The sequence below is a fragment of the Cucumis melo genome, chromosome 2 (genome assembly GCF_025177605.1).
Source record: "Cucumis melo cultivar AY chromosome 2, USDA_Cmelo_AY_1.0, whole genome shotgun sequence".
NCBI lineage: Eukaryota > Viridiplantae > Streptophyta > Magnoliopsida > Cucurbitales > Cucurbitaceae > Cucumis > Cucumis melo.
In genome coordinates, this window is record NC_066858.1 from 7,179,461 (window position 1) to 7,250,681 (window position 71,221).

Sequence of the window (71,221 nt, forward strand, 5' to 3'; positions counted from 1 at the left end):
GAATTAAGAATGGAGAATAGAATTCTTACGAAATAAAAATACAATAATCAAAATATTACAATTCTATCTAATTTGAAAGATATGAGAAAGATATTATGTACAAATATATATTGAGAAATTATATTATATGTAAAATATGAAAAGGAAATGAAAATAAAATTATTTTCTAAGAACATAAATAATGTATCAAGTTTATAATATTTGACTGCGTTTGAGACCTCACCCATTTTTATATATAATTTTTTGCAATTCGCATGAAAAATATTAAAATATTCTAAAAAAAATATCTAATGTCTATTAAAGATCATCTACATGTATTCTGTTAAAATGTTCCATCATAACTTGCTATATAGCAATTTATTTTTCTTTTTTAAAAAATATTTTAGATGTGTGGTGAAAAAAAAAAACATAAAAATAGACGATGCTTGAAATACACTTTTTAAGTATTATCCTTATAGTAACATGCAACACATGTAGGACTATTAAACCCCCTCCCCAAAAGATCACTAACTATAACGAAAGAGAAAGAAAAGTCTATTCGCGAATGACCACTTTAGAGTTTAAAAAGAAAATCAACCAAATGAATAGAAGTAATGAAAAAAAAATAAAATTTTATTAAAATTACTAAAATTATATTTTATACTTCATTAGTGATGTTTTAATGTAAGTTACAAAATTCAAATATCAACATATCGTATATTATTGATATAGGTTTAGATACGATTAAAAGTTGGTTTCACTTTTTTAATTTGAGAGCAACGAAGAGAACTAAATTAAATTAATCGGTTTTATAAATAAATAACCCATACCATTGACTTTCATGTGTTATTTTGACTATTCTTTGTTTTGTTCTAAATATTCTGGATTGAGCAATTTTGCTATTTTCATACCAGAATTGGGTCTATATAATTTCTTTATTTTATAGATTAAAATTAGACATCTTTTGTTAACACTTTTCTCGATACCAAACCTACGATGTCTATAATAATTATTAGTCCTTTTTCTAAATAACAAATATAAATGCACCATAATATATAATTAATATTGAATATAATTAATATTAATTGTTAGGATTTATTTTCTAATATAAATACACACATTCGATTTGGTTTAGTTTAGCAATTAAAAAAAAAAAAGAATTTGTCTTCCAATCCAGTCTATCAATGTAATCGTCAATTTAGGTAATCTTCGATTGAAGGGGAGGTGATGAAGATGACAGGTGACTGAAGCGGCGTGACCAACCGCAGGCCAACGCAGTTAGCGAAGATTGTTTACGATCAGGAATTCTTACTGCGACCAACAGAATCAACGAGATAGAATGCTTGAGCAATTGATGGCGGGGAAGCCGAAAGTAAGTCCCTGGATGCATCCTATCCCGGAGAATCAGCAGTAGTTGCATGGTCAGATCAATCCAGGTCATTCAGACAAAGTCGGGTGACGTCGTCTTCCTTAAAGAAGAGATTACCAAAAGAGGCTTGAAGACATTGTCAGACATATCTTTTCAGCTTTTCTTTAATTTGCATATCAAACAGTACATATCCGTTTTCATTGGTTTGGTTTATTGTTGCAATAAAAAATATTTGAAATCGACGATTAAAACATTGATGAAAAAAATCAATTATTTTAATTTAAAGAAAATATTAATAAAATACTTACATAGGAATAGTTGATTTCAACCAATAATTAACAAATCATAAAATGATAAATCGAAGGAAATAGAAGATTTGTAATTATAATAAACCATATAGTTCGACAATAATGATGGATCAAATTACAAATTTAGAAGTATAGTTGTTACAAACACCATAGTTTATGTCATTTTACCTCAATTATTTTTATTTTTTTCGACTCAACATACTACACGGAAAGCTTTAAAAGGGCCAAGAATTTACCATCATTCAAACTCCTTATCCTGAGTGCTTTATTATTATTTTTTATTTTTCCTTTTGAGTTGTTTATCTTCAAAATCTATATATATTATTTTAATTTATTTGTTTTATTTTGAAGAACCCTAAACTTCAAATTATTTTGACATAATGAGAAGGAATTAAGGCACACATTGCGTAAGGGTTCAACATTTTTTTTCCTCCAAAACGAAAAAAGAAAGAAAGAAAACATGTGAGGCCATATTGGTCATTTCATTTGCCCACATTCAGTGATTAAAGCCATAAATAAAGAAAACTCCTTTTCAATCAATCCTCAATTTTCGAAGTTTTTTTTTTTTTTTTTTTTTTTTTTTTTTTTTTTTTTAAAATTTTAAAAAAGCATAAGAGAAACATCCTTTTAGACCTAAATTTTCCAACAAAGGAATTAGTTATATTTCTCCCCCCCCTCTGTAGTCTATATAAACCCCTCAAAACCCATCCAATTTCCCCACCACAACACACCCACATTCTCAACTCTTTCGTCTCACTTTATTATGGCTCTTCACAAAACCTTATTCATTCTTTTCCTCTTCCTCACTTTGGCCTCGGCTTCCACCTTTAACGTAGTCGATTTCGGTGCAAAACCCAACATCGGAACCGACTCATCGCAGGCGTTCGAGGAAGCTTGGGCTAGTGCATGTCGTGCAACGACAGCCGTGTCCATTTATGTTCCAAAAGGGAGATTCTATGTGAAAAGTATAGCATTTGAAGGGCCTTGCAATAATAATGATATCACTATACGAATTGATGGGACGCTTTTGGCTCCATCAAACTATGCTGTGATTGCAAATTCAGGAAATTGGATCACTTTTAAACGTGTTGATGGTGTTAACGTGTTTGGTGGCGTTCTTGATGCCCAAGGATTTGGATTATGGGCTTGCAAGAATTCCAAAAGCTCTTGCCCCTCCGGAGCCACGGTAAATTAAATTTGTCCAAATATTATTTAGTCTCCAATTTTAACTATGTACTTTTAATTTATACACATATGACATATTACAATTTTTTATATAAAAATTTAGTTTATTTAAAAAAATGAAAAAGACTTTGAGCAGCGATTAGTGGACTAAAATTGAACCATATATATTTTAGCCCATGTTTTTTTTACGTAAGTTACCATTTTTATTTATTTCCTTCCACGGAGATTTTCTTTCTAATTATAAAACATTGTCAAATATTATTTTTTCCTCCTCTGGTGCAGTCGTTGGAATTTTCCAATTCAAAGAATATAATGGTTAGTGGCTTAACGTCACTAAATAGTCAAATGTTCCACATAGTAATCAATGGTTGTCAAAATGTGAAAGCACAAGGACTGAAGATATCAGCTGCTGGTAATAGCCCAAACACCGACGGCATTCACGTAGCATTATCCTCAACGGTTACTATCCTCAACTCTATAATTGGCACGGGCGACGATTGCATTTCAATAGGTCCTGGCACGTCGAACTTGTGGATTGAGAATGTTGCTTGTGGACCTGGACATGGAATCAGGTACTCAATTGAAAAAAATTAATAAAAGTTTAACCTTGACAATTAAAGCTAAGATATAACTTTTATTTGGTTATCAGCATTGGGAGTTTAGGAAGAGAAGTGCAAGAAGATGGTGTTGAGAATGTAACAGTTAAATCTGCTACATTCACAAACACACAAAATGGGGTCAGAATTAAAACATGGGGAAAGCCGAGCAATGGATTTGCAAGAAGCGTTATCTTTCAAGACATTGTAATGGTCAATGTGGAAAATCCTATCATTATTGATCAAAATTATTGCCCCGACAACAAAGGTTGTCCTGGACAGGTCAGTATGGATTTCCGTTTTAAAAAAGTTTTTTTTTTTCAATGCATGTTTATGCAAGCAATTTAGTTATCTAATCACAACTTTTTTTTTTCTATAGAATATTTCTTATCTTATTTATTCTTTTTGTATAATTAGGATTCTGGAGTTAAAATCAGCGATGTGACATATCGAAACATACACGGAACATCAGCGACGCAAGTTGCGATGAAATTCGATTGTAGCTCGAAATTTCCATGCAATGACATAACTTTGGAGGATGTGGAGTTGAGTTATAAGAATGAAGCAGCTGAAGCTTCATGTAGTCATGCTGAAGGAAGTGCTGCTGGTTTAGTTCAGCCATCAAGTTGTTTGTAGACAGGTCTTAGAACTATGTAATATATAATTTTATAATTATATTATAAGGTCCTCTAGGGTTAGCTAGGGATATGTTACCTGTCTTAGCATAGATAAGAATTGAAGTTCCAAGGTTGAGGTTATGGTACTAGCAAGTAGCAACCCACTATGGGGCGTGTTCGTTTCCAGAGTCAACATCGAGTTTTCTAGATTTTTGTTTAATTAGTTTAGCACCTTTGATCAACATTAATTAATCTACTAGTGTCGACCATTTTATTGCTATTTTAAAGGTGAATGATTTTTATTACACTTACCTATCTATTACTCGTTATTTTAGTGGATTGAAATAAAACTTGTTGTATGGTGTCCAATTTTAATCTCTATCAAACCCCAACGATCTATACATAGCACACAGATCCATGACAATAAGTATATTGGAATTCACGTTGAAATTGTTAAAATCATTTTTGCTATTTAAATATTTATATATAATTTTAGACTTTTAAAATCAATATAATTATAATACTATCGAAATTAATTTGAATGATTAAAAAAATATTTTATAATGATTTTGAAATCGTAGAGAAAACAATTTCAACCATTCTAAAACCACTTATAAACATGTCCAAATTAAACAGGGACAACAAATTTGTCAAAAAAAAAGTGTTTTCTAAAAACCATTTTTTAATATTACAATTAATATAGAGATAGAGTATAAAACTATTTTCTAATGGAAAAAATGTTATGTCAAATGATTGAATCTCACTTTTAATTTGTTCTATCATTTAATATTGGATATATTGATCACATATAATCGAGTGTATATAGATTAAGGAGGTTAATTAATTCATTAAGCATCGTAATAATCAAGCTTTGACTCTTTTAAACGAAAACATATTCTCAATCTCAATTGTATTTCTTTTTTAGATTACAAAATTTTAGAAGTATTTTAGTTATTGAATAATTGAAAAACATTTTTAGTTTGCAAGTCAAACTTTGTATACAAAATAAATTCAATAGATTTAGTTAGAAGCAAGGTAAACCAATGGAACTTGTGTGTGTTCCTTTTTATTCAAACTAAAATGGATTAGAAAACAAGAGAAAGATTGTGCATACAATATGCATATAACATGGGCAAGATTTCAGTATATTTTAATGTAGCCCATTTTTAGGGGATGCCATTGGAAATTCCTCTTAGTTATACCAATCGTGTATGCCAATATTTTCCGATAATGTCAGCTTCGATTTTATCGGTATTGTTGCCAACCATAAATTAAACAAAACTTTTAGAAAAAAAGCAAATCAAACTAATAGAAAAAATCCAAACTAATACTCAATAAGAAAAAGAAAATAGTGAATTGAATTTAGGGTTTTTTTATAAAAAAATTTAACAAACCGATAACATATTTACGAGGGGTCTATTCAATAACATAACAAAGTGGAAAATTATTTACACTCTATAGAACAATTTCAGAAACGAAAAATCCATAGACCCACCATGTGAAATACCAAAAATACCCTAATAAATGTGCGATTAATTGTCCGCGCGCCCGATTAATGTTAATAAACGATTATTAGACGCCATCATGTAGAATAATATACAATTGATACACGATCTTGTAAATTACCAAATATATATAAACGATAAAAAATAAACGCTAAACGATAACAAACGATAACGTTATTTTGATATTCATATATATTGCACCTACCCTTGTGTACAAGTTTCATTAATGTCTAATTTGATGGTCTCGTTAAAAATATAGGTTCACTGGCTAATTGAGTGCAGACACCGAAACAACAAGGGTAAATGATGAGGAATTTAAGACATACTGATATAGCTGTGCCGTTTATATAGAAATCAATCGGCATCTCCACCGACCAGCTGCAAATGTAGCAACAGTTAGTTAACCTCTATAAGAAGATAAATACGGCAGAATGTTGGTCAAAAAGTATATTCAATCAAAACAAGAAAAAGTGTAATGATCTATTCAGAATCTGTTCAAAGAAAAATTCAGCACTTGCATAAACAATGAATGATTAATGCAGAATACTATGTATGGTTAAATAACAAATTTAGTCGGTAAACTTTAAATCTGTAAGAAATCTAATAGACACAAAATTGAAAATCTAACGTTCAGGACTAACTTGAGCCTTTTATTTTAATATTTAGAAATCTTAGCACGTATGGTCCAACCAATAAACTATTTCCATGGACATAAAATTCAAATTTATATTTAAGAATTTTGTTTAGTGCTAAGAATGAAATCTTGTTTTCTACTTCTTAAAAATAATAGTAATAATAATAATGAAAAGCGTAAGATTCTCTCTTAGGAAAATATCAATTTTGAGCTTGTGTTCAAATATCCAAGGTAATTCTAAAACAATGAACTTAACTTATGGCCGATAGTAAAAAAAAGGACCAAAAACATAAGAAGGTAAAACGAATCAAAGAAAAAAACATAGAGTCCTTGCTCATCATCTTGCTCAATTACGTAAGGGACTTGTAGTTCTGCAAGAACTTGAAAATGCTCCAAATGCTCCTTGTTTAAAAAAGAAACCCTTGGATTAGAAATAACAATCCCAATTGTTTTACTTTATCCATACAAACAGCCTTAAGATTGCTTATTCATTAACCAACTACTACTTACAAATACTTGTGGTTCTTAAAACTTAAAATTCTCCTTCGCATTTCATCAAATAGCTTATGTTCATCTTTCACTTTAGCCACAATTTTTACCACCAACCTAATAAAAAAGAAACAATAAGAACCCAGAAGAGAAAATCCATCAAATTTCCCATTAAATATTTGTACGGTAGAACAAACACAAATATCGGAAAAAGGAAACAAAAAACGCACTTGTGATTGCGATTGAAAGGCACTTCCAGATGTGTTTTGTCGATTTCTTCCTACAGCTACCCATTAAAAATTTTCAATTCCTTAAAGAAACAAAAACTCCATCTAACAATTATACAGGAACAAAATAACTCACAAAAAGAGAGCTTCTCCCAACTGAAAAGGATGAGAAAAGGAATGGATTCTCATTTAGTTGTTTTTGTACCTCTGCATTATGTGGATTCACATGGATATTTTCTAGATTTTGCATCAAACGGATGAGGGAGGAGAAGCATCGAACAACTTGAGACGACGAACGAAGATGAATAGGGAAGAGGAAGAGACAGCAGTGGCTAGAGGTTGATTTCGACGGCGAACGTGTATCACAGCGGATGCGAGGGTTTTTGCGAGCGTTTGGTGAGCTCCTTCAAATGACACCAAGAGCATTTTCAAGAGAGAGAGAAAGTCGAGATCTACGGCGGCTGGAGCGTTTGCGAGAGAGAGGGAAAGTTGTGCTTTCACGAATTGGAGAGCGTTTGCCAGAGAGAGACTGCGTCAGCCAAAGCATTTGAAGGGTTTTTGCGAGTGTGTTTGCGAGAGGAAGGGAAAGTGTTGCCGACGAAAGGGAATAATTATTTTTTTAAGAAAAATATTTTAATGACACAAAAATTACGTTGTTAATTAACGACGTAAAATTTGTGTCAAAAAAAATTAAATAACGACGCAAAAAATGTGTTATTAAAAATTCTGCATTTTATATTTTTAATGATACATTTTACTCCACCCCATCCTTTTTTTATTTTTAATGACACAATGTCTTGATTAGTAGTGTCATTAAAATCCATTTTTCTAGTAGTAGATATAAATGATCGTGTAAATTATCTTTAACGATATTACATATGTGTGTCTGATCATGTATGAAAATATAAACGATAAAAAACGATCATCATACACGATACTGTATATTACCATATATAAACGATAAGGTAAAAAACAATAAAAGATGACAAAAAAGTTTAGATATAGACGATCATGTAAAGTAGCTTCAACTATCGTATATACAAGTATAAACGATCATTTAGAAAAACTCTAATAACTCGTAATTATAAAAATATCATAAAAATGAAAGGGGCTATAAAAAGGTGAAGGAACTTGCTCAGACTTTTTCATTCATCATCTTCCTCGTCAATCGTTTATATCCTAGTAACTACTTCAACAGAACTGTCGCGATCGATGATTTGATTTGTATATAAAGAGGTTTGAATCTATATTCATTTCGATATATCTCCATCATCTATATATATCTGTCACTATCTATCTCGTATACAAAAAGGTCTAAATCTATATATATTTCGATCTATCTATATCTATCACGATCTATCCCGCATACGAAGACGTCTGTTTCTATACTAATTGTATATATTTTATTGTTTGTATTTCATTGAATAATTTATATTAATTTTCTTTTTTACAAAAAGATGGTGAGCAAGAAGCAACAAGCATGTAGAAAATCAATAAAGTGTAAAGTAAAGACAAAAGAAAGAAAAAGAAATAAAGGTAACAGACTAGAAAAAGAAATAAAGGTAACAAACTAGAATGTGAATATCTGTCTGTATAACATTGTATATTTGGGTATATTTTTCTGTATAGCGCTCTGTATTTGTAAATTTGTTAAAACTTAACCTTGTTTGAAACATACTGTTTATTATGTCTTTCAACAGGTGAAACACTATCCAAATGACATTATTATGGAAGATGAACAAAAAAACCTTAAAATTACTGTATACTACAATTTAGAAAACATTGAATCAGATCAAGTCCAAAATAGACCAAAGAATTCTTTCTCTAGTTTTGACAAACAGTCCTTTTGGTCAGTTCTTTAACATTAAAATAGCCAAAATATCCACACAATTCATGAATTTTCTATTAAGAAAATAATGCCATACAAAAAACACTAATATCCTTGCTTTCAACTTCAATGGACATATAGTAGAATTTGGGCTGAAAGAATTTTGTTTTGTGACTGGACTAAAAGGTCAGAAATTTTTTGAGTTAAATCTAGAAGAAAGAAAAGAAAATGGTTTGAAAAATGCCCTTTTCCGTCATGATGACTTTATAACAAGAAGAGATATAGAAAGAACTTTCAAAGCGTTATGCAACGTGGAAGACTCATTGTGACTGGACTAAAAGGTCAGAAATTTTTTATGCCATTTTTCTTTTCTGAGTTTCTTTTAGAAAAGGGTTTTATGCCTAATAGCTTGAAGAAAAAAACCAATCATATATATATTTTCGCATTTTTGTATCATTTTTGTGAATAAATTAGTTTTTTGCTCAGTTTTTTTTGTTTTGTAATTTGCTTTATCTACTTGAGGAGAAATTGTTAAAAGAAAGAGAAGGATATGGGCAAGCAAGGGCCTTTTTATCACTTTGGAGTTACAATTGCTAGTTTTTCAAACTATAATCGACAACATATTGAGTCTAAGTTTCAATTCCATCATCTTCCCATTTCTTTTGAGGTTTTTACTGAACCCAAATATAAAGTTTGAACTGTGTTATGTTTGTATTAATTCCCCAATGACATCAAAGAAAACTATCTTTTAGTGAAGCCCACACTGTATTCCCTTATAATGCTGGCATGTTTTGGTTTTGAATTAGTGTCTCAATGAGAATTAGTTTTGTACTTGAATTTCTTGTCGATTGTCTCCATTATATTTGGCGTCTCCCATGGAAGTATCTCTGTCAGTGCTACAATTTTTACATTGGAACAAGCATTTTCAAATAAAGTATATGTGTGTATATTAATACATAATTATATAACAAATAACTACTTTCGAAGATGGTTGAAATATCTACAATAGAACCTAATATAGAAAGATATGAGGATGAAATATAGGAGAAGAGAAAAATCAATTGAAGAACATGAAGATGAAACCGTTTCTGCACATGGTAACTTTAATTTGAGGATTTAATTAAACTGCATTAGATGACCGAGAGTTCTGTGAGTGCTCAATTTTATTTTGCTTTCTGCTTATATTGGTTTGAAGTTTTGTTTTGCATTGTTTTCTATAATTTTTTTTAATAAATGTGGACGTTTTTATTCCATTCCAAAAGCTGCCTTATTATTTTCACTTGTTTCTGCAATCCAGCGAGAGTTTTATTTTGAAGGAGGTGCAATGGTTTTGGCTGATGGAGGTGTTGTTTGCATTTATGAGTTTGACAAAATGAGATCAAAGGATAGGTAACCTAAAAGGATTTAGTCAGCTGTTGATTAGTGAAATTACTCATATCGGTTTATTTAGCCTTCTTTAAATTTCAACTTCGAGAGTTTTTTTTACAAGATTACACTCTACACATGGATTTGAATTCTGTATGTTTCTTTTGTAATGTTTGTACTTGGAGAAAGAAGATGAACAAATAAAAAAAAATTAAAGTAAAATAAAACATCAAAAGATGAATAAATAATTTTTTTTTTTTTTTTTTTTTTTTTTTAACTTTAACCTTCTTTGTTGATATTTGCAGACTACCATGGACCTCCGAAGGTTAACTGTAGGGAAAAATCCCATGAGCCCATCTAAGTGGAAGGAAGAGCACGTAAGACTTATCTTTTTCACACGAGGCTACTATCTCCTCATTTCTTTGTTCTTTCATTTTTAAGTTTTTTTTTTGTTCTTCCTATTAGCTTTCATCAAGTAGGAGAATTTAAGAATGAGAAGTTAGAAGTTAACCTCTTTTAGACTCTATCAAAATCTCTTACATTTTAACTTAATAAGATTGGCTTTTTTTATGATTCTTTTGTGTTGCTTCTTTCTTTCTACTCTTGTTTGTGGTATTATTTTCTTATAATGCCTCCATGATCTTTTTTTCCTTTTTAAGGAACTTGCACTAAATATCTGACTATTTTGGATGTTTGAAGTATCTTGTAGTGTGTTTTTTAAACCCGAGCTGTTCAATGCATTGGTAAAGTAATGAACTTGTATTATGTTATTGATCATAAGTTCACATTTCTTTTCTTGCTTTAGTCTAGTATGGGTTTGATTTCTTTTTGAAACTATTGATGCACTTAGATAGGAAGTGAATTTTTGTTTTCAGAATCCTTGCTCTATTGCATTATTCTATAGTATCTAGGTTTATGTTTGCGTAGGTCAACATAGAATTCGTGGAAATTTTAGCATTCAGGTGTGAACTTACACTTAATCAATAACATTTAAATGGTTGGTAGAATTTGGATATCATATAAAGCCATAAATTCTTCAACTAGCCTCTTAAGATTGCATGTTTAATGTCTTCAAAGACAGAAGACATTCAATTCTTTTCTTCTTTCTCCTAAGGTTTGTTGCCATTTTTTAAATGATGTTGTTCTTTGATCATTCTCTTGAGTTTTTAAGAATGTTATCCATTATTGCAGACTGGGTTGATTAAATGTCATTTTGTTTGTGATCCGAGTTGCACCTCTTCTGGCTAGATCTAATTTGCTCATTACCAGGGATATAGAGTGGGCAACTAAACTCCTGGCATCATCTTAAGAACGCAAAGAATGCTTGTGTAATTTGATAGATCCTTTTGTTGAATTGTGTTTCCAGCCTTTTAACTTTCCGTTTTTTTTAGCAAAAATCATGTTGATGATCAAACACACTTTTCTCATTTAATGGTATCTTGGCAACCCCTCCCCCTTCTTCTTTGTTGTTGGGTTATAATTGGTTTATTTATACATTCTATCTATATATTGGACACCAACTTCACATTGTGAAGAAAGCCTTGAATTTCACCTTTATTATATATGAATGAGCTTACACCCCACTCCTCTCTATATGATAAATTTTCAGTAAAAGGATTTGAATGTTTAGGGATGATAGAAAATGAGATGAAATCTTCTCTAAATAATCTTCTACTTCTTGTTTCAGTTTTTTGGTATTGTAACTTGGTTGTATTTGTTGTTTAACTTGGTTAATTAGTGATATAGATCTATTGTTTGTTTGGTTCTAAGTTTCTTCTCCTGAATTCAACTTGCTTTGTTTTCTATTCGTAATTTGGAATCCAATTACTTGCTTATGGTTTGGAATTTTGCTTTGTTATGCCTCTGTGTGAAAACATTACTTGAATTACTACCTGAGACTGATGCTTGAGTTGTTACAGTAAAGGAGTGTGTTATCATGAACTAGGTGGAATATCGAGTTGAAATGTATGTCATCTACCTTCTTTTACCGATATAGAGATGGATAGGTAGTGGATTAGTAGGATTTAGACTTTCTTGTTTGAGATACACGATCATTGTTTATGATTTTCTTTACTAGTGCTTATACTTATTCTTATTCTTATTATTTAGATTTTTAGACTCTATGTTGAAAATTACACTATATCTACATATGGAAATTAATTGGTTTTGTTTTATTTTCTTTTGTGTCCATAGCCTCTTAGAATGATTTTAAAGACATGCTTGAATAGTTTTGAGAAATTATTTTCCTCCATTGAATTTTGAGTTATTGAGTCAAATAACGTCTTTTCTATTTATTTAATGGTTCAAGTCAACACAAAATGTTGAATTACATTACAAAGTTATGTGAGAAAGTAAATAATTTTTAAAAATAAATGACATATCCAAATGATCATTCATTAGCAAACGTATGTGCATACGTGAACCACATATAACAATTACATCTTTGTTTCATTTATCGTGGTATTGTTGGTTTATCCCAAACTTCCATTTTGTAGTTTTACAGTTTGTTGTGGTGGACGTTGTTTATTCTTGACTTCCAATGATTTATATTTTGTGGTGTGGTGATATTTTTTTATCTATCACTAAAAGACTAAACCATGTGACGAATTTGAGAAATTTGAGATGTAGATTTTTTTTTCAACATTCTAGTATGACTTAATTGATAGAATGTTTTCACTTAATTTATGAAATCATGATTTCAAATAATGGAAGAATAAGGGATAAAGTAAGACATTATTTCAAATATTTATTAAGATCTAAAATATGGTCACGGTTTTCTAAAAGGATACAGTGGAGTGCTAAGGCCTCCATAGGAATGACTCCCTAATTTAATTATAGTTTTTGTTTTTCATTAGATCTTTTTCTTTATTTTTGTATCCAATCACAATGTACAAGTCATTATCTTATTTTCTTTTTTTAAAATCATTCAACTTCTAGGATGTCCTTCAGATGTGCAAAATGCTATATGCTTTTTCATATTATATAATTACTAACACAATTTTCGTCTATATTGGTTAAAATCATAAGCTTCCAAGATCTGATTCAAAATGATATATTTTGAACCCTTACAAGCTTGTGGGCCAGTGGGAACAAAATAAAAATTGGATTCATTGGTAACATGGGGTTGATTTTATTAATCAAACAATAAACAGAAATAAATAGTGCAAAAGTAAAATGCAAGGAATTAAAACGAGTGAGGGTAGGCAGTGTTGGAAGATTCGTTCAAAGAAAATAGACTCAAGGATAAGAATTAACGAGGTTGATTATTATCATTAGCAGAGGATAATTCACAAGTTTAGTAAGTTGTAATTGATATTTTTTGTCGTTCTTGTATAGAGAGCATGTGTACAATTGGTATAGTTGTGTATTTCGTGATTGCTTTGTATGTTGTTTGATGGTCATTTAAATGTGGGCTAACTTACTCGTACATATTTGTATGCTCACCCCATTAGATTTTTTATGTGTTGAAATGAGCAATGCTACATTAGTGATGCTAAAACAGGGACTTGGAGAAAAGATTGATTATTTTTTATTGTTGTGAAGATTTTGAGTTGAATCTACAAGTATTGTTGCTTATACTTCCCGTCTTGAATAATTTATCTACGTTAAAATAGTTCAACTCGCTTTTTGCGTACTATTGTTGTTTTTAATTGATTAATTTTCTATTAGATTCCCCGTTAGATTGATCCTAATAAAGCTATCAAAAATTCAAGTAACTTTGTGAAAGTGATATAGTAACGGTTCAAGCAAACAAGCGTACTTAATCGAGCTTTTAGATTTACTAAATTTGATAAAAAATTCATTAGTTCCTCAAACTAACGAAGGCTCAAAATTAGAATTTATCGAAATAATTAAATGAAGCGTAGTATAATTTAGACATTTAAAAGTATATAAAACATGAGAAGGTAATGATAAGATACATAAGTGACATAGACCTCATATATTATTTTAAAGCTTATTTTGGTCAAAATGAATATAGTGAGGAATTGATTCTAACACCTTACATCTTTCCAATTCTAGATATGAAATTACATTCAATGCCCAATACTGATATTGTTGAACCTAAAGTGAATTACATTTGCTATACTAAGCAATTAGAAGGTTGAACTAGACCCAAGGTAGTTCCTGTTGCATATTCACACGATGCTTGGGCAATTTGATCCTTGAATATCAACTTTACATCTTTCAATCTTATTTCGTTGCATGGCCTTGCAGGGCTACACTCAAAGTTTATACCTACTTCAGTAGCTGACGTTCCATGGATGTCTTCATATCTTACATTACTAATCTTTACTCCAGAAGCCTAATATATTCATATTATATGTATATATATTACTGTTACAACAGTTTGAAATAATAACGATGGAAAAGAAAGAAAGAAAATGAAATCTCCAAAAAAACTTTGAAGCAAATTATAGTAAACAACTAATTTTGAAGTTATGTAGTAAAAGTAATTACTATTACATGAGGTGGAATTGTTTTTAATATCTTGAAATAATCTTGAATGGAAACTTTGAAGCATAAAATAAAGTTGAGTTACAATTCAGTTTTTGAAAACTTTTATAACGTATAATAAAGTCCATAAACATCTAAATTTAAAGACGAGTAGTTAATTACATTTATAATTTTGTACAATTATATATTATATTTCTTAACACGTGATTTTTTTTTAAAAATTAACACCATACATTCATACATATATATAATATATATAAGTAATACTTGGATCCGATATGTTTATGCACTATCATGTATGTTACCTCTAACATAAACAAAATATTTAAATAAGAAAAATAAAAAATTTTCACCAAAAAATTATGATTTAAGAATTTGATAAAGAATTAAAGAATGCATTAAATTTCTTTTGATATATGGTTTGAACATTTATGATCGGAATGAATGAGGAAATGGTTACCTGACCGGGGCAGCCTTGGTTATGTGGGCAGTAATTTTGATCAATGATGAGAGGGTTGTTGACATTGTCAAAAACAATGTGTTGAAAAAGAATGTTCTTTGCAAACCCATTGCTGGGCCTTCCCCAAGATTTAATCCTCACTCCATTCATTGTTCCGTTGAAATGAGCTGTTTTTAATGTCACATTTTCCACTCCAGCCTCTTCCCACCATTTCCCCAAACTCCCAATGCTACAACACAAATTTCACATTCCCACTCACTTTGTCATTGTAAGTGCAAAGATAACATTAACACCCGTAAAATGTTATTTACAATTTAATTAAAATTTGTAAGAATACCTCTTAAAAATCAAGTATAAAGGATTATTATGAGAGACACTCATTTGATTTTTTTTTTTTTTTTTTTTTGTCATTTATCCCTATAGCTTACCTGATTCCATGTCCAGGTCCACATGCAAGTCTTTCCATCCATAAATGGGAAGTCCCAGGGCCAATTGAGATGCAGTCGTCCCCGGTGCGAATGTTTGAATTGAGAATGGTAACATTTGATGATCTCTCCACATGAATGCCATCAGTGTTGGGGCTATTGCTGGCAGCTAAGACTTTCACTCCTTGAATCTTCACGTCTTGACAGTCATACACAACAATGTGATACATTTGGCTGTTAACTGAAGATAATCCATTGATCAATATATTCTGTGAATCTGAAACTTCCAACGTCTGGAAATTAGAAAACAAACAAAACAACATTGATTATTATTAATGATAGATAAAACCCTAAAAAGGAATATTCAAATTTTATTTAAATTTGCATACTGTTGCGCCAAGAGAGCAAGTGTTGATCCCTGAGTTTTTGCAAGCCCACAAGGTAGTTCCTTGGCCATCAAGAATGCCACCATAAATGGAAAGTGCATTTATACGTGAGAAAGAAATCCAGGTTCTTGATTTGGCCAGAACCTTAAAATTCGAAGAAGCCACAAGTGTGCCGTTGATGAGAAAGGTGATAGAATTATAGTTACAAGGTCCAATAAAGTTACCACTTTGAACGTAGAATCTTCCTTTGGGCACATAAACGGTAGACGCAACTGTAGAGGAGCATGCACGAGCCCATGCAGACTGCAACGCATGAGAGGCATCGGTCTTACCATCCGGCTTGGCTCCAAGATTGACGATATCAAACGTCAATCCACCAGCAGCAGCAGTCAAGGCGTGCTTCTTTAACAGAAGAGCAAGGAAAATTATAACAACAACCATCATTTCAAATCTTAAAAATCTACAAAGGGATAGTCTTTTGCCAAAGTATGGGAAAAATAAAAAGGGCTGTGAAGGCATATTTATAAACTCATAATAAGACAAAATACTTGCATGTTGGCCAATTTACAACTATTTTCTCGGTCCCAACTTAGTTTATAAATATGCCTTCATAAAAAATTTGTAGGAAAACATAAAAAATAAATCTTTAGGTGCAGCCCAACTAATATACATAGAAGGATCATAGAAGGATAAAGGTAATGAGTAATATTTTTAATGTTAATAATCAAGTCCATTACAAAATTTTAAAATAAAGCAAATTCTATCAATGAGGTAGTTTACCGGTCAGTAGACTACTGCCAGTGATATAGTATGTCGATGATTGACTATGAAAGTTTGGATATCTCAATTTTGCTATTATTTTGCAAAGGATGTAGCCTAGCCTAGGCTATAAATACCTTTGTGTAGTCCACGAGTTATCTAATTAGTAACTGTTATTTTAAGAACTTTTTACATTTTACAAAAAAAAAAAGTTAGATTATTAATTTATTACCATGTGATAAACGAATGGGATATAGGCACAAATAGGTAGAGCCATGACTACACCGAATTATTGTGCTATATTTGTCAATAATTTTGGTTTGCTTGCGTTTCTTAAATAAATGTGTGCATTTTCCTTTAAACTAACCAGGCAACAAAAATAACATTTAAAAATATATAAAGGAATAGTTTGCTGCATGACAAACTATTATAGGATAATTTGGAGGATGCAAAACATATGAGAATTTATTTAATACTACAGAGTAAGGGAGAATTTTCCATACTACCTAATTTTCATCGTACACTACAAATATGATAGCAGTAACATTTAAGAATAATGTGTGGTTCATAAAAGAAATTGACATGACGTGTTAGGTTATAAATGTGCGTTCGATCACCAAGTGTATATATCTTGAATAATAGTGGTGTAAGTGTTTTTTTTCATGAAATTAGTTAGGAAGTTGAGTTTAAAAGTGGTTAGACATTGACCAAAATATGGCTCACTTAAGATAGAAGAGGTAAATATGAAGTGACGTTGGGAAATGTAATTGATATATGAGGAGGAGGAGGAGTGTTGGACAATGATGGGAAGTATAATTGTCCAAGGAAATGAATTACCAAATAGAAAAACTCCTTTTTAGGAATGAAACATAATTTCACGTCTCTCCCACCTAATTAACCCTCTTTTGGGCTATCACATCTCTTCTTTTGTTGTGTATTATTCATTAGATTTCTAGTTACATTGATGATTACTTTTTTGTCGTTAAGGTTGGTTCATGGAATGATAATTAGGACCTTTAGTTAATCAAAGCTAGACATTGTCATAAGATCTTTTTGTTCATTGTATGGAATATACATTTTTATAAAGTATGGAAATAAACAATCATATACTTCTCCACTAACTCTTTTATTTTAATATAAATTTTTTATGAGTTTCAAAATGTTATAGTTTTAGTTGGGTATGTTTTGCGCTTTCATTTAGTTGTTGGGGCTATATTTGACTTACTTTTTGTAACTTAACTATCCTCTATTTAATTACTTGTTCAATAGATCTCCTATTTTATAGGAAATATTGATCTAGACATCACAACGAGCCCAACACAATGAAAATCACTCAAAGTGAAGCTAAAGCAAGCAAGAACGGACCAAGAAACGTTAGAGTGGCATTTTTTAAATAATCAAAAGAAAAGCGCCACAATACCAAAGGATGGCACTTGAAGGCAATACCCATAAAAACACGAAGTGTCGCGACACCCAAGTCAAGGGCCGTAGATGTAAGCTCTCATTTTATTCTCCTTTTAATTATATTAATTTTTCCTAAGTTGTGAAAAACAAGTAGAATCCAATTGTAAATTCTTTATGGGTTGAATCATTTTGATGAGAAAATTTTAGAATCAATTTTATTTTGGTAATGATTTGGAAACTTTATTAGGTATTCAAAAAGAATGAAGATAAGGGTAAAAAGTGAGTTTAATTTGAAGGAAGGGGCATTATGGTCATTTTCTATTTATTATTACTTTTTTAAAAAGAAAGAAATCGGGAAATTCTTTCGAGCACGTAACCCCTCTTCTCGAATCTTTTCCCTTCATCGGCTCCTTCCTCTCGTTGTCATCTCTCCCTATCTCTCTGTCATTCTCTTCCGCTCACCATCCCTCTCCATCACCATTGCTAAGTTGCACATCCGCTCATTGACGTCCCGTGAACACCATCATTGCCACCGTGCCATTGTTGTCCTGCTTACCTTGTACCATATCTTAAAATGTCACGCCATCACCCAACCAACCGAAGATCAAGTTAGCCACGGTGTCCATGTTTCTTTCAAATCCACCACTTAGAGTAAGATTCTCAAGGTTCGAGGTTGTCTTTTTAGGTCATTTGGAATACCCATTAAGTTTATGCTTGATTTTAACATTACATATTATATTTTAATGCTAGATTTGAATTTTAGAATAGCTAACCGATGGTCGGTGGGTCTATGTGCACATATGAGCATGGTTGAATCAAGGTTGTTACTGTAGAAGGTACTAAATATGCATGAGCTCAGTTTGGTTCTGTTTTTCCATGTGGATATGGGTCACGTGTGGACTATTTTGGGTCATTTATTTAATATTCTACCATGGTTGGATTGAGTACAGGTTTGTAGGCATTACTTTTGATTTATAGTATTATGTGATGATAACGTTTTAATTATTATTTCATTATCGATGCATATTTACACATTTTTTAGAGCATGTTTTACGAGCTTTTACTTCTAAAAATTTTCCACTCACTGGGTTGGATTGGGTGGAGGTTGTTACTGTGTAAGGTTCTTGAAGCTCACTAAGAGCTCAATGACTATTGCTGAATATAAGAAGAAGTATAGAGAACTATCTAAGTACGCCACTAGTGTGATTGAGGATGAGGATGAAAGGTGCAAGCGATTTGAAGAAGGATTACGAGAGGATATTCGTACTCCTATAATAGCTTGTGCATAGTGGATTGATTTCTCCAAATTAGTAGAGACGACTGCTTGTCGTGCCAACCCAACGGTACCAAAAACTTAGACTTGTTGCCAGCTAATTTAGCTTTGGAGCTTAAGAGAATCATGTTGTTGCTTACGTTGGTATTTAAATCTACTTGAAGAGTCATTAATCATGGTCATTGCATAGATACTCTCTATGTATCTCTTCATCATGTAACTTCTAAGTCCTCGTTGAGTGCAAATTTTTCTGTTGCTTGTCCAAGTGTGAGCGAAACAATAGGTTTATATGAGTGATCCAGAGTTGAACACAGAGAATTGATATCAAAACTTAGATCTAGGATTCACTAGGGGTTTAGGCAATATAAAATGAATAACCTATACAGTGTGAAAGAATGTAAATTTAACTCTGTCTACTTATCTACACTAGAGAATCTGTAAAGAAAAATTAAGATGGATGCGAGATGAAATTGTGAACTAACTTGTATAAAAGAAGGGGGTGAAGGAAAGTCTGTGCATTACCAGGCGATTAAGCAATAAGAGAATCTTGATGCGATATAACTAAGTTGACCAGCTTATGACGAAGGCGAGCACCTCTTGGTGTCTTCAAACGTCACACTTGCTCACCTCTCGGGATCCAAATGACCAAGCTGTCTTAAACTAGTTATACCTAGAACGCTTCACTTACAAGACTTATAGAGCTTCTCATTTAAGGGTGACAACCTCTAGACACCTAATACCCATACTTGTTCTCCTTTGGAGACATAAATGATGGAAGTTATCTCACCAAGGTGGAGTTTGTCTCCAAGCTCCTCCTCGCGTGTTAGCCATATCCTTGCTACTTACCTTCTTTGGTAGATGGCGATATACACTGTCCATGTGAACTTTTTTCGTTTTCAAAATTATTCTATAGAGTGTAAATATTTTACTGGTCTTTTATATTTTTTTTTTAAAAAACCCATTTACTAGTAGAGTAGTAATATGAATAATAATAATTATTATTATAACGAATGAATTTGAATGTAGACTTAAACTTTGCCTAGAATACTTTTGAATGTTTTTCATTTCTTATTTTGAATGGATTTGTATGTAGTCATGCATTTTACACAAATTTAGGTTTCATTTATTTGAGGTAAAAAACACTTGGACTTCACTTGTTTGTTTGATTATAAAATTTTTTAAAAATTAATATAACATATTTAGATCATTTACATAAATATGACATTTGTTTAGTGCAAATTTCAATTTTAGTAGAAAAGGAAAGAATGAAAAATATTCTAAATTATGAAAAAAAAAAAGCAACTTGGTGACCTAACCAGGAAGTTAGGTCGGGTCGGGTTGAGTTGGTCCATGGACGTTTAACTGACAGAGTTCAATTTTTACTGATTCAAGGTCTTTGGATTAGTCCTTGATTTACTTCTAATTCGATTGATGTACGCCCTTATTAAGAACTCCATTGTCTCTTGACTTTGAGCTATTCTCTCCATTTTCTGAAACTTTTTGTTGATTGAACTCTTTTTTAAAACATTCATTCTCTCTTTTTTTAAAAAAAGAAATGAGGAGTGTAAAATGCATTTGCATATGGGTAGAATACAATGGTTATTGCCTAAGGATTAGGTGGAAGAGGAGACGACATGTCGTAATGTGAAAAGGACAAAATTAGTAATTTCTTCTCCGTTTTATCCTCCACCTCTTGCGCCCTTCCACATTTTCCGTTCTATTTTCTTCCATTTTTTCCTCTCCTTATTTGTTCCACTTTCTCAAATGACAGTCCTACCCCCTCCCGTACTCTCTCTTTTCTTTTTATCCAATTCCAAATTTTTCAAACTAAACCAAATTGATTTTACACTCTTTGAGTCTGTCATATATAATATGATAGTCTTTTTCAATTTATCTCATAATAATGTTTCAAAATTCCATGTCAAATACTCCTTTCCATGAAAATACCTCTTCCAAAATTATATAAAAAATATCTGTTTTTTTTTTTTTAAATAACTTTATAGTATTTATGATTTTGAAAGTAATTTTAAATTTTTATAATTAATTAATATATTGTATCTACATATTTGCAGTTTCTTTACTTTTCAATTTTTTATAATATGAATTTTCGTCCTCTTGTATGAAATTATATTATTAGAATAATTTCAAGTTAACTAAGAACCATTCAAATCTTGGTTCTATCAGTCAATTTCATAGTTGATGTTAGATAATGATTTAACTCACTAGAACATAATTTGACATTTGGCTAGGGTTGACCTGGACAATCATGTGCTTTGAGTTGAGCCATGTAAGGGAACATGTTATTTGCTGTTTATTTGATTGAATTGGACATTGTTCAAGTCAATCCTCTCTTGTAGAAGTATTTTCGTTTTAAGATGGTATTCTTCACCTATATCTTATTATTTTTTAGACTCTGTCACTTCTATCATTAATGTTTGATATTATTAGTATATCTTTGATCTAAAATCAACCATAATTTAAAAGAATATTTGGGATGATTTGCAAAAGTAGCTTGTTAATCAAGCTAAGTATAAGTATAATAGTTATAAATAATAATAATAATAATAATAATAATAATAATAATAATAATAATAAAAGTATAATAATAAATAATAAAATAAAATTGGGGAAGATAGCACAAATATTTGAAATATGGAGAAATTGAAAAAAATATTAAAGGAAATAATGGATGAAAAGGGAGAGGTTGAAAGCATGATGATGATGATGATGATGATGATGATGATGATGATGATGATGATGATGATGAAATGCTGTGTGTGTTGAAGGCAACAGAAAGTATGGGGGATTGGAGCAATTGTGCATCATCACACAAATTGGAGCAACAGAAAGTATTGAATTGCAAGAATTAAGAATGGAGAATAGAATTCTTACGAAATAAAAATACAATAATCAAAATATTACAATTCTATCTAATTTGAAAGATATGAGAAAGATATTATGTACAAATATATATTGAGAAATTATATTATATGTAAAATATGAAAAGGAAATGAAAATAAAATTATTTTCTAAGAACATAAATAATGTATCAAGTTTATAATATTTGACTGCGTTTGAGACCTCACCCATTTTTATATATAATTTTTTGCAATTCGCATGAAAAATATTAAAATATTCTAAAAAAAATATCTAATGTCTATTAAAGATCATCTACATGTATTCTGTTAAAATGTTCCATCATAACTTGCTATATAGCAATTTATTTTTCTTTTTTAAAAAATATTTTAGATGTGTGGTGAAAAAAAAAAACATAAAAATAGACGATGCTTGAAATACACTTTTTAAGTATTATCCTTATAGTAACATGCAACACATGTAGGACTATTAAACCCCCTCCCCAAAAGATCACTAACTATAACGAAAGAGAAAGAAAAGTCTATTCGCGAATGACCACTTTAGAGTTTAAAAAGAAAATCAACCAAATGAATAGAAGTAATGAAAAAAAAATAAAATTTTATTAAAATTACTAAAATTATATTTTATACTTCATTAGTGATGTTTTAATGTAAGTTACAAAATTCAAATATCAACATATCGTATATTATTGATATAGGTTTAGATACGATTAAAAGTTGGTTTCACTTTTTTAATTTGAGAGCAACGAAGAGAACTAAATTAAATTAATCGGTTTTATAAATAAATAACCCATACCATTGACTTTCATGTGTTATTTTGACTATTCTTTGTTTTGTTCTAAATATTCTGGATTGAGCAATTTTGCTATTTTCATACCAGAATTGGGTCTATATAATTTCTTTATTTTATAGATTAAAATTAGACATCTTTTGTTAACACTTTTCTCGATACCAAACCTACGATGTCTATAATAATTATTAGTCCTTTTTCTAAATAACAAATATAAATGCACCATAATATATAATTAATATTGAATATAATTAATATTAATTGTTAGGATTTATTTTCTAATATAAATACACACATTCGATTTGGTTTAGTTTAGCAATTAAAAAAAAAAAAGAATTTGTCTTCCAATCCAGTCTATCAATGTAATCGTCAATTTAGGTAATCTTCGATTGAAGGGGAGGTGATGAAGATGACAGGTGACTGAAGCGGCGTGACCAACCGCAGGCCAACGCAGTTAGCGAAGATTGTTTACGATCAGGAATTCTTACTGCGACCAACAGAATCAACGAGATAGAATGCTTGAGCAATTGATGGCGGGGAAGCCGAAAGTAAGTCCCTGGATGCATCCTATCCCGGAGAATCAGCAGTAGTTGCATGGTCAGATCAATCCAGGTCATTCAGACAAAGTCGGGTGACGTCGTCTTCCTTAAAGAAGAGATTACCAAAAGAGGCTTGAAGACATTGTCAGACATATCTTTTCAGCTTTTCTTTAATTTGCATATCAAACAGTACATATCCGTTTCCATTGGTTTGGTTTATTGTTGCAATAAAAAATATTTGAAATCGACGATTAAAACATTGATGAAAAAAATCAATTATTTTAATTTAAAGAAAATATTAATAAAATACTTACATAGGAATAGTTGATTTCAACCAATAATTAACAAATCATAAAATGATAAATCGAAGGAAATAGAAGATTTGTAATTATAATAAACCATATAGTTCGACAATAATGATGGATCAAATTACAAATTTAGAAGTATAGTTGTTACAAACACCATAGTTTATGTCATTTTACCTCAATTATTTTTATTTTTTTCGACTCAACATACTACACGGAAAGCTTTAAAAGGGCCAAGAATTTACCATCATTCAAACTCCTTATCCTGAGTGCTTTATTATTATTTTTTATTTTTCCTTTTGAGTTGTTTATCTTCAAAATCTATATATATTATTTTAATTTATTTGTTTTATTTTGAAGAACCCTAAACTTCAAATTATTTTGACATAATGAGAAGGAATTAAGGCACACATTGCGTAAGGGTTCAACATTTTTTTTCCTCCAAAACGAAAAAAGAAAGAAAGAAAACATGTGAGGCCATATTGGTCATTTCATTTGCCCACATTCAGTGATTAAAGCCATAAATAAAGAAAACTCCTTTTCAATCAATCCTCAATTTTCGAAGTTTTTTTTTTTTTTTTTTTTTTTTTTTTTTTTTTTTTTTTAAAATTTTAAAAAAGCATAAGAGAAACATCCTTTTAGACCTAAATTTTCCAACAAAGGAATTAGTTATATTTCTCCCCCCCTCTGTAGTCTATATAAACCCCTCAAAACCCATCCAATTTCCCCACCACAACACACCCACATTCTCAACTCTTTCGTCTCACTTTATTATGGCTCTTCACAAAACCTTATTCATTCTTTTCCTCTTCCTCACTTTGGCCTCGGCTTCCACCTTTAACGTAGTCGATTTCGGTGCAAAACCCAACATCGGAACCGACTCATCGCAGGCGTTCGAGGAAGCTTGGGCTAGTGCATGTCGTGCAACGACAGCCGTGTCCATTTATGTTCCAAAAGGGAGATTCTATGTGAAAAGTATAGCATTTGAAGGGCCTTGCAATAATAATGATATCACTATACGAATTGATGGGACGCTTTTGGCTCCATCAAACTATGCTGTGATTGCAAATTCAGGAAATTGGATCACTTTTAAACGTGTTGATGGTGTTAACGTGTTTGGTGGCGTTCTTGATGCCCAAGGATTTGGATTATGGGCTTGCAAGAATTCCAAAAGCTCTTGCCCCTCCGGAGCCACGGTAAATTAAATTTGTCCAAATATTATTTAGTCTCCAATTTTAACTATGTACTTTTAATTTATACACATATGACATATTACAATTTTTTATATAAAAATTTAGTTTATTTAAAAAAATGAAAAAGACTTTGAGCAGCGATTAGTGGACTAAAATTGAACCATATATATTTTAGCCCATGTTTTTTTTACGTAAGTTACCATTTTTATTTATTTCCTTCCACGGAGATTTTCTTTCTAATTATAAAACATTGTCAAATATTATTTTTTCCTCCTCTGGTGCAGTCGTTGGAATTTTCCAATTCAAAGAATATAATGGTTAGTGGCTTAACGTCACTAAATAGTCAAATGTTCCACATAGTAATCAATGGTTGTCAAAATGTGAAAGCACAAGGACTGAAGATATCAGCTGCTGGTAATAGCCCAAACACCGACGGCATTCACGTAGCATTATCCTCAACGGTTACTATCCTCAACTCTATAATTGGCACGGGCGACGATTGCATTTCAATAGGTCCTGGCACGTCGAACTTGTGGATTGAGAATGTTGCTTGTGGACCTGGACATGGAATCAGGTACTCAATTGAAAAAAATTAATAAAAGTTTAACCTTGACAATTAAAGCTAAGATATAACTTTTATTTGGTTATCAGCATTGGGAGTTTAGGAAGAGAAGTGCAAGAAGATGGTGTTGAGAATGTAACAGTTAAATCTGCTACATTCACAAACACACAAAATGGGGTCAGAATTAAAACATGGGGAAAGCCGAGCAATGGATTTGCAAGAAGCGTTATCTTTCAAGACATTGTAATGGTCAATGTGGAAAATCCTATCATTATTGATCAAAATTATTGCCCCGACAACAAAGGTTGTCCTGGACAGGTCAGTATGGATTTCCGTTTTAAAAAAGTTTTTTTTTTTCAATGCATGTTTATGCAAGCAATTTAGTTATCTAATCACAACTTTTTTTTTTCTATAGAATATTTCTTATCTTATTTATTCTTTTTGTATAATTAGGATTCTGGAGTTAAAATCAGCGATGTGACATATCGAAACATACACGGAACATCAGCGACGCAAGTTGCGATGAAATTCGATTGTAGCTCGAAATTTCCATGCAATGACATAACTTTGGAGGATGTGGAGTTGAGTTATAAGAATGAAGCAGCTGAAGCTTCATGTAGTCATGCTGAAGGAAGTGCTGCTGGTTTAGTTCAGCCATCAAGTTGTTTGTAGACAGGTCTTAGAACTATGTAATATATAATTTTATAATTATATTATAAGGTCCTCTAGGGTTAGCTAGGGATATGTTACCTGTCTTAGCATAGATAAGAATTGAAGTTCCAAGGTTGAGGTTATGGTACTAGCAAGTAGCAACCCACTATGGGGCGTGTTCGTTTCCAGAGTCAACATCGAGTTTTCTAGATTTTTGTTTAATTAGTTTAGCACCTTTGATCAACATTAATTAATCTACTAGTGTCGACCATTTTATTGCTATTTTAAAGGTGAATGATTTTTATTACACTTACCTATCTATTACTCGTTATTTTAGTGGATTGAAATAAAACTTGTTGTATGGTGTCCAATTTTAATCTCTATCAAACCCCAACGATCTATACATAGCACACAGATCCATGACAATAAGTATATTGGAATTCACGTTGAAATTGTTAAAATCATTTTTGCTATTTAAATATTTATATATAATTTTAGACTTTTAAAATCAATATAATTATAATACTATCGAAATTAATTTGAATGATTAAAAAAATATTTTATAATGATTTTGAAATCGTAGAGAAAACAATTTCAACCATTCTAAAACCACTTATAAACATGTCCAAATTAAACAGGGACAACAAATTTGTCAAAAAAAAAGTGTTTTCTAAAAACCATTTTTTAATATTACAATTAATATAGAGATAGAGTATAAAACTATTTTCTAATGGAAAAAATGTTATGTCAAATGATTGAATCTCACTTTTAATTTGTTCTATCATTTAATATTGGATATATTGATCACATATAATCGAGTGTATATAGATTAAGGAGGTTAATTAATTCATTAAGCATCGTAATAATCAAGCTTTGACTCTTTTAAACGAAAACATATTCTCAATCTCAATTGTATTTCTTTTTTAGATTACAAAATTTTAGAAGTATTTTAGTTATTGAATAATTGAAAAACATTTTTAGTTTGCAAGTCAAACTTTGTATACAAAATAAATTCAATAGATTTAGTTAGAAGCAAGGTAAACCAATGGAACTTGTGTGTGTTCCTTTTTATTCAAACTAAAATGGATTAGAAAACAAGAGAAAGATTGTGCATACAATATGCATATAACATGGGCAAGATTTCAGTATATTTTAATGTAGCCCATTTTTAGGGGATGCCATTGGAAATTCCTCTTAGTTATACCAATCGTGTATGCCAATATTTTCCGATAATGTCAGCTTCGATTTTATCGGTATTGTTGCCAACCATAAATTAAACAAAACTTTTAGAAAAAAAGCAAATCAAACTAATAGAAAAAATCCAAACTAATACTCAATAAGAAAAAGAAAATAGTGAATTGAATTTAGGGTTTTTTTATAAAAAAATTTAACAAACCGATAACATATTTACGAGGGGTCTATTCAATAACATAACAAAGTGGAAAATTATTTACACTCTATAGAACAATTTCAGAAACGAAAAATCCATAGACCCACCATGTGAAATACCAAAAATACCCTAATAAATGTGCGATTAATTGTCCGCGCGCCCGATTAATGTTAATAAACGATTATTAGACGCCATCATGTAGAATAATATACAATTGATACACGATCTTGTAAATTACCAAATATATATAAACGATAAAAAATAAACGCTAAACGATAACAAACGATAACGTTATTTTGATATTCATATATATTGCACCTACCCTTGTGTACAAGTTTCATTAATGTCTAATTTGATGGTCTCGTTAAAAATATAGGTTCACTGGCTAATTGAGTGCAGACACCGAAACAACAAGGGTAAATGATGAGGAATTTAAGACATACTGATATAGCTGTGCCGTTTATATAGAAATCAATCGGCATCTCCACCGACCAGCTGCAAATGTAGCAACAGTTAGTTAACCTCTATAAGAAGATAAATACGGCAGAATGTTGGTCAAAAAGTATATTCAATCAAAACAAGAAAAAGTGTAATGATCTATTCAGAATCTGTTCAAAGAAAAATTCAGCACTTGCATAAACAATGAATGATTAATGCAGAATACTATGTATGGTTAAATAACAAATTTAGTCGGTAAACTTTAAATCTGTAAGAAATCTAATAGACACAAAATTGAAAATCTAACGTTCAGGACTAACTTGAGCCTTTTATTTTAATATTTAGAAATCTTAGCACGTATGGTCCAACCAATAAACTATTTCCATGGACATAAAATTCAAATTTATATTTAAGAATTTTGTTTAGTGCTAAGAATGAAATCTTGTTTTCTACTTCTTAAAAATAATAGTAATAATAATAATGAAAAGCGTAAGATTCTCTCTTAGGAAAATATCAATTTTGAGCTTGTGTTCAAATATCCAAGGTAATTCTAAAACAATGAACTTAACTTATGGCCGATAGTAAAAAAAAGGACCAAAAACATAAGAAGGTAAAACGAATCAAAGAAAAAAACATAGAGTCCTTGCTCATCATCTTGCTCAATTACGTAAGGGACTTGTAGTTCTGCAAGAACTTGAAAATGCTCCAAATGCTCCTTGTTTAAAAAAGAAACCCTTGGATTAGAAATAACAATCCCAATTGTTTTACTTTATCCATACAAACAGCCTTAAGATTGCTTATTCATTAACCAACTACTACTTACAAATACTTGTGGTTCTTAAAACTTAAAATTCTCCTTCGCATTTCATCAAATAGCTTATGTTCATCTTTCACTTTAGCCACAATTTTTACCACCAACCTAATAAAAAAGAAACAATAAGAACCCAGAAGAGAAAATCCATCAAATTTCCCATTAAATATTTGTACGGTAGAACAAACACAAATATCGGAAAAAGGAAACAAAAAACGCACTTGTGATTGCGATTGAAAGGCACTTCCAGATGTGTTTTGTCGATTTCTTCCTACAGCTACCCATTAAAAATTTTCAATTCCTTAAAGAAACAAAAACTCCATCTAACAATTATACAGGAACAAAATAACTCACAAAAAGAGAGCTTCTCCCAACTGAAAAGGATGAGAAAAGGAATGGATTCTCATTTAGTTGTTTTTGTACCTCTGCATTATGTGGATTCACATGGATATTTTCTAGATTTTGCATCAAACGGATGAGGGAGGAGAAGCATCGAACAACTTGAGACGACGAACGAAGATGAATAGGGAAGAGGAAGAGACAGCAGTGGCTAGAGGTTGATTTCGACGGCGAACGTGTATCACAGCGGATGCGAGGGTTTTTGCGAGCGTTTGGTGAGCTCCTTCAAATGACACCAAGAGCATTTTCAAGAGAGAGAGAAAGTCGAGATCTACGGCGGCTGGAGCGTTTGCGAGAGAGAGGGAAAGTTGTGCTTTCACGAATTGGAGAGCGTTTGCCAGAGAGAGACTGCGTCAGCCAAAGCATTTGAAGGGTTTTTGCGAGTGTGTTTGCGAGAGGAAGGGAAAGTGTTGCCGACGAAAGGGAATAATTATTTTTTTAAGAAAAATATTTTAATGACACAAAAATTACGTTGTTAATTAACGACGTAAAATTTGTGTCAAAAAAAATTAAATAACGACGCAAAAAATGTGTTATTAAAAATTCTGCATTTTATATTTTTAATGATACATTTTACTCCACCCCATCCTTTTTTTATTTTTAATGACACAATGTCTTGATTAGTAGTGTCATTAAAATCCATTTTTCTAGTAGTAGATATAAATGATCGTGTAAATTATCTTTAACGATATTACATATGTGTGTCTGATCATGTATGAAAATATAAACGATAAAAAACGATCATCATACACGATACTGTATATTACCATATATAAACGATAAGGTAAAAAACAATAAAAGATGACAAAAAAGTTTAGATATAGACGATCATGTAAAGTAGCTTCAACTATCGTATATACAAGTATAAACGATCATTTAGAAAAACTCTAATAACTCGTAATTATAAAAATATCATAAAAATGAAAGGGGCTATAAAAAGGTGAAGGAACTTGCTCAGACTTTTTCATTCATCATCTTCCTCGTCAATCGTTTATATCCTAGTAACTACTTCAACAGAACTGTCGCGATCGATGATTTGATTTGTATATAAAGAGGTTTGAATCTATATTCATTTCGATATATCTCCATCATCTATATATATCTGTCACTATCTATCTCGTATACAAAAAGGTCTAAATCTATATATATTTCGATCTATCTATATCTATCACGATCTATCCCGCATACGAAGACGTCTGTTTCTATACTAATTGTATATATTTTATTGTTTGTATTTCATTGAATAATTTATATTAATTTTCTTTTTTACAAAAAGATGGTGAGCAAGAAGCAACAAGCATGTAGAAAATCAATAAAGTGTAAAGTAAAGACAAAAGAAAGAAAAAGAAATAAAGGTAACAGACTAGAAAAAGAAATAAAGGTAACAAACTAGAATGTGAATATCTGTCTGTATAACATTGTATATTTGGGTATATTTTTCTGTATAGCGCTCTGTATTTGTAAATTTGTTAAAACTTAACCTTGTTTGAAACATACTGTTTATTATGTCTTTCAACAGGTGAAACACTATCCAAATGACATTATTATGGAAGATGAACAAAAAAAACCTTAAAATTACTGTATACTACAATTTAGAAAACATTGAATCAGATCAAGTCCAAAATAGACCAAAGAATTCTTTCTCTAGTTTTGACAAACAGTCCTTTTGGTCAGTTCTTTAACATTAAAATAGCCAAAATATCCACACAATTCATGAATTTTCTATTAAGAAAATAATGCCATACAAAAAACACTAATATCCTTGCTTTCAACTTCAATGGACATATAGTAGAATTTGGGCTGAAAGAATTTTGTTTTGTGACTGGACTAAAAGGTCAGAAATTTTTTGAGTTAAATCTAGAAGAAAGAAAAGAAAATGGTTTGAAAAATGCCCTTTTCCGTCATGATGACTTTATAACAAGAAGAGATATAGAAAGAACTTTCAAAGCGTTATGCAACGTGGAAGACTCATTGTGACTGGACTAAAAGGTCAGAAATTTTTTATGCCATTTTTCTTTTAGTGCTTTTTTATGCCATTTTTCTTTTCTGAGTTTCTTTCAGAAAAGGGTTTTATGCCTAATAGCTTGAAGAAAAAAACCAATAATATATATAAATGAATAAATTAGTTTTTTGCTCAGTTTTTTGTTTTGTAATTTGCTTTATCTACTCGAGGAGAAATTGTTAAAAGAAAGAGAAGGATATGGGCAAGCAAGGGCCTTGTTATTACTTTGGAGTTACAATTGCTAGTTTTTCAAACTATAATCGACAACATATTGAGTCTAAGTTTCAATTCCATCATCTTCCCATTTCTTTTGAGGTTTTTACTGAACCCAAATATAAAGTTTGAACTGTGTTATGTTTGTATTAATTCCCCAATGACATCAAAGAAAACTATCTTTTAGTGAAGCCCACACTGTATTCCCTTATAATGCTGGCATGTTTTGGTTTTGAATTAGTGTCTCAATGAGAATTAGTTTTGTACTTGAATTTCTTGTCGATTGTCTCCATTATATTTGGCGTCTCCCATGGAAGTATCTCTGTCAGTGCTACAATTTTTACATTGGAACAAGCATTTTCAAATAAAGTATATGTGTGTATATTAATACATAATTATATAACAAATAACTACTTTCGAAGATGGTTGAAATATCTACAATAGAACCTAATATAGAAAGATATGAGGATGAAATATAGGAGAAGAGAAAAATCAATTGAAGAACATGAAGATGAAACCGTTTCTGCACATGGTAACTTTAATTTGAGGATTTAATTAAACTGCATTAGATGACCGAGAGTTCTGTGAGTGCTCAATTTTATTTTGCTTTCTGCTTATATTGGTTTGAAGTTTTGTTTTGCATTGTTTTCTATAATTTTTTTTAATAAATGTGGACGTTTTTATTCCATTCCAAAAGCTGCCTTATTATTTTCACTTGTTTCTGCAATCCAGCGAGAGTTTTATTTTGAAGGAGGTGCAATGGTTTTGGCTGATGGAGGTGTTGTTTGCATTTATGAGTTTGACAAAATGAGATCAAAGGATAGGTAACCTAAAAGGATTTAGTCAGCTGTTGATTAGTGAAATTACTCATATCGGTTTATTTAGCCTTCTTTAAATTTCAACTTCGAGAGTTTTTTTTACAAGATTACACTCTACACATGGATTTGAATTCTGTATGTTTCTTTTGTAATGTTTGTACTTGGAGAAAGAAGATGAACAAATAAAAAAAAATTAAAGTAAAATAAAACATCAAAAGATGAATAAATAATTTTTTTTTTTTTTTTTTTTTTTTAACTTTAACCTTCTTTGTTGATATTTGCAGACTACCATGGACCTCCGAAGGTTAACTGTAGGGAAAAATCCCATGAGCCCATCTAAGTGGAAGGAAGAGCACGTAAGACTTATCTTTTTCACACGAGGCTACTATCTCCTCATTTCTTTGTTCTTTCATTTTTAAGTTTTTTTTTTGTTCTTCCTATTAGCTTTCATCAAGTAGGAGAATTTAAGAATGAGAAGTTAGAAGTTAACCTCTTTTAGACTCTATCAAAATCTCTTACATTTTAACTTAATAAGATTGGCTTTTTTTATGATTCTTTTGTGTTGCTTCTTTCTTTCTACTCTTGTTTGTGGTATTATTTTCTTATAATGCCTCCATGATCTTTTTTTCCTTTTTAAGGAACTTGCACTAAATATCTGACTATTTTGGATGTTTGAAGTATCTTGTAGTGTGTTTTTTAAACCCGAGCTGTTCAATGCATTGGTAAAGTAATGAACTTGTATTATGTTATTGATCATAAGTTCACATTTCTTTTCTTGCTTTAGTCTAGTATGGGTTTGATTTCTTTTTGAAACTATTGATGCACTTAGATAGGAAGTGAATTTTTGTTTTCAGAATCCTTGCTCTATTGCATTATTCTATAGTATCTAGGTTTATGTTTGCGTAGGTCAACATAGAATTCGTGGAAATTTTAGCATTCAGGTGTGAACTTACACTTAATCAATAACATTTAAATGGTTGGTAGAATTTGGATATCATATAAAGCCATAAATTCTTCAACTAGCCTCTTAAGATTGCATGTTTAATGTCTTCAAAGACAGAAGACATTCAATTCTTTTCTTCTTTCTCCTAAGGTTTGTTGCCATTTTTTAAATGATGTTGTTCTTTGATCATTCTCTTGAGTTTTTAAGAATGTTATCCATTATTGCAGACTGGGTTGATTAAATGTCATTTTGTTTGTGATCCGAGTTGCACCTCTTCTGGCTAGATCTAATTTGCTCATTACCAGGGATATAGAGTGGGCAACTAAACTCCTAGCATCATCTTAAGAACGCAAAGAATGCTTGTGTAATTTGATAGATCCTTTTGTTGAATTGTGTTTCCAGCCTTTTAACTTTCCGTTTTTTTTAGCAAAAATCATGTTGATGATCAAACACACTTTTCTCATTTAATGGTATCTTGGCAACCCCTCCCCCTTCTTCTTTGTTGTTGGGTTATAATTGGTTTATTTATACATTCTATCTATATATTGGACACCAACTTCACATTGTGAAGAAAGCCTTGAATTTCACCTTTATTATATATGAATGAGCTTACACCCCACTCCTCTCTATATGATAAATTTTCAGTAAAAGGATTTGAATGTTTAGGGATGATAGAAAATGAGATGAAATCTTCTCTAAATAATCTTCTACTTCTTGTTTCAGTTTTTTGGTATTGTAACTTGGTTGTATTTGTTGTTTAACTTGGTTAATTAGTGATATAGATCTATTGTTTGTTTGGTTCTAAGTTTCTTCTCCTGAATTCAACTTGCTTTGTTTTCTATTCGTAATTTGGAATCCAATTACTTGCTTATGGTTTGGAATTTTGCTTTGTTATGCCTCTGTGTGAAAACATTACTTGAATTACTACCTGAGACTGATGCTTGAGTTGTTACAGTAAAGGAGTGTGTTATCATGAACTAGGTGGAATATCGAGTTGAAATGTATGTCATCTACCTTCTTTTACCGATATAGAGATGGATAGGTAGTGGATTAGTAGGATTTAGACTTTCTTGTTTGAGATACACGATCATTGTTTATGATTTTCTTTACTAGTGCTTATACTTATTCTTATTCTTATTATTTAGATTTTTAGACTCTATGTTGAAAATTACACTATATCTACATATGGAAATTAATTGGTTTTGTTTTATTTTCTTTTGTGTCCATAGCCTCTTAGAATGATTTTAAAGACATGCTTGAATAGTTTTGAGAAATTATTTTCCTCCATTGAATTTTGAGTTATTGAGTCAAATAACGTCTTTTCTATTTATTTAATGGTTCAAGTCAACACAAAATGTTGAATTACATTACAAAGTTATGTGAGAAAGTAAATAATTTTTAAAAATAAATGACATATCCAAATGATCATTCATTAGCAAACGTATGTGCATACGTGAACCACATATAACAATTACATCTTTGTTTCATTTATCGTGGTATTGTTGGTTTATCCCAAACTTCCATTTTGTAGTTTTACAGTTTGTTGTGGTGGACGTTGTTTATTCTTGACTTCCAATGATTTATATTTTGTGGTGTGGTGATATTTTTTTATCTATCACTAAAAGACTAAACCATGTGACGAATTTGAGAAATTTGAGATGTAGATTTTTTTTTCAACATTCTAGTATGACTTAATTGATAGAATGTTTTCACTTAATTTATGAAATCATGATTTCAAATAATGGAAGAATAAGGGATAAAGTAAGACATTATTTCAAATATTTATTAAGATCTAAAATATGGTCACGGTTTTCTAAAAGGATACAGTGGAGTGCTAAGGCCTCCATAGGAATGACTCCCTAATTTAATTATAGTTTTTGTTTTTCATTAGATCTTTTTCTTTATTTTTGTATCCAATCACAATGTACAAAGTCATTATCTTATTTTCTTTTTTTAAAATCATTCAACTTCTAGGATGTCCTTCAGATGTGCAAAATGCTATATGCTTTTTCATATTATATAATTACTAACACAATTTTCGTCTATATTGGTTAAAATCATAAGCTTCCAAGATCTGATTCAAAATGATATATTTTGAACCCTTACAAGCTTGTGGGCCAGTGGGAACAAAATAAAAATTGGATTCATTGGTAACATGGGGTTGATTTTATTAATCAAACAATAAACAGAAATAAATAGTGCAAAAGTAAAATGCAAGGAATTAAAACGAGTGAGGGTAGGCAGTGTTGGAAGATTCGTTCAAAGAAAATAGACTCAAGGATAAGAATTAACGAGGTTGATTATTATCATTAGCAGAGGATAATTCACAAGTTTAGTAAGTTGTAATTGATATTTTTTGTCGTTCTTGTATAGAGAGCATGTGTACAATTGGTATAGTTGTGTATTTCGTGATTGCTTTGTATGTTGTTTGATGGTCATTTAAATGTGGGCTAACTTACTCGTACATATTTGTATGCTCACCCCATTAGATTTTTTATGTGTTGAAATGAGCAATGCTACATTAGTGATGCTAAAACAGGGACTTGGAGAAAAGATTGATTATTTTTTATTGTTGTGAAGATTTTGAGTTGAATCTACAAGTATTGTTGCTTATACTTCCCGTCTTGAATAATTTATCTACGTTAAAATAGTTCAACTCGCTTTTTGCGTACTATTGTTGTTTTTAATTGATTAATTTTCTATTAGATTCCCCGTTAGATTGATCCTAATAAAGCTATCAAAAATTCAAGTAACTTTGTGAAAGTGATATAGTAACGGTTCAAGCAAACAAGCGTACTTAATCGAGCTTTTAGATTTACTAAATTTGATAAAAAATTCATTAGTTCCTCAAACTAACGAAGGCTCAAAATTAGAATTTATCGAAATAATTAAATGAAGCGTAGTATAATTTAGACATTTAAAAGTATATAAAACATGAGAAGGTAATGATAAGATACATAAGTGACATAGACCTCATATATTATTTTAAAGCTTATTTTGGTCAAAATGAATATAGTGAGGAATTGATTCTAACACCTTACATCTTTCCAATTCTAGATATGAAATTACATTCAATGCCCAATACTGATATTGTTGAACCTAAAGTGAATTACATTTGCTATACTAAGCAATTAGAAGGTTGAACTAGACCCAAGGTAGTTCCTGTTGCATATTCACACGATGCTTGGGCAATTTGATCCTTGAATATCAACTTTACATCTTTCAATCTTATTTCGTTGCATGGCCTTGCAGGGCTACACTCAAAGTTTATACCTACTTCAGTAGCTGACGTTCCATGGATGTCTTCATATCTTACATTACTAATCTTTACTCCAGAAGCCTAATATATTCATATTATATGTATATATATTACTGTTACAACAGTTTGAAATAATAACGATGGAAAAGAAAGAAAGAAAATGAAATCTCCAAAAAAACTTTGAAGCAAATTATAGTAAACAACTAATTTTGAAGTTATGTAGTAAAAGTAATTACTATTACATGAGGTGGAATTGTTTTTAATATCTTGAAATAATCTTGAATGGAAACTTTGAAGCATAAAATAAAGTTGAGTTACAATTCAGTTTTTGAAAACTTTTATAACGTATAATAAAGTCCATAAACATCTAAATTTAAAGACGAGTAGTTAATTACATTTATAATTTTGTACAATTATATATTATATTTCTTAACACGTGATTTTTTTTTAAAAATTAACACCATACATTCATACATATATATAATATATATAAGTAATACTTGGATCCGATATGTTTATGCACTATCATGTATGTTACCTCTAACATAAACAAAATATTTAAATAAGAAAAATAAAAAATTTTCACCAAAAAATTATGATTTAAGAATTTGATAAAGAATTAAAGAATGCATTAAATTTCTTTTGATATATGGTTTGAACATTTATGATCGGAATGAATGAGGAAATGGTTACCTGACCGGGGCAGCCTTGGTTATGTGGGCAGTAATTTTGATCAATGATGAGAGGGTTGTTGACATTGTCAAAAACAATGTGTTGAAAAAGAATGTTCTTTGCAAACCCATTGCTGGGCCTTCCCCAAGATTTAATCCTCACTCCATTCATTGTTCCGTTGAAATGAGCTGTTTTTAATGTCACATTTTCCACTCCAGCCTCTTCCCACCATTTCCCCAAACTCCCAATGCTACAACACAAATTTCACATTCCCACTCACTTTGTCATTGTAAGTGCAAAGATAACATTAACACCCGTAAAATGTTATTTACAATTTAATTAAAATTTGTAAGAATACCTCTTAAAAATCAAGTATAAAGGATTATTATGAGAGACACTCATTTGATTTTTTTTTTTTTTTTTTTTGTCATTTATCCCTATAGCTTACCTGATTCCATGTCCAGGTCCACATGCAAGTCTTTCCATCCATAAATGGGAAGTCCCAGGGCCAATTGAGATGCAGTCGTCCCCGGTGCGAATGTTTGAATTGAGAATGGTAACATTTGATGATCTCTCCACATGAATGCCATCAGTGTTGGGGCTATTGCTGGCAGCTAAGACTTTCACTCCTTGAATCTTCACGTCTTGACAGTCATACACAACAATGTGATACATTTGGCTGTTAACTGAAGATAATCCATTGATCAATATATTCTGTGAATCTGAAACTTCCAACGTCTGGAAATTAGAAAACAAACAAAACAACATTGATTATTATTAATGATAGATAAAACCCTAAAAAGGAATATTCAAATTTTATTTAAATTTGCATACTGTTGCGCCAAGAGAGCAAGTGTTGATCCCTGAGTTTTTGCAAGCCCACAAGGTAGTTCCTTGGCCATCAAGAATGCCACCATAAATGGAAAGTGCATTTATACGTGAGAAAGAAATCCAGGTTCTTGATTTGGCCAGAACCTTAAAATTCGAAGAAGCCACAAGTGTGCCGTTGATGAGAAAGGTGATAGAATTATAGTTACAAGGTCCAATAAAGTTACCACTTTGAACGTAGAATCTTCCTTTGGGCACATAAACGGTAGACGCAACTGTAGAGGAGCATGCACGAGCCCATGCAGACTGCAACGCATGAGAGGCATCGGTCTTACCATCCGGCTTGGCTCCAAGATTGACGATATCAAACGTCAATCCACCAGCAGCAGCAGTCAAGGCGTGCTTCTTTAACAGAAGAGCAAGGAAAATTATAACAACAACCATCATTTCAAATCTTAAAAATCTACAAAGGGATAGTCTTTTGCCAAAGTATGGGAAAAATAAAAAGGGCTGTGAAGGCATATTTATAAACTCATAATAAGACAAAATACTTGCATGTTGGCCAATTTACAACTATTTTCTCGGTCCCAACTTAGTTTATAAATATGCCTTCATAAAAAATTTGTAGGAAAACATAAAAAATAAATCTTTAGGTGCAGCCCAACTAATATACATAGAAGGATCATAGAAGGATAAAGGTAATGAGTAATATTTTTAATGTTAATAATCAAGTCCATTACAAAATTTTAAAATAAAGCAAATTCTATCAATGAGGTAGTTTACCGGTCAGTAGACTACTGCCAGTGATATAGTATGTCGATGATTGACTATGAAAGTTTGGATATCTCAATTTTGCTATTATTTTGCAAAGGATGTAGCCTAGCCTAGGCTATAAATACCTTTGTGTAGTCCACGAGTTATCTAATTAGTAACTGTTATTTTAAGAACTTTTTACATTTTACAAAAAAAAAAAGTTAGATTATTAATTTATTACCATGTGATAAACGAATGGGATATAGGCACAAATAGGTAGAGCCATGACTACACCGAATTATTGTGCTATATTTGTCAATAATTTTGGTTTGCTTGCGTTTCTTAAATAAATGTGTGCATTTTCCTTTAAACTAACCAGGCAACAAAAATAACATTTAAAAATATATAAAGGAATAGTTTGCTGCATGACAAACTATTATAGGATAATTTGGAGGATGCAAAACATATGAGAATTTATTTAATACTACAGAGTAAGGGAGAATTTTCCATACTACCTAATTTTCATCGTACACTACAAATATGATAGCAGTAACATTTAAGAATAATGTGTGGTTCATAAAAGAAATTGACATGACGTGTTAGGTTATAAATGTGCGTTCGATCACCAAGTGTATATATCTTGAATAATAGTGGTGTAAGTGTTTTTTTTCATGAAATTAGTTAGGAAGTTGAGTTTAAAAGTGGTTAGACATTGACCAAAATATGGCTCACTTAAGATAGAAGAGGTAAATATGAAGTGACGTTGGGAAATGTAATTGATATATGAGGAGGAGGAGGAGTGTTGGACAATGATGGGAAGTATAATTGTCCAAGGAAATGAATTACCAAATAGAAAAACTCCTTTTTAGGAATGAAACATAATTTCACGTCTCTCCCACCTAATTAACCCTCTTTTGGGCTATCACATCTCTTCTTTTGTTGTGTATTATTCATTAGATTTCTAGTTACATTGATGATTACTTTTTTGTCGTTAAGGTTGGTTCATGGAATGATAATTAGGACCTTTAGTTAATCAAAGCTAGACATTGTCATAAGATCTTTTTGTTCATTGTATGGAATATACATTTTTATAAAGTATGGAAATAAACAATCATATACTTCTCCACTAACTCTTTTATTTTAATATAAATTTTTTATGAGTTTCAAAATGTTATAGTTTTAGTTGGGTATGTTTTGCGCTTTCATTTAGTTGTTGGGGCTATATTTGACTTACTTTTTGTAACTTAACTATCCTCTATTTAATTACTTGTTCAATAGATCTCCTATTTTATAGGAAATATTGATCTAGACATCACAACGAGCCCAACACAATGAAAATCACTCAAAGTGAAGCTAAAGCAAGCAAGAACGGACCAAGAAACGTTAGAGTGGCATTTTTTAAATAATCAAAAGAAAAGCGCCACAATACCAAAGGATGGCACTTGAAGGCAATACCCATAAAAACACGAAGTGTCGCGACACCCAAGTCAAGGGCCGTAGATGTAAGCTCTCATTTTATTCTCCTTTTAATTATATTAATTTTTCCTAAGTTGTGAAAAACAAGTAGAATCCAATTGTAAATTCTTTATGGGTTGAATCATTTTGATGAGAAAATTTTAGAATCAATTTTATTTTGGTAATGATTTGGAAACTTTATTAGGTATTCAAAAAGAATGAAGATAAGGGTAAAAAGTGAGTTTAATTTGAAGGAAGGGGCATTATGGTCATTTTCTATTTATTATTACTTTTTTAAAAAGAAAGAAATCGGGAAATTCTTTCGAGCACGTAACCCCTCTTCTCGAATCTTTTCCCTTCATCGGCTCCTTCCTCTCGTTGTCATCTCTCCCTATCTCTCTGTCATTCTCTTCCGCTCACCATCCCTCTCCATCACCATTGCTAAGTTGCACATCCGCTCATTGACGTCCCGTGAACACCATCATTGCCACCGTGCCATTGTTGTCCTGCTTACCTTGTACCATATCTTAAAATGTCACGCCATCACCCAACCAACCGAAGATCAAGTTAGCCACGGTGTCCATGTTTCTTTCAAATCCACCACTTAGAGTAAGATTCTCAAGGTTCGAGGTTGTCTTTTTAGGTCATTTGGAATACCCATTAAGTTTATGCTTGATTTTAACATTACATATTATATTTTAATGCTAGATTTGAATTTTAGAATAGCTAACCGATGGTCGGTGGGTCTATGTGCACATATGAGCATGGTTGAATCAAGGTTGTTACTGTAGAAGGTACTAAATATGCATGAGCTCAGTTTGGTTCTGTTTTTCCATGTGGATATGGGTCACGTGTGGACTATTTTGGGTCATTTATTTAATATTCTACCATGGTTGGATTGAGTACAGGTTTGTAGGCATTACTTTTGATTTATAGTATTATGTGATGATAACGTTTTAATTATTATTTCATTATCGATGCATATTTACACATTTTTTAGAGCATGTTTTACGAGCTTTTACTTCTAAAAATTTTCCACTCACTGGGTTGGATTGGGTGGAGGTTGTTACTGTGTAAGGTTCTTGAAGCTCACTAAGAGCTCAATGACTATTGCTGAATATAAGAAGAAGTATAGAGAACTATCTAAGTACGCCACTAGTGTGATTGAGGATGAGGATGAAAGGTGCAAGCGATTTGAAGAAGGATTACGAGAGGATATTCGTACTCCTATAATAGCTTGTGCATAGTGGATTGATTTCTCCAAATTAGTAGAGACGACTGCTTGTCGTGCCAACCCAACGGTACCAAAAACTTAGACTTGTTGCCAGCTAATTTAGCTTTGGAGCTTAAGAGAATCATGTTGTTGCTTACGTTGGTATTTAAATCTACTTGAAGAGTCATTAATCATGGTCATTGCATAGATACTCTCTATGTATCTCTTCATCATGTAACTTCTAAGTCCTCGTTGAGTGCAAATTTTTCTGTTGCTTGTCCAAGTGTGAGCGAAACAATAGGTTTATATGAGTGATCCAGAGTTGAACACAGAGAATTGATATCAAAACTTAGATCTAGGATTCACTAGGGGTTTAGGCAATATAAAATGAATAACCTATACAGTGTGAAAGAATGTAAATTTAACTCTGTCTACTTATCTACACTAGAGAATCTGTAAAGAAAAATTAAGATGGATGCGAGATGAAATTGTGAACTAACTTGTATAAAAGAAGGGGGTGAAGGAAAGTCTGTGCATTACCAGGCGATTAAGCAATAAGAGAATCTTGATGCGATATAACTAAGTTGACCAGCTTATGACGAAGGCGAGCACCTCTTGGTGTCTTCAAACGTCACACTTGCTCACCTCTCGGGATCCAAATGACCAAGCTGTCTTAAACTAGTTATACCTAGAACGCTTCACTTACAAGACTTATAGAGCTTCTCATTTAAGGGTGACAACCTCTAGACACCTAATACCCATACTTGTTCTCCTTTGGAGACATAAATGATGGAAGTTATCTCACCAAGGTGGAGTTTGTCTCCAAGCTCCTCCTCGCGTGTTAGCCATATCCTTGCTACTTACCTTCTTTGGTAGATGGCGATATACACTGTCCATATGATGAAAATAGCTCAGCTAACGTGATAAGCAATATAAGCTAACCTTCTAATTAAGAAATTATCATATGACTTAAACTACAAATAACACAAGGACAAATGAACAGTAAAGAGATGGAAGATTTAAACTGATATAAATATGCAATGTATTAAAGAATATAAGCCTTCAACCACTGTACAATTTGAACAAATACATTACAAAGAAATACAGAGAATAAAAAGAATATAAATGGCATTACAAGTTAGGAAAAATGGGAAATGAGATCTTCTTCACTCAAACCTTAAGCTTTTACTCTTAGACTGACCGAAAAAAAATGAAGAAAAACTTTACAAAGGTGGAAATGCTACTCCTTTCTGCCACTTTTTAGGATTCAGCCCATTCAAACTATGACACTTTTCTTGATAGTGATGAAGTCCTTTATATAGGCTGATTTAGGTTGGAAATCTAATCTTTTGAACATGTCAGTGCCGAAAGTTGGTTTCTTGTTAAGTCACATAAACTTCAACTGATATGTTAATCTAGGAGCATATAGGGTAAATTCTCGATTCTTTATTTGCTGCGCATGTTTATTTCCTATTAGGTTGCTACTGTGGCAGGTACTAAATATGCGTGAGCTCAGTCTAGCCACATGTTTCTTTATGGATATGGATCACATGTGAGTTATTCTTGATAGTGTATTCAATATTCTACTATGGTTGGATTGAGTGTTGGTTGTTACTGTGGCAGGTACTAAATATGCGTGAGCTTAGTTTGGTCGCATGTTTCCTTGTGAATATGGATCATGTGTGAGTTATTTTTTGATCGTGTATTTAGTATTCTACCATGGTTGGATTGGGTGGAGGTTGTTACTGTGGCATGTACTAAATATGCGTGAGCTTAGTTTGGTCGTGTGTTTCATTGTGGATATGGATCACATGTGAGCTATTATAGGTTGTGTATTTAGTATTCTACCATGCTTGGATTGGGTACAGATTTGTTGACATTACTTTTGATTTATAATATTATGTGATGATAACTTTGATTATTATTTCATTATGGATGCATATTTACACATTTTTAGAGCATGTTTTACGAGCTTTTACTTCTAAAAACTTTCCACCCACTTAATTTGTAGCACACGTTTTCAATGTTTTGTAGCCTCCAAGGTAGCGGTCAAGGGCCAAGCTTTGGTTAAGCTCCCCAGGACCCATTTCTAGATTTTCATTTTTGTATGTATATACTTAACTTTTGTATTGCATCATGGGGTGGGTAGATATAGCGAGAGCGACTCTAAGGAGTTGTGTTTTGATAGATCCCTTATTAGACTGTAATTATTTTTTAAGTAATATCTAGTTTGGATTTAAACTCTGCTTGAAACTCTGGAATAGTTTGGATAAGTGTGGTGAGACATACTTGTTGTGATGTGGAGTCTAGAGATTGTATATATATATATAAGTGAAAATTCCCTCCTTTTTCAGGTTTGGGTAACCCATATTTATTAGGGGAGATGCTATCGAAATTTCTATAGAATTTTATAATTCTCGTTCTATAGAAGTTTAAGTTGAAAAATTTTATTTTCGAAAAGTGTTTTAATGCCACGATTTAGGTTAAAAGGGAAGACTTAGTATGGGGTGTGACAGCAGCACTCTAAAGTTTGACAGTAAAAACGATGCGTGATTCCGTGCGCCTCCTCCAATTAACCACCATTTTGGATTAATTAAGCCCTTCTCTTTTGTAAACTCAACCAAGTAATCATTTTTTAGATTTACATAAAAAATTCTCTCAGCTTGTTTGTAAACTCTCTCCAAAAGTCAATAAAATTCTCTCTATATTTTTCAAAAATGACTATCTTCTTTCGTCCAATCTTTTAGGCTACTTTGAACATCATGAAGAAGGTTATCCTCTTGAGAATTTGGGTGTTTTTAGTAGAATTCTTTGAGAATGCATGTCTAATTAGCTTTTCTTGATTAGTCTTTGGGTTGTTTCTTAATCTTGCCTTTATGAAAGAATCTTTTATTAGTTGGCTTAATCACCCAATAAATTTATAGTTAAACCATAATGTTAGATGCACTAAGCACAAAATTAAAACATGACTATTTGATGATTTTAGCTTAATTTTTTAGCATAATCATCCTATTGGATTGTCTTTAATTGTCAATTTAAAATTTTTCAAAACAATTTTCTTTTAGATAGATGCATTTCACTTTAGGAAGTCTCAACTTGATTCCCTTGTTTTTGCAAGTTTAATTGAGCATGTGAAAACTGCTAAGATGAAAACTTGTTTGTTAAAGTTAAGATAAATTTTGATGCATGTCTTAGGTCTTTAATCTAGGACAATTGGTTCTTGGACCAATTAGTTGAGGATTGGTCAAGTTAGCAATTATCTTTTTGTTCAATGATAAGAATTTTGCTGAAACACCAAATTCCTATCTTTTTTAATATTTGAGAGAACCTATATATTTGTGTTGTTCTAATTCTTGGTTACAAAAAAAATCGAAAAAAAACATTTAATTGTCTTTCTGCCATCTATATCATACAATTACTTGATTCTTAAAATTTGTTCTAAAATTTTTGATTTCTTGATTTGTGAAGCCCACTCATGAAATCCCTTTGGATTTAACCTCTTCTTACTTTATTCTACAAATCTTTTGTGAGGCCCTGATCTAGAAAGAAAAGGACCTTTGCAGAAAGATCGATTTTGGATGTGTTGAGAAGTTCTGAGAAAGGATACGAAAAAAGAGTGAAGCAACACAAAAAGAAACACATAAGCTAAGATTCTATTGCCTAAAGGTAGGAAATATGATTAGAGAAACCGCCGATGAAAGCATTGCTTGGGCGCGAAGGACGAGGCATTTGACCAGATGCAGTAAAAAGAAGTATATACTCCCAAGAGATTGAGGCGAGGAAGTAAACGTCTTGTCAAGCGACATGACAACTGACGATGGAAAAGGAAATGACAGTGACTTTTCGGAAAGAGAAAATGACAGTCGGACAATTAAGAGTTTGACTTTCTAAAGCAATAGGGTATGCGTCTCAAGGGAAAGTCAAATCACCGTTGACGATTGAATTACGTGTCATGTTTGGACTGGTAGCATAACATGGTACATTACTAGGACGACACGTGTAAGGCAAGAAAGTGACCCTTAGAGTCGAAAGGCCTCTATAAATCTATAGTATATATAAAAACTCCTATATGGAGAAATTTTTTTAGTCCATTTTACCCTTTTGATTATAAGTATTCGTAATGTTCATTTGATGACAATTTTGTCATTCAACTTCAAGGATGGATAGTGGGTGAATCTTAACCATTTCTCTCTATTTCTTTAAGCATTTCAATATTTAATTGAAAAATATTTATGACCTTGATTAACTTCATGGTAGTGGAAGAATTTGTATAGGCATGATAATAAATTCAAAGAAGCCTTTTAGAATTCTCTAACCCACACTTTCACCAATTTATTCAATATAAATATATGGTACCCCTTGCTTCCTTATAGCAACAAAAATGAAGAGGAAAGTGCAATGAGACAAGAAATATGAGAAGATAAGATAAATAGTGAATCTAGAAAATCGCAGCTTCAATTAGGAGGAAAGGAAAATGCAAGAAGACAATTTTTATTTCTTCGATGTTGGAGATCTATATAAATATTTTCTTTCATTTCTTTGTAAATATTATCTTCCTTTCTATTTCATTTTGTTTTCGTTATCTTTTAGTTATATAGATGAGTAAATGAAAATTTTTCTTCCATATTATTTTCTTTTTTATTTTTCCTTTTATTTTTCTAGCTAAAATGAGAAAGTAAAATGACATAAGAACTTATGTTTTCTAAATCAACATTCTAAAATTTCTCAGTTTTTTGGAGAATGTGTTTTTAAATTAATAATTAGTATTATTATATTACTTAACTCTCTCTTTTTTTTATAACTTCTACTTCTTTCAATAATCTTCAATAATATTAATTCAAAATTATTCTATAATTTAGAGATATAATATTAATTTTTTTATAAAGTAAATTAAATATTATCACATTTTAATTCATAACTAAACTTGAAATAAAGAGACAAAAAAAGTTTGCATTCACTATTTAATTGAAATTAATTTTGAAACATCTCTATCATTCATTATAATTATCAAATACTGTTAGAATTAATATTTTATTGATAATAATAAAAATATATTTATTAATCAAATACTATTATAACTTATATTATTAATTTTATATTTTAAAAGATACATACATCCACGTGCAACGTACGTGCAAAAAACTAGTAGTTCTAAAAGCCAAAAGAAAGAGGATGCTTTTTCGGACGAAAAAATAGACTTTAGTTTCTGATGAGAGTAAGAGGAGAAGGTTTTGAATGATGAACGAATGGTTCCTTCAACCATCAGATAAAATGAGAAAGCTGGCAGCCGAGAAGAAAGAAGTTGAGGCTAAGTATCTTTTATGAGTGACATGATAAACTGTATATTTTATTGTGAATGCTTCATTGTTTACACTGTTTCATTTTACAAGAATTGTTGATAGTAATAAATGTGATTTACAAGCATTACCTATGATTGATTACTATAATATGAACGATCAAATGTGCTTATGAACCCTATTTCTGTGGATGATAAAAATCATTTCATAAATGTTTTCTATGAAAATGAGTATTTTTCTAAAGGTAATAAAGCGTGGTTTGTAAACCATTGTGAATGGTTGATCAGTTTCTAATGAGATTTATAAACTATGGATATGATGCTCATTCTGGAAAGGTGATGTTTTATTTACTTATATGTTGAGTGATCTTTCCTTTGTGGTTATGTTTATAAGATGTTTCACTAATATGTGATAATATGTGTTAAGGTAAGGCGTCGTAGTGCTCGTTGTGAAAAGTGTGAGAATGAATAAATGTAGTGGGACGCTGGTGGAATCTCAAGTAACTCGCATGATACTGGTAAGAGCAACTCCCATGTCTAAGCGAGGGGAAAATCTCAGGTCTCAGAGGCAAACTTGTTGTGAAATGAATCCAACTTATGGCGTTGTAGGGCTTGCTTTGTAAAGTTTGAGTAAGACGATCATGGGACGCTAGTTGAATGTGGCTCCCAAGTATGAAAATGAATTAATGTGGTAGGTCGCTGGTGGAATCCCAGGTAACTCGCATGATACTGGTGAGAACAAATATCAGGTCTAGACGAGGGAAAAATCTCAGGTCTCAGAATTGAGTATGTTGCGAAATGAATCTAACGTATGGCATTGTAGCACTCGCTGTGTGATGGGTGAACTATTGTGGATCATGTGATGTGTGTTAATTGTTCGATGCGACGTATTTAATCTATTGTGACTCGATATTATTATGATTATTGTTATCTGTGGATTCTGTTTGTTTTCTTCCAAAAAGGTTTTCTTAAAACTCATCGCTCACTAAGTCCATTTGACTTACATTTTAAGTGTTTCTCCTTCCCAGGTTGCTAGGCGTTGAGGTCATGGAAGGTTGATTCTAAGGCGTTGTAGCCTAGTTAAGGAGGGACGACAGAGTTAGTTTGTAGTCTTACGTGGCATGCTAGCCATGACATCTCATAATATGCTTAAGGAGCTTGTTGGTAGGTGAATGACTCCTTAGCGCAGATGGCCTGACTCAATTGGAAGGCAAGTGCAATATCCATGTTGGTGAGGCCTAACCCTATGAGCCAAAGAGCCAAAGAGTCGAGTCTAGGGAAAGCTTCACTAAATGCAGTCCAGCTAAACTTCTCCTTGCGCGCGTTAGCCATATCTTTACTACTGCTCTCTTAGGTAGTTGCCGATATACACTAACCAAGTGATGAAAATAGTTCAACTAACATGATAAGAGTTATAAGCAAAGCTTCTTATGAGGAACTTATCATAAGTCCTAAACTACAAATAACATATTGACAGATGAAAAGTAAAGAGATGGATGGATTGAAGAGGTATAAACATGTAATATATATATATCTAAAAGAATATAAGCCTTCGGCCATTGTACAATATGAACAACATATATTACAAAGCATGCAAAGATAAGAGAAGGAAAATGATTACAAGTTAGGGGAAATGGGAAATGGACTTCCCCCCTTTCAAACTCCAAGCTCTTACTCGCAGCATGATCGGAGAAGAAGAAGAAATCTCTTTATAGACGGTGGAAAGGCTCCTTTCCACTACTTTCTAGGTTTGGCCCATTCAGACCTCCTTTTCTTGATGTAGAAGGAGACTTTGTATAGGTAATTTTAGGTGGGAAACTTCTATTCTTCTGATCATGTCATCGCTAATTGCAGCCTCTGTCAAGTCACATCAGCTCCAACTACAATTCTTGTCCTCTAGTGAACCTTCCTCGCGTGATATCATAGATCCTCGCCTAGCAGTTATTCTCGTCAGATGGACTCTTCTCGCATAGCTCTTTCACGAGATCCTTTGCAATTCACTAGTCTTTTCTTCTGCTTCTATTGCTGTCAAGACACTAAAAACGCGGTAAAATAATCATAGATACTTATGCAAAGTGTGTTTCTAAATACTTAAGCTTTTTCAACATAATCATGACATTTTGATACGCTTCTTCTATATTTTTGGCCTTGTTATTCTATAAAAGAGGCTACAATAATGTGTATTTCTACAAGTTATCAACAACGTTTAGTAGAAAAGAATGAAAAGTAAGACTCCAGTGCTTGTCCTCAGGTTGGATTGAAGATGACAAAAAGGAAAAAGGATATGAATGAAGTTTGATGCCCCCAACCACCGTTACAGAGAGCAACATTAGTCGGTGGATGAAGGAAGAAAGGTTGTGAGAATATCAGAGTTGGTTTATTCTATATAAAGCGAAGTTGTAAATTGTAAATTTGTACTTCTGTAAGTACTAAGTTAATAAAGAGGAGTTTTAAGTTATTATGATGTGTTATTTCTTGAGTGTTTTTTGCTGTAAAAGAAGTGAATGTCTCTTAGGCTCACAAGGAAGAACTTCACAAAGAGACGAATGAAGAGTTGTTCCACTCACTTGGTGTTCAACGCACTATCTCGCGTTGGGTATGTATTGAGTATCTAGGTGACACATCCTTCAAATGGTTGCATGAAGTGGCATTGGGACAGGGCGTGACATCTTTGGTGTTAATTCTTTTCTATAGTAAGTTGGGTATTATCTTCGAAGAGTTTTAAGGTTGTGGAAATATTCTTTTACCCAATTTAATGTTTTGGGTTTTATGTCCTAAAACTCATAGATAGTATATGTGATATGCTGGTCATTATTAATAAAGTGTTATTATAATTCCAATAAATCATTATTAATTGTATTATTAGTTTTGTCTTAATAACCAAAATCCAATAAACTAACATCTTAAGCTCTTTGATAAGTCTTGGACAATATGTAGAGACATACAAGGATCAATGTTTGAGATACAACTTAAAGGGTCTATAGTATAGGAATAATGCTAGGTACCTTATCCTAGTAACACTACAGATACGACTCACTTTGCATTTGATACAAATGTAATGATCCAACACATTCGTGTAGGTGACATGCGAGTGAGGTTATCCTATGAAATGAGTTTGCATAAGACTGGACCACGAAATAATAACCACTAGATCAAACCCTGTTAACTAGTTAGGTTTCAATTTCATTAGGATGATCTAGGTAACTTAGTCTTAATCTTAAGTGTATTATGAACTCTTGTTCGTGCGAGGTTGCCCTTTGATTTGTATGGGTGAGAGTGGTCAGTTTTCTAACTCAATATGCTTATTATTTAGGGGACAAGACTGAGTAGGGAGCTGGGAACAAAATCACACAAGATGGAATTTACCCCTTCTCAACTTTAGGTAAGTAAATGAGTGTTCCCTTAAATGATGTCTTCAGGACTTAAACAAAGAGCCCTACCCTCTTTATTGCACGAGAGGGATTTCTTTTTAGTGGTTGGACCATAAACAAGTTGTTCATTAGAGGAGCACTGGTATTTACGAGCTAGAAGTAAACTAGGGGTAAAACGATAATTTAATCTACCTAGTGTTCGAACACTTGTGAAGGACTAACTTATTGTTATTGGTCTATATCGATGGACACAGAAATATAGCTACTGTGAGAAAAGTTCAATTGTGAGTCTTTACTGGAGTGTATACACAGATAACAAATATTGATTAATATGATTAATGAGTTTAGCCACTTAATCTCATATCATTGTAGATTTTGATTTGTAGGTTCGTTAGATCCTCTTCCTAGCTCATAAAGGGTAATGAGGTTAATATATATTGGTTGTAGTTTAAAATGTTCAAGTTTACTTTGGAAATTAATGTAATGTATGATAATACATTATAATATAAAGTCAATATGTTAATTAAACTTTATTATATAAATTTAATTTTGGATATGATGCAAAATTAATTTATGATAGAATAAAATATTTGAATGAGTTCGAATATTAACTTAATGTGAATGGATTCATATTAAAACTATTTGTTAAAATTTAATGTGTATATGTGATAGATTAAAACTATAGGTTGTGAGAGAAATTTATTTGAATACGATTCAAATTTTGATTAAATTAAATATAAGATGTTTAATTTAGCAATTAATTAATTGAAGAATTAATTAATAGTTTTGTTTAATTTTATTTATTTAATTTTTTTTAATTAAGGGATTTTTTCAAAAATATAACAAATAGACAAAATATTTACACTGCATAGAATAATTTCAAAAAACGAAAAAAGTTCACAAGCCCACAACAGAAAATACCAAAACTGCTCCGTCAACACACGCACTCGTGCGCGTTGTATATTTTGTACACGATCTTGTATCGATCTTGTACCAAGATCGTTTAGATTTGACTACCCAAATCTAAATGATTTTTTTCAAGATTCCTTTAGTACACGATCATTTAGATTTGGTTATTTTTTGCTACACGATCATTTATATTTGATCATTTAGATTTGTGTGGCCAAATCTAAATTATTTTTGTTTTCAAGATCCTTTAGTACACGATCGTTTAGATTTAGCTATTTTCTGGTACATGATCGTTTAGAATTAGGTAGCCAAATCTACCAAATCTAAACGATCTTTTTTCAAGATTCTTTGGAACACAATTGTTTAGATTGGTTATTCTTTGGTACATGATCGTTTATTTTTGATCGTTTAGATTTGGATAACAAAATCTACCAAATTTAAATGATTTTTTTTCAAGATTTTTTGGTACACAATCGTTTAGATTTGGCTACACGATCATTTAAGGTTTAGGGACAATTTTGGTTCCCATAAATTAATTAAGTGGTGGTGCCCAAATTTGGTGTTTTAGCAGATATAGAGTTGACAACGAGAGTAAGTCCTTTTCTCTCTATATCTTTTTTAGAAAGCATGTCTAGCCTTAGCTTTTGTATTTTTTTCAATGCATTGGTATTTTTAATTTTCCATTTAAATTTAAGTTTAATGTTCTGTTAATTATTCCGCTGCTTGGGAGTTTTATCCCTTTAATGGGTATCAGAGCCATCTCAATTTTAATTAAAAAAATTAGAAATTTGCAATGGTTTGTGGGATCTCTGCATTTTAAACGTGGTTTTGCAATTGAATATTTATTTTAATTTTGGCCAAAGATTTACTATTTTTTATATGATCAAATTTGTAAAGGCCCTGCGTTTTTGACATTTTTTATTGTAAATCTTGTATTTTAGAGTTCAATTTTGGATTTAGGTTAATTTTCTGAGAAAAAAAAAATACCAAATTCACCCAAAATGGACCACTAGAAGGCCTTTAATTTGGCACTACACAGAAATCGAAATGAAAAATCAGTAGCAACATGTTGGGAAAGAAGATGGTTGATGCCAGTGTGACGTTAGTAGACAACAGATGACAGGCTCGAACACGAGAGACGGCTCGACTCGGTTACGCATGTTTCTCGCCCGATTGGTTACGATTTAAGGTGGTTGACTCTAGTTTGGTGTGGTTCAGTGTCTAGCGTGTGGTTCGACTCCGATTTGGTGCGGTTCACTTGTTTTTTGAGTTGGTTCAAGCTTCTTTGGACTGGTTCAAGCTGGGCCCGGTTTGAAGCTTTTCGAAGGTTTTGGGACCAATATTTTGAGCTTTGAAAGCTGTTTTAGGATTTGTTTTTTTTAAAGCTTAGTTAAATGCTTTATGAATGTCCGCCATTAGATAAATCTTACCGTAGGTTAAGCATGTTCATGCATTTTTGTATATTATAATTTGTTATAATTTATGATATTAATGCATGATTATAAATTTCATGAGCTATTTAAAGTATGTTGATATTTTAAATATGAGATTTGGATAACATGATGCATGGCATTACTTAGATAAATATAATTTGTTATATTTAATTAATGTCTTGTGTATGTTTGGTTAATTTTCATGATATTTTTTAATATAAGTGTTATATTAATTAAAATAAAAATCAATTTGCATTGGGCATATTACATCGATAGTCCAATATAATTGTTATATTAATGTAATATTTTGCATGTAACATGGTTTATTATTAAATTATAATTTGGTTTCAATTAATTAAACCATAGTATGCATGACTTTAGGCCTAATTAATTAGTTTTATAATAGTTATAAAATTTGATAATTAGGAACCTTCAACCTATAATAAAGAGTTGCATGCAAACATAGGATCTTCGGATAAATTTGATTTAATTTTAAATTGTTTAAAAATAAATAAATCTAATATCACATTAATTCTAATAGGATTAGAATTATGTATTATTTTAGTTTAATGAAATTAAGTAGGACAAATAGGATTTAAGGTTATAAGAGGACTCCACCGGTAAAGTTCTAAGGTTGGGGGTACTTAAGATATCACTGATTAAATTAAATGGTTTCTAAGAAACTTTAGAGTTATAATAAGAATAGACTTAATTAGATTCATTTTAGTTGGTATTTAGCTAAGTAAAACAAACCCTAAATTAATAGAACTTTTTAGTGGGACAAAAATGGCATATATAATATATCAATTTTTAGCTCTTACGTCATTAAGAGTTCACACATGAGATCCATACTCGGCTTTGTATCACCTTGGGTGTGGCCATCCTTCAAAAAGTATTTGTATGAGTTAATAACAAGGTGAATAGGGGGAAATGTTCATAGTAAGTGGGAGAAGGACGTGTATCCTACGACCTCTTCCATTAGGTTGCAACGTGAGATTTCTATGATTCGCATGTGTGTCGTCCTTGAGCAACCATCCATTCAGAGGGCCTAATCATAGAAGTCGTAACAACGTAAACTCTAGAAATGGATAGGGTTTCTTAGGTTATTCTTCAATAGTTGTCTTTCCTAATGATAGTCTGTTGAAGTGTACCTCTAGGATTTGAAAATGGTAGGGTCACACTTATGGAATGAATTAAGTTAGTTAATAAATTCTTCACTGAACAAAGGTAGCCAAGAACTATAGGAATAAGAGTTATTCTGGTATTAGCAATTAGCTGTGATTGTTTCAATTCAAGAGAGGAGTACTTAATCACCCTTCAGTGACTATTGCTCTAAACTTCTGAAATATTGTTGCAAAAATAAATCATTTGTTTGTTTAGGATTCTTTGATTGTTTGTTTTTGCTAAATTGATTGGATTATTTTGTGTAATGGATTAAGACAATGATAACTAATACAATCAATTGTTTATTATTTCAGCATGTCTTTCTCAATAATTGTCCAACTTAAAAACGAAAAAATTAATCGGTGAAAGTTATGCAAAGTAGAAATCGAAATTGAATATGATTCTAGTTATCGCTAATCTACACTTCATCTTAATGGAGGAATGTCCTCATTTTCCTACTCAAAATGCATCACAGATTGTTGGGGATGCATATGATCGCTGGACAAAGGCCAATGATAAGGCTACATCTTTGCTAGTATGTCTACATACTGAATAAGAAACACGAGACCATGGTCACTGCACGTCAGATCATGAACTCTCTCTGAGAGATGTTTGTAAACACGTTTATAATGCCCCAATGAATGAGGATCAAACTGTTAGAGAACATGTTCTCGACATGATAGTCTACTTTAATGTAGAAGAAATGAATGGAGCAATCTTTCATGAAAAGAGTCAACTGTGCATTATCTTGAAATCTTTTCCAAAGAGCTTCTTCAATTCTACAGTAATGTGGTAATGAACAAGTTAGAGTATAACATGAGTACTCTCCTAAACGAGTTGTAGACTTTTTAGTTCGATTATGAAAAATAAGGGACAGAAAGAAGGAGAGGCAAATGTTGCCCATTCTAGGAGGTTTTAGAAGAGTCCATCCTCTAGAACCAAGTTTGCATCTTTATCTTCTAGAACTAAGAAAATTCAAAAGAAGAAAGGAGGAAATGGGAAGGATCATACTGTTGTTGTTAACGATAAAGGGAAGGCTAAGGTAGCTAACGAGGGAAAATATTTCCACTGCAATGTGGATGAACATTGGAAGAGAAACTACCTCAAGTACCTTGTTGAGAAGAAGAAGGAGAAGGAAGGTAAATACGATTTACTTGTTTTAGAAACTTGTTTAGTGAAAAATGACCAAAATGCCTTTTTGTTTGTTCATGAGCCACTAACCACGTTTGCTCTTCTTTACAGGAAACTAGTTCCTTCCAGCAGCTCGTGAAGGGTAAGATAAAGCTCAAATTTGGAATGGGAGATGTTATTTCAGCTTGTGTAGAGGGAGCGACGAAGTTGTTTTTCGAAAACAGATTCATGTTTTTGGAAAACTTGTACATAGTTCCTTAAGTTGAGAGGAACTTAATTTTTGCTTCTTGTCTTATTTAACATCTATACTCAATTGATTTTTCTATGAATGAAGCATTCATTTCTAAGAATGATTTACTTATTTATTCTACTAAGCTTGAAAACAATTTGTATGTATTAAGACCTAACGAAGTGAAAACAATTTTAAATCATGAAATGTTTAAAACTGCTAAAACTCAAAATAAAAGGCAAATAATTTCATCAAATAACAATACTTATCTTTGGAATTTAAGATTAGGTCACAATAATCCTGATCGGATCGGGTGATTGGTAAAGAATGGACCAATAAATAAGTTAGAAGATGATTCATTACCTCTATGTGAATCTTTTTTTGAAGGAAAAATGACTAAAAGGACTTTTGAAAATGTTATAAAGTCAAAGTGTAAAGACCCAATCTCTTATACTAAGTTGTGGACTTTACTTTAAAAGAAAAGAATTAAAATTTATTTAAAGTAAATAGAACATAAAACAAAACTGCAAATTATCGCTAAAATTATAAATAGAATGTACGGAAATAAATTAAAATAGAATTCCTATCTCGGGCCCTACTAGTTTTGAAGGGAAAAATAAGGAAATAGATAGAATAAAATAAAATGAAAAGAATATCGACACTGAAATCTGACACATGACGTAGGCAAAAGCAAACGTATCCCTATGACTCGCCACGGTCACTTCTGGTCATTCGCCAGCTTGCCTTTGCTCTTACCTGTGCCTCTACCTGAAAATAGAAATAGAAAGAGTGAGTATAAAAATATACTCAGTAAGGGACCCACTACTAGTCCGGCTAGGTGCCTGTTAACCTCCTATTAGAGTCCAAAAGAGTGGTACCTTTGAACTGGCACGTTCTCAAACACGTGCAATCTGTGATCCCGTAGGAACAAGCAGTCTTTCGTGAACCCAAAGGAACACCTAAGATGATCGGGCTGCAAGTGATTCTGTCGAATCACTCAAATCATGTCTATGTCAATGTCAATGTCAGACTGATGGTCCCGTCGGACTATGCAGTCATAAGTGTGAGCGATCCCGTTAAATCTCTCAAATCATGTCTATGTCAATGTCAATGTCAGACGGATGGTTCCGTTAGACTATACAGTTATCAAAAAGAGTGATGATCCGGAAGGACACTCATATGAGTACGACTCCAATAGGTAAAGCTAACATACACCCTATCCATAGCATGCACATAACACATCATCAAATCATATCATAACATATCATGCCATAACATGTCATACCATACATATCCTATCATGTCATATCATATCATGTTATATCATCCTTAATCACAATACTGTATCATTAAAACGTAGGTGATAACATCAATGCATTATCAGCTCTAACCACAAAGTCATCCAGCAGTCACATTTACAATATCGGTTTCTATCTGTAACCTCAAGTTCTGCATCTAGCCATCATCAGTACATGACCATTCCTACATGCGGTCTCTTTAAATTAAACTTGAGGGTCTAGTAGTAGAATCTCTTACCTGGATATTAGCTTAGCCGAATTCTAATAGCAACACACGCTTTCCAAGCAGTGAAATCCTAATAGTTTGAAAACACCAAATTTAAATAACTAAACCATCTACTGATTAAGGGTCCAAAATCAACATTTGTTGGGAAACAACCAAAACCCAACTCAAACTTACAAAAAAGTGGTAAGAAGCCGAAAATAAGCTTGGTGGCTCAAATGGCTTGGCTAGGAAGAAGAATTAGCTAAGTGGCTCGGCTTGGCAAGGAAGCAGACGCGGCGCAGCTCGACTCCAACAGACACATGGTGTGGTACAGCTCGGCTCGGGCGGACCTTGCATACGCGGGGCTTGCGGTTTCTCCCGATCTGACGTCCGTTGACGGCGGCGAGCGACGGACACGTGACAGAGGGTAGCGGACCTATGCGACTCGACGGAACAAGCTTGGTTTCAATGGCGAAACGACCTTGGAGATATCGACAAGATGGAGCAACGACGGAGACCCACCGACGCTTGATGAACGCACGAACGACTGAAGACTTGACGAGAAAGGGAAGTGACGTGGACGAGGTTAAGCGTGACTGGCTGTCGGGGCTGCGCAGGTCAATGGAGGCAGCAGCTACGGATCGGTGACAAGGAGGGCGATTCGGGAGTGGGCTGTGTGGCGCGGTGGCTGACGACCGAAAGAGTGACGGCTGTGGCAGCGACCTAGGGTTTTAGGGTTAGGGTTTCCTTCCTCTTTTCTTTTCTTTTGTGAAGAAGATGATGGTTTCTCCACTTCCCAAGAACCTATTTAACCCAATAATAATAATAATAATACATTTATTATTATTTTTCCTTTTTCCTATTCCTTATTAAATTCCAAAACAACCAAATCTTCTCTCTCTTCATTTAAAACCCACCAAATCTCCCTTTTTATTTTCTTTTTATCTTTTCCCAAATAAAATCACATATTCTCTCTCCTCAACCAAACCAATCATCTTTATCTTATCAAACTATCTTTTAATCTATATTATTTCATAATACAATTATTAATTCCTTAAACCAAATAATACTTAAACATAAATAACAAAAACAAACATAAATTCCAACTTAACAACAATTAGATATTTTTCAAATATCCAATAGAATCAAATCTCCATAAAGTAAAATACTTCAACATTTAAATAACACCTAAAATTTCAAAATTACACTTAAGATAATAAAATTAAATTCCTCAAATTTTTGGGGCGTTACACAAAAATCTCCTAGAACTTATACATTATGACCTCTGTGGTCCGATGAATGTAAAAGCTCGAGAAGGTTTTTGAATATTTTATCTCTTTTATAGATGTTTATGCAAGGTGTGGTTATTTATACTTAATAGAGCATAAATTTGAAGCTCTTGAAAAATTCTAAGAGTATAAGGCTGAAGTTGAAAATCTATCAAGTAAAAAGATTAAAATACTTCGATTTGAACAAGGTGGAGAATACATGGATTTAAGATTCCAAGACTATATAATAGAACATGAAATTCAATCCCAACTCTCAACTCCTAGTACACCTCAACAAAGTGGTGTATCAAAAAGGAGAAATAGAACTCTGTTAGACATGTTTTGTTCAATGACGAGCTATGCTCAATTGCCTAGCTCGTTTTTTAGGCATGCAGTAGACACTACAGTTCATATCTTGAACAATGTTCCCTCGAAGAGTGTTTCTGAAACACCTTTTGAGTTATGGAGAGGACGTAAATCTAACTTAAGTCACTTCAGAATCTGGGGTTGTCTAGCACATGTGTTAGTGACCATTCTAAAAACTTTCAAACTCGTTCAAGGTTATGCCAATTTATTGATTAGTCTAAAGAAACGAGAGGTGGTCTATTCTTTGATCCATAAGAAAACAGAGTGTTTGTATCAACAAATGCAACTCTCTTGGAAGAAGACCACATGAGAGATCATAAAGTATGAAGCAAATTAGTATTAAATGAAACTATTGATGAATCAACAAAAGTTGTTGATGAAGTTGATTCCTCATCAAGAGTTGATGAAACAAACACATCAGATCAATCTTGTTCTTCTCAATCGTTGAGAATACCTCTAATGGAAAGCATACATGTGCAGCAGAATAAGGATAAAAAATTACTTTAATTGCATTTAAACTAATTTAAAGATTAACATGCAAAATCTACCCTCATTAAATGAAATTAAGGATTATCGAAATCATACCTTTGTAGCTTCTCCGATCTTCGTAATTTCCTCACAAATTTGAAAAAACATCTCTTTATAAGCAAATTACATGCAAAAATGCATGTAATTTGTTTAAAAAATTTCAACACCTGATGTTCCACTAAAATTTAGTGAAACTTAGTGGGCTAGGTGTCTACATCTCATGTAGCCACTTATCCCACTATCCCACTAAGTGTTAGTGGGATTATCCAACAAAATCTTGGATTTTCCCACTAACTTAGTCCAAGGGCATTTTGGTTATTTTTTCATTAACGTCAAAGTCAAACTTTGGCTTTTTAAGTCAAAATTTGTACAATATTGTTCATCTTAACTAATTTCGACTTTTTGAGCATGAATTGAATTCCTTTTTCTAAAATTCAAATTACATTTGAATATAAAATCGGTCAAAGTTTGACTTTTCAAAATCAAAAGTAACATTTTTTACTTTTTACAACTTTGACCATTTCCATCATTTTCGAGCTTTCCAATATGAATCCATATTCATATTATTAATATTTAAATCAAATTTAAACATGAAGCTCTATCAAACATATATAACCGACGACTATATCAAATATATATTTGTTGGTTTATCTTTCTTTACTTGATTCGAACAATTCGAATTATTCCAACATATTATTTTAAGTTAATTTCATATGAGCTAGCAAGCAAACCTAATGGACTTATAGATCATAGTCTTCAACGATCCGAGATTAACTGGCTAAACCCTTTTAGACCGAGCTAATAAAGATTCGTTAACTAACGGATCATTCCACCAAAGTCTCGTAGTTGCACGCCCTTCACTATAGATATATTTCTATCCATCTGATAAAACCATGATCAGTAAGTTAATCCTTCACAGATTGTTCGTAACCTCGACGGGTCAAAATACTGTTTTACCTCTAAGACTACATCTTATTCCTTAAATCTCATTGATCCACTATTGAACAATTGGTTTAAGGTCCAACCTATAAACCGAATCCCTTTCGGAACAATGAGAGGGTGGGGAACCTTGTTCAAGACTTGGATTTAGTGCTTAAGAGAACAACCTATCTACTAACCCTCAAGCGCGGGTATGAGTGAATTCCGTCTTGCACCCTATGTTCCTAGTCATCCACCCAGTTTTACCCCTAAAATGGAATGCTTGTTTGGTCAGCGCCATTGAGCTGCCCTCACCTATGCAGATCTAAGGATAATACCATTTGAACATAAGTTCATAGTTAGATCAGAATTAAGATTAAGTTACCAAGGTCATCATAATCAAAATAGACAGTTTATATAGTCAACGATGTTATAACTTAAAAGTGACTATTTCTTAGTTCCAGTCTTATGTTTACTCTTTACATAGAATTCCCCCACTTCCATGTCTCTATATGAACGATTTAAGATCACATCGTTTGTACTAATTACCAAGTAGACCGCATCCATAGTGTTCCAAGAATAAGGCATCCTACCTTATTTATACACTATAGACGGTTTGGGCTGTAAACTCGAACTTGATCCACGCTTATGTCTCTACATAAAGTTCAAGTCTACACTAGATAGCTTCGGGACCTTAGTTTATTGAATTTAAGATTATAGTATTCTATTTACACTAAAAGTCCTCAATAACTACTTTATTGAATAGAATGTCATTTAAACTACAAACTACGAGTTTTAGGACATAAATTCCAACAAACTTCCACTTGAACTAAAACTCCTAGTGGAATAAAACAATGCTGAATTTTACCATGAGAGCGAATTACTCATATGAATACAATAAGCATATGAATAAAATTAACTAGGGCATACACCCAAACATTCTTCCATTTGTCCTAGTGTACAAACTCCATAGACCTAAACTTTTTAGGTGACCTTCAAACAATTGAGCCTTGAAGGACTTTGTAATCTAAATAGCCATGATTTACTCAACTAGTATCGAGGTTACTACGTCACTATGATGCATAATTATCCAGATAAGGCAATAAAATTTTACTTTACGTTTCTTCACACTACTGCTCCTCCATTTAGAGTGAATAATGATTCTAATGTAGACTTTCTAGCATCTATGAAAATCAGAATCAGTGTATCTGATAAAGATCATATCCTTAGCTCTATATACAAGCATGTAGTCTTTTGATTTCTTAAACTATTTTAGAATATACTTAACGACAATCCATCCCCTTTTAGAATTATGCATTTTATATCTAGACAACATTTTGTCTATATAAGATGCCTAAGTCATGGATAGTGATTTGTTTTTGCGATTTCAAACAATTTGGATTCTTAAACACATTGCACATATCCAAATCTTTTATATGAAATTGTGTATCTAGCCATTTCTTAACGTTAGTTAGATAATCTACATCATTCATTGTCTGTTTATAAATCAATGAATCCTCTTAAGTCATCATCAAGTATGACGATTTAGTTTTCGATAAAACTAGGTAACGACCAGGCTGATAAATAACCCTCCCACTACTTCGAGGCACTCTCAACTCTTGAGAAGGATGTGACTAACTAGATTTTCTATTTTTATCAACTACTTTAGTGAATGAACTAGGTTTATTTATAACGTCTTTGGAAATCCTATAAAATACTAGTTTACTACTTGGTTTGACGATTATAAAGCGAATCATGTCCAACAAGGCTTAGTTTCTTCTTTTTGATACACCATTCTGCTTAGGCGTACTAGATGCAGAGAGTTGTGACTGGATTTCATGTTCTATCAAATAGTCTTGGAATCTTAAGTCTTCGTACTCTCCACCTCGATCTAATCGAAATGTCTTCATAGTTTTACCTTATTGAATCTCAACTTCAGCCTTATATTCTATGAATTTTTCAAGAGTCTCAGACTTGTGATGCAATAGGTAAACATGACCAAACCTTGTATAATCATCAACAAAATTGATAAAATATTCATGTCGTCATTGAACTTTAATATTTATTGGTCCACAGAGGTTTGAATGGACGAGCTCTGCAGGTATTTTGGCTCTAAGACCTTTTCCGTAAAAGATCTCTTGGTCATTTTTTCTTTTAAGACAAGACTCATAAAAAGGTAAAGAGTTATTTTCTAATTAATTTAGAGTTCTACTCTTAACCAATCTCTCAATCGCATTGAGATTTATGTGATAAATTCTTAAGTACGATATATATAGGTATTAGAAGAAATTTTTGTCTTTTATGCTAAACATTTCAATATTGAAGACAAATTCTACTATAATTGGTCTTAACTTATATAAGTTTTTTTATAAGTATAACATAACAAAATTGAATACATTTTCTAAAGAGTTATCTATCTAAATAACTTTAGATCTCTCACTGCTTCAGCCGAGACAACCTCTTTGGTTCCAAACTTTGAGGATGATCATGCCTTCTACAAGCTTTTCAAGAACTAGTTTCTTGAAATAAGAATTAAATATGATTAGTAGTTTCTTGAATCTAGTATTCAGGTTGAAGTATCATATTCCACTAAGCATGTTTCAACAGCAAGTAAATCATATTTACCTTGTGCTTCCTTCTCAGCTTTCTTCTCAACAAGGTACTTCAAGCAATTTCTCAACCAATGCTCATCCTCATTGTAATGGTAACATTTACCTTTAGCAACTTTCTTTCCCTTATTATTCTTAAGAGTCTTCCCATTTCTCTTCTTCTTCATTTGTGAAGGTCCCACTCTAGTCTTAGAGGATGATCCTCTCACTAACTCTTTCTCTATGGTAACAACATTTGTTTCCACTTCCTTCCATTTACCCATGGTAAGGTTCTAGAATCGATGGAGTTGATTTAGAAGAATGGTCAAGGTGAACTTTATTTTATTTAAAGACGCGTTCATCTGAAACAGTATAAACTCTTTGGAAGAGATTGTAAAATAAAGTTGACCTAATTTGCCTCATTGATGGGACCGTCATTTACTTCAGCAATATTGAAGTGCATCATCTTGTCCAGGATATGTTCTCTAACAGAGGTCCCTTCCTTCATTTTCTTGGTGTAGATGTACTTAATTGCTTCGTGTCTGAGGGACCATGAAGGCTGACCAAACATCTCCTTCAATGAATCCATAATCTCTTTAGCTGTGGCTAAGGAATCATGTTTCTTTGCTAAAACATCAGACATGCTGACAAGAATATAGACATGGGCCTTTTCATTGGCCTTAACCCATTGATCATATGCTTCTCAAACATTTCGGTTAGCATTTGAGGTTGGGGCTTGAGGACGTTTCTCAGTTAAGACAAACCTTAAATCATCTACGACTAACATTGTATTTAGGTTTGATTTTCAAGTCGCATAATTATCGTCATTAAGTTTCTCAAAAACTAAGAATTGTACTATTGAGTTGTTCATGCTGAAAAAATAAAACATACTCCATTTAGTGAAAAACTATAATCTTTTAAGAATCAATTAATTGAGCAAATATTAACAACGTACTCATCATTATTATGTTTTGCAACGATATTTCAAAGGTTTATGATCGGAGTGAATTTGTTAAATGTGCAAATGTTCAATCTAGAGAAATTTGTTACTTTTGTGAAAATTCTTCAATATATTGTTACCATATTTGAATCCATTTTATATCCTAATTAAATTTGATCTCTAATAAATGATATATTATAAATAAATGAAAATAAAAATATTTTTAATTCAATACATTAAATAGGTAAGTTATAAGATACATAACAAATATGATATAATATAATTACTGTATTATATTATTATATATTTTCGAAAATAAATATTATTTATAATTAATGTGAAGGATAAAATGGTCAATAAAAATCTCGATATCTTATTTAAGTAAATTAATGAGATTTTGAGACTTTTATGTAAAATCATATCTAAAGTAGGTGCTTTCTCTAATTTTTTTTAATATTTAATTAAACTAAAGTAATTAACTTAATCCCATGGTCACGATGAAAACATGTGGTGTCATCAAGATTTGCCAATTATGACTTCAATTTCAATTTGGAATACATGTTAAATTTCAATTAGTCTCAAATTAAATTAATTGTATTTTCGTCATTAGTTTGATAAATGACGCGACAATTTGTGATTGGTTCAGAATTTCTTTTCACCAATGATCAAAGTCATTGGTCAAGGATACACCTAGAATATCCTACTACTTTCTACCGTCAAGTTACTCACAAGTTTGAGATTAGTTTGAGCCTTGAAGTATGTGTGACTTGCAACCATACCAATATTCAATCTCTTTTGCTTGCAAGCACTCGAATTATTTTCATCCCATGATACAAGTTGATTTCTTTTTGACATCCACACTATTTATCTTTGATCAATTAAATTATGCTAAGTCGGCCATTAAACTTTATTTCTATGAACCAAATTAATTTTAATTTTTAGTAGAAGTGCAATAAAACGTGGAGAAAATGAAATGTTAGGTAACTTCATATTTTGCTTTGAAAACGTGAGCTAACTTCATTGAAAGGGTATAAAAAGCACAATGACAAGATTCAACCCAAAAAGAAATATAGCTAGATTAGATGGCACAAACTATATATTGAAAATGATTATTAAAACATATATATACATTTGTCAAAAAAAATTATAATATAGAAGATCATGCACTCTCAACTAATCTTAAATTTAGAAACATAATCATATATTGTATCTTTTTTGCATTTATTAATATTTAACTAATTTTAAATAAAACTTATTGATTAAATTTAAGGTTTATAAAAAAAATACAAACGCTAAAAATTAAACTAAAAAAAAAAACCTAAATTTTTTGTTTGAAAAAAACTCCAAATTTGAAGGAAAATAAATTGATATGTTTTTAAAACTTAAATTAAGAAAAAAAAAAGAGAGAGAAAAAAGAATGTGAGGGTGGGTCAAAGGTCAACCATCTTAATATTTATAAGCGATCGTTACATATCTCCAATGTGACAACCACCCTGACGTGATCTCATGTCGGCATGTCGTAGTCTAAATTTTCTATATTTCATTTATATTTTCTTTCTAAAAAATCATTTACTTTATTTTATTTTTAAATTATTTGGTTTATTTCTTATTATTTTTTTTGGCAATCATCACTTTAAAGATTTACCAACTTGAATAAATATCGATTTATATCCTAAACTTTGAAATTATATCCATTTAAACTTAAATTAATAATTGTATCAATTTTAACCTTTGAGTATCAATTTGAACTTCAAATTTTATTGAATGTATTAATTTAATATCTTTTTATTCGGATAGTTCAAGTTTAATTTGAGAAATATTTTCAAAAATAGCGAAACAGTGAAACTATTTACAAAACATAATAAATTAAAATATATCCAACTCTCTATAGTCCATTAAATTTTTTTGCTATATTTTATAAATAAATTCACTTTTTTCTATATATCCATAATAATTTTCCTTAAATTGATCTACTTATGACATTATAGAGTTTAAATTGATATATTTATGAAAGTTCAAGAATTAAATTAATACAAATAATAGTTTATGATTTAAATTTATATAACGTACAATTTTCTTGGTTTAAATTGATATAATTATTAATTTAAGATTTAAATTAGGTTGATATAATTCTCAAAGCTTTGAAATATAAATTAATATTTATATAAAAAGAGACATTATGGAGTAAAAATATAATAGAAATTTTAATAGTTAGAAGAGACATGATTTTTTTATTATTATTATTATTATTATTATTATTATTATTTTGTCAACCTGAGTTCAACTCAATTGGCAAATGCACGATCCAAAGGTCCTGGGTTCAAATACACACTGTCAAGTTGTATTACAAAACCTTTTCAAAAAGAGAACGTTATCACTTTATGACGATTGTAAAAAGACCCTATCGCGTTGTTTCTTCCTAAAGCAACTTGACTTCTATATTACTAATGGAAGTTATTTAATTTCAATAATTTTAAATTGTGAGTTAAAATAAAGCCTTGTTTTAAATTAATAATGTATATCTAACTGTGTTGAGGGTTCAAAATCCTAATTATTAATAGCTAAACAAATTTAAATAAGAAATCAACCCTTGGAAGAACAAGTCAAGAGAGGAAAAAGGAAAAAAAGATATAATAGACTCATCGACAAACATAGAAGAACTTTTCAAACGTCACAATTTTGAATCGCAACTTTAACAAATAGTTTAGTTTATTAAAGTAAAATCTCTCTCTTTTGTTCAAGTTCTACGATTATTTCAATATTACATTGTATAGGTTGAGATATATCTTGATACACCTATCGATTTCTTTCAATTTTAGTATTTTTTTTAAATAAGTATTTTTAAAGTTAATGGGTGACTATAATCTATTGCTTAACCATGGGAATAAAGTTTCAATAACATGTGATTTAAAAAACAATATAGTGCAGATATTTATTTTGCTGAAAGAGAAGAACATGATGCCAAATTATTATAAACTCAAACTAAGTTAAGTTTGACTTGATCTCTTTGATAATTTTATTTAGCTTTCTTTTTTTCCATTAGGCTAAGTTATAGAAAATTAATAATACTTAATTAGTATTAATTAACAATAAGAGGAAGATCCTTTTTTGTTCAAGCTTCAGTGTTTGATATTTTATGATTTGGTTGAAAGCTTCGGCTATTTAGTTCCCTTTTTGAGTGACAATTTGCCTCAAAAAAAATATATCACTAAACTTTCAAAGTTTTAAAAATATCATTAACTTAATAAAAGTTTAAAAATATATCAACCGACTAAAATAATATTATAACTTTTTGAAAAAAAAAAGAGTTTAAAAACTTGTTTTTACCATTAATATGTTGATCAATTTGTTTGAAGTTTTCTTAAGTTAAAAAAACAAATTTTAAAACAAATTATATAGATATCCTCATTTTTTCACATGATACTCTAATATGTCTTAATTTTCTCGACAACCAAAATTTTAAGTTAAAATCTAAAATCTCACAAAATTTCACAAAATTCCAAAATCAAAATCTCCCCTTAAAACATACTAAATCAATAAATAGTCAAATAAAAAAAAATATTTGGCTCTTAAGGTTTCGGTTTTCAATTTTTAAAAAATTTGCTTGTTTTTTTTTTATTTTTTTATTTTTACAATTTTTAATAGGTAAGGTAATATTTGAATTCACAGTGAATATTACAAAAACAAAACAAGTTTTAAAAGTTCCTTTTTTGTTTGAAAACTTTCATGAATTGCCAAAATATTATTAAAAAGGAGATAAAATATAATATTTATTAAGTTTAATTTTTAAAGTTGCCAAAATTTAATGGTTATAGGCTTAAAATAAGGAAAAGAAATAAAAATGTTAAGCAAAGAAAATGCTCTTACATAAATTCTTTCCCTATAAGAAAATAGGAGCGACTTTTTAGTTAATTTATTTTATTATACTAACAGTATTTCCACTTGATTTTTTTTTTTTATTAACCAACATATTAGGAGTTTGAATTTCATACTGAACTAACCAGATTAAGAAAATTTTTGTAAATGTATCCATTAACGATTTGTTTAGATAAATATCACATTATTTATCAATTCAACTCTTAAATTTATTCATGAACGACTCAATTTGAACTTTCAATTAGACTTCTTTAAAAATAAAAAATTGTTCGTACATCAATTCCAAACACATCCATTTCATTAATCTAAAAGTTGAAGAAGCCCATGTAGATGAAAGAATCAACAGATTGATTATTTTCAAAGGTAATTTTAACAAAAATGGTTCCTATTGATTATTACGACAATTTACGAAGTTAATTCAAACTACTATAAGTTTCATACGATTTTTTCAAATGAAATAGGAAGAAAAGTTTAAAATAATTCTAGTATATATAAAAGCATTTTGAAAATAATTTTCAAACGTTATCAAAAAAAAGTTTAGGGTTTATGGTTTGATATAAAATTGGAATCGTTATAACACATCTCTAATATATTTAACAGCAGTAAAATTGTCAATCTGTTATTGTTTTTTGTTTTTTTAAATAGAATAATTAACAAACTATATACTTTATAAAATAAAAACATTAAAAGATAAATTTATTGCAATCAACTTTTTACGAATTATAAATATTTTATTTTTAAAGAATTATTTCTTTTTCATTATCCCTTGTTGGATGAAAGATAAGAAAGATGGTTATTAATTTTTCTCAAAATTTTGGATGGTTGGAATTAATTATTTACTCGGTCAAAATAAATTCTAATAATTTTTCTTCAATTTGATCATGCAACTAAAAAATGTCAACGACCAATTTGAGAATTTAGGGTTTCTTGGGAATCTCTAAAAGCTTACAATGAGATAACATATTCAGGCACACAAGTGGATGCCTGTACATGATCATTATATTATATATCAAAATTAGCCAAATTTATAATTAAAAAATAGAGGAAAAATAAAAATTAATTAATGGAGACCAACTCTAAAAGTTAAACTCGTAAATTTAGTCTGTTTTTTTTCAGCTACTACTTATCACTTTGGAATGTTCACTTTAACGGCCATATTTTTTACTTTTGTTTATTTTGATTGATGTAATTTTTAAATTATCTACTTTAATCTTTTTTGTTTTTAACTGTTCAAAATATAATAATTTAAATCTCTTAAAAATGAAAAATAAAATAACTAAAATGGTTGAGAGTTCATCTTTCAAGAACCAAAATGAACCTCCAATGACCAAAATGAACCAAAGTTAAAAATACAATAGAAACAAAGAAATAATATTTAAATTTTTTATTATTTTATTATTATTTAAGTGTTTTGGTTATATATATATACATAATAAATGCTACAAAAACAACTCACACACTACCCCTTTCTTTACTTAATTGTGGTTTGACTTGAATTTTCTAACATTTGTGTGCTTTTACTTTTAATTAAGTATAGGGTGGTCCACAATCCACATCTTATCTAAGTCATTTGACTCAGCCCAATAGGTACAATACATGTAATGTTATATAATTATTCCCAATAAAAATAATGTAGATGGCTGAAAATTTTTCACATCCCTTCACACCCAATTATGCCATGTTCAACACATGCGCAAAATGCAAAAAGTTGTTGAAACTTTACCAAATTTAAATATATATATCAAACATAATTCATATAAAATATACTAAAATTATTTTAAATTACATCATTTCTTTTAAAGTATAGCAGCATATCACAATTTATCTGAAAATAACGTAAAAATATATTGAAATTTGGATAATAAATTTAGTTATTGTTTGAAAAATCTTCAAATTAAAAAAAAAAAAAAGAAAAAGAAAATCTAATTAGCAATCAAACTGTTAATTAGAATTATAAAGAATTTATTAGATATAAAATTAAACATTAAAATTGAAAATTGTAAAACATATTAGATAGATTATTTAAAATATATACTAACCAATTATGTTAGGTCGAATAATTCAAATAGGTCGAATAATACCAATTATGCCACGTTGAACATATGTGCAAAATGCAAAAGTTGTTAAAACTTGAAAAATTAAATTAAAAAATACCAAAAGTTCAAAGCCCGCCCATCTAACATCATTGAGATATAAAAAAAAAAAAAAAATTCAAATATAATAAAAAATTGAGACTATTTATAAACTATAATAAAATCTATCAACTTTTTCTATATTTTATTTAAATTTATTTTACTACATTTTGTAAATAGTTTCAATTTAGAAGAATTATTGTAACTCAAATATTAATTTTAATTATTCTTGAACTTTTAAATTTTTGCATAAAATATCTTTAAACTTAAAAATAGGATTATGGAACTTTAAAATCAATATAATTGATATAGAAATTAAATTTAATGTCTAATAATTTATAAATTTTTTAATTATATATAGAATAAAATATACGTAAGACAAAAATTCATGTCATTTGAACAATGGTACGTTACATATATATTTTCTAGTATCATATCTATTCATAAATTTTTTTCATGTCATTTGAACAATGGTACGTTACATATATGTTTTTTAGTATCATATTTATTTTTAATTTTTTTTAAATCTTTAGAGAAGTTCAAATTTATATGTCTGTTATTTTTGGACCGTGTTTAGTTTTTTATCTATTGCTATTGACACACTATGATCAACAACTCACTAAAACAATACTTGAAATAAATAAATGAATGAAACTACAACAACTCCCTAAAGTACATGATATATGGGTCCATATATTAGATAAAACACTATACCTAAATTTGGTCAATTAGAAATTATTGTTTTAAACACATAAATAAATGAATAAATAAAAACGTGTACAAAATCTATTGTTTATCTTTATATTATAACGATATGACCCCAACTAATTTCTTACCACTTGTACATAAACAAAAGTATAACACGGTTGTATATATTAAAATTCACATAGATTAAAGATGTATTTGAATTAATTTTTTAAGTGTATAAATAAGTATAGATGAGTGTTAAAAAAGTTTATAAGCATTTAATTAAAATATCAATTCGAACAAACCTAAGAGTGTGGTTAGTTTACCATTATTTTTAAAATTGACGGGTTTATAACCATTGTTTTTAAAATATTTTTAAAATTTACTTAAAACAAAAAGGAGTTAAAATAAAAAACTACCTTTTTTTAGTTCATTTAAACATATTCAAATTCATTATTTTTATAAAAGTGTATGTATATATAACACAACTTAAGTAATACTTCATCGCACATAACTAGGTTGGGTTGATGCGTACTAACCGTAACCCTAGTAAAACAATTACATCCTTTTATACATAATACATTTGCATATATAGAGAGAGATATTCAAAGCCATCATCGCTGACCACCGACCCTAACAAACAAACAAATCCCCATAGACTTTATCCAAGTCAAAATCCCTCTTAAATTTGGATATAAAATCCCCATTTCTCCCTTTTCTCATTTTCTTCATATCTCAATTTCCCTCTCTCTCTTTCTTTTATTTCTCTCCACTTTTCGAATGGGCAATGCAGTCTCTCCATGTCTTATCTCCATTTCCATCTCCCTCCGCCGCCATCGTCCCTCCGCCGTGAAGCTCGTCTTCACCGATGGCCCCACCAAATTCCTCGTCGGTAACCACCACTTCGCCGGTGAGATTATGTTCCAATTTCCTGACATGATGGTCTGCCATGCCGAATCCTTCTTCATCGGTCACCCAATCCCATCTCTATCCATCGACGACGAGCTTCTTGTTGGCGAAACCTACTTGGTTCTCCCCATCGACCGGTTTGCCTCCGTCGATGTTCTCTCTACCTCGTCTCTCGCTATGATTGGTGCAGGTAACATGTCGGCGGAGAAATTCTCCGGTCCGTGCCCGTTCGAGTACGTACGAGGCACAAATGGGAGAGTTTTGATTAAGGTGATGCCGGAGTTTATTGTTAGGTTGATATCTCCGGCAGCCGTGGACGGCGGAGAAAGCGGCGGAGGAGGTGGTGGGTTTCTTTGTAGTACGCCGGAGTTGAAGAAACATTACGATCAACTTGTTGGATCAACGAAAGGGCAAGTTTGGTCGCCGAAATTGGAGACTATATCGGAGTATAAAATTAGGTATTCGCCTTGTAGATTTGTAGGGTTTAAACTTAAACAAAAAGAAGGCTAAATAAGTCATTTCTTCTTTTCTTTTTCTTTTTCTTTTTTTTCTTCTTTTTTGGTGAATTGTACAAAAGGATAGCGAAATTTGAGTAATAT

General features: G+C 31.2%; 7 protein-coding genes and 2 long non-coding RNA genes across 24 annotated transcripts in view; 5 read left to right on the top strand and 4 right to left on the bottom strand.

Annotated features, from left to right (window-relative positions):
• Nucleotides 1-2,378: 2,378 nt before the first annotated feature.
• Nucleotides 2,379-4,365, top strand: LOC127148267 (polygalacturonase-like). The gene is made up of 4 exons (XM_051081704.1): nt 2,379-2,842; nt 3,124-3,413; nt 3,491-3,719; nt 3,855-4,365. Exons 1-4 carry the CDS (start codon nt 2,420-2,422, stop codon nt 4,071-4,073), a joined length of 1,161 nt encoding a protein of 386 aa, XP_050937661.1. The 5' UTR covers nt 2,379-2,419; the 3' UTR covers nt 4,074-4,365.
• A 1,276-nt stretch (nt 4,366-5,641) lies between these two features.
• On the bottom strand, nt 5,642-7,498 carry LOC127148277 (uncharacterized). 8 transcript variants are annotated; one of them, XR_007819158.1, is made up of 5 exons: nt 7,115-7,498; nt 6,913-6,968; nt 6,704-6,799; nt 6,548-6,592; nt 5,642-5,937 (listed from the first exon to the last, which is right to left on the bottom strand). XR_007819158.1 is itself a non-coding variant. In XM_051081740.1 (5 exons), exons 1-5 carry the CDS (start codon nt 7,157-7,159, stop codon nt 5,790-5,792), a joined length of 387 nt encoding a protein of 128 aa, XP_050937697.1. In that variant the 5' UTR covers nt 7,160-7,498; the 3' UTR covers nt 5,642-5,789. The 8 variants fall into 8 exon arrangements, 5 of the variants coding, with proteins under 5 accessions (XP_050937697.1, XP_050937696.1, XP_050937695.1 ...); XR_007819157.1 differs by having other exon boundaries at nt 6,548-6,595; XR_007819159.1 differs by having other exon boundaries at nt 6,548-6,595; nt 7,046-7,498.
• A 6,529-nt stretch (nt 7,499-14,027) lies between these two features.
• On the bottom strand, nt 14,028-16,748 carry LOC127148262 (polygalacturonase-like). Its single transcript, XM_051081698.1, has 4 exons — nt 15,832-16,748; nt 15,446-15,735; nt 15,018-15,246; nt 14,028-14,405 (listed from the first exon to the last, which is right to left on the bottom strand). Exons 1-4 carry the CDS (start codon nt 16,345-16,347, stop codon nt 14,184-14,186), a joined length of 1,257 nt encoding a protein of 418 aa, XP_050937655.1. The 5' UTR covers nt 16,348-16,748; the 3' UTR covers nt 14,028-14,183.
• A 1,135-nt stretch (nt 16,749-17,883) lies between these two features.
• Nucleotides 17,884-47,594, top strand: LOC107991105 (uncharacterized). 3 transcript variants are annotated; one of them, XR_007819161.1, is made up of 3 exons: nt 17,884-18,080; nt 18,239-18,642; nt 47,098-47,594. It is a non-coding gene; the product is annotated as an uncharacterized LOC107991105 (long non-coding RNA). The 3 variants fall into 3 exon arrangements; XR_001762977.2 differs by lacking the exons at nt 17,884-18,080; nt 18,239-18,642 and adding an exon at nt 40,010-40,208; XR_007819160.1 differs by lacking the exons at nt 17,884-18,080; nt 18,239-18,642 and adding an exon at nt 40,405-40,770.
• LOC127148265 (polygalacturonase-like) lies at nt 24,507-26,493 on the top strand. The gene is made up of 4 exons (XM_051081702.1): nt 24,507-24,970; nt 25,252-25,541; nt 25,619-25,847; nt 25,983-26,493. Exons 1-4 carry the CDS (start codon nt 24,548-24,550, stop codon nt 26,199-26,201), a joined length of 1,161 nt encoding a protein of 386 aa, XP_050937659.1. The 5' UTR covers nt 24,507-24,547; the 3' UTR covers nt 26,202-26,493.
• On the bottom strand, nt 27,770-29,626 carry LOC127148275 (uncharacterized). Of its 7 annotated transcripts, none has more exons than XR_007819152.1 (5): nt 29,243-29,626; nt 29,041-29,096; nt 28,832-28,927; nt 28,676-28,723; nt 27,770-28,065 (listed from the first exon to the last, which is right to left on the bottom strand). XR_007819152.1 is itself a non-coding variant. In XM_051081730.1 (5 exons), exons 1-5 carry the CDS (start codon nt 29,285-29,287, stop codon nt 27,918-27,920), a joined length of 387 nt encoding a protein of 128 aa, XP_050937687.1. In that variant the 5' UTR covers nt 29,288-29,626; the 3' UTR covers nt 27,770-27,917. The 7 variants fall into 7 exon arrangements, 5 of the variants coding, with proteins under 5 accessions (XP_050937687.1, XP_050937686.1, XP_050937685.1 ...); XR_007819153.1 differs by having other exon boundaries at nt 29,174-29,626; XM_051081730.1 differs by having other exon boundaries at nt 29,041-29,090.
• Nucleotides 36,157-38,876, bottom strand: LOC127148260 (polygalacturonase-like). The gene is made up of 4 exons (XM_051081696.1): nt 37,960-38,876; nt 37,574-37,863; nt 37,147-37,375; nt 36,157-36,534 (listed from the first exon to the last, which is right to left on the bottom strand). Exons 1-4 carry the CDS (start codon nt 38,473-38,475, stop codon nt 36,313-36,315), a joined length of 1,257 nt encoding a protein of 418 aa, XP_050937653.1. The 5' UTR covers nt 38,476-38,876; the 3' UTR covers nt 36,157-36,312.
• A 609-nt stretch (nt 47,595-48,203) lies between the features above and the next one.
• LOC107991106 (uncharacterized) lies at nt 48,204-49,514 on the top strand. Its single transcript, XR_001762979.2, has 2 exons — nt 48,204-48,717; nt 48,922-49,514. It is a non-coding gene; the product is annotated as an uncharacterized LOC107991106 (long non-coding RNA).
• A 20,931-nt stretch (nt 49,515-70,445) lies between these two features.
• The window catches only part of LOC103491983 (uncharacterized), a 794-nt gene continuing 18 nt past the window's right edge, over nt 70,446-71,221 (top strand). The window contains exon 1 of the mRNA XM_008452125.3: nt 70,446-71,221. This exon is cut by the window's right edge and continues 18 nt beyond it. Coding sequence (XP_008450347.1) covers nt 70,494-71,132 — 639 coding nt within the window. The 5' untranslated portion in view covers nt 70,446-70,493 and the 3' untranslated portion in view covers nt 71,133-71,221.

Excerpts from the sequence above, each read along its gene's own strand:
- LOC127148267 (XM_051081704.1), top strand. The coding sequence starts at position 2,420 with ATGGCTCTTCACAAAACCTTATTCATTCTTTTCCTCTTCCTCACTTTG. Across the intron at positions 2,843-3,123 it reads CTTGCCCCTCCGGAGCCACG|TCGTTGGAATTTTCCAATTC; the intron begins GTAAATTAAATT and ends CCTCTGGTGCAG. Across the intron at positions 3,720-3,854 it reads ACAAAGGTTGTCCTGGACAG|GATTCTGGAGTTAAAATCAG; the intron begins GTCAGTATGGAT and ends TTGTATAATTAG.
- LOC127148265 (XM_051081702.1), top strand. The coding sequence starts at position 24,548 with ATGGCTCTTCACAAAACCTTATTCATTCTTTTCCTCTTCCTCACTTTG. Across the intron at positions 25,542-25,618 it reads GGACCTGGACATGGAATCAG|CATTGGGAGTTTAGGAAGAG; the intron begins GTACTCAATTGA and ends TTTGGTTATCAG. Across the intron at positions 25,848-25,982 it reads ACAAAGGTTGTCCTGGACAG|GATTCTGGAGTTAAAATCAG; the intron begins GTCAGTATGGAT and ends TTGTATAATTAG.
- LOC127148277 (XM_051081738.1), bottom strand. The coding sequence starts at position 7,159 with ATGCAAAATCTAGAAAATATCCATGTGAATCCACATAATGCAGAGGTA. Across the intron at positions 6,963-7,045 it reads TTGGGAGAAGCTCTCTTTTT|GAAGAAATCGACAAAACACA; the intron begins GTGAGTTATTTT and ends GGGTAGCTGTAG. Across the intron at positions 5,938-6,547 it reads CAGAACTACAAGTCCCTTAC|CTGGTCGGTGGAGATGCCGA; the intron begins GTAATTGAGCAA and ends CTACATTTGCAG.
- LOC127148262 (XM_051081698.1), bottom strand. The coding sequence starts at position 16,347 with ATGCCTTCACAGCCCTTTTTATTTTTCCCATACTTTGGCAAAAGACTA. Across the intron at positions 15,247-15,445 it reads GGACCTGGACATGGAATCAG|CATTGGGAGTTTGGGGAAAT; the intron begins GTAAGCTATAGG and ends TTTGTGTTGTAG. Across the intron at positions 14,406-15,017 it reads ACCAAGGCTGCCCCGGTCAG|GCTTCTGGAGTAAAGATTAG; the intron begins GTAACCATTTCC and ends TGAATATATTAG.
- LOC127148260 (XM_051081696.1), bottom strand. The coding sequence starts at position 38,475 with ATGCCTTCACAGCCCTTTTTATTTTTCCCATACTTTGGCAAAAGACTA. Across the intron at positions 37,864-37,959 it reads CTTGCTCTCTTGGCGCAACA|ACGTTGGAAGTTTCAGATTC; the intron begins GTATGCAAATTT and ends TCTAATTTCCAG. Across the intron at positions 37,376-37,573 it reads GGACCTGGACATGGAATCAG|CATTGGGAGTTTGGGGAAAT; the intron begins GTAAGCTATAGG and ends TTTGTGTTGTAG.
- LOC127148275 (XM_051081728.1), bottom strand. The coding sequence starts at position 29,287 with ATGCAAAATCTAGAAAATATCCATGTGAATCCACATAATGCAGAGGTA. Across the intron at positions 28,928-29,040 it reads CCTTTCAATCGCAATCACAA|GTTGGTGGTAAAAATTGTGG; the intron begins GTGCGTTTTTTG and ends CTTTTTTATTAG. Across the intron at positions 28,724-28,831 it reads TTTAAGAACCACAAGTATTT|GAGCATTTGGAGCATTTTCA; the intron begins GTAAGTAGTAGT and ends TTTTTAAACAAG.